The 50,853-nt window shown below is 40.2% G+C and overlaps 2 protein-coding genes across 3 annotated transcripts; both read right to left on the bottom strand.

Moving 5' to 3' along the window:
• Window positions 1–3,374: 3,374 nt before the first annotated feature.
• Window positions 3,375–10,267, bottom strand: pfdn5.L (prefoldin subunit 5 L homeolog). The gene is made up of 6 exons (XM_018247571.2): window positions 10,107–10,267; window positions 9,776–9,878; window positions 9,668–9,699; window positions 7,880–7,954; window positions 4,758–4,863; window positions 3,375–3,646 (listed from the first exon to the last, which is right to left on the bottom strand). The coding sequence occupies exons 1-6, from the start codon at window positions 10,176–10,178 to the stop codon at window positions 3,576–3,578; spliced, it is 459 nt and encodes a 152-aa protein (XP_018103060.1). The 5' UTR covers window positions 10,179–10,267; the 3' UTR covers window positions 3,375–3,575.
• A 4,046-nt stretch (window positions 10,268–14,313) lies between these two features.
• espl1.L (extra spindle pole bodies like 1, separase L homeolog) lies at window positions 14,314–49,884 on the bottom strand. 2 transcript variants are annotated; one of them, XM_041582590.1, is made up of 31 exons: window positions 49,744–49,884; window positions 47,052–47,155; window positions 45,408–46,478; window positions 42,833–42,937; window positions 42,399–42,519; window positions 40,509–40,645; window positions 39,548–39,741; window positions 38,558–38,800; window positions 38,220–38,364; window positions 36,337–36,490; window positions 35,653–35,792; window positions 35,403–35,537; window positions 34,802–34,921; window positions 34,469–34,640; window positions 34,247–34,375; window positions 33,990–34,146; window positions 32,789–32,898; window positions 31,716–32,704; window positions 29,571–29,952; window positions 28,828–29,004; window positions 28,135–28,348; window positions 27,088–27,257; window positions 26,887–27,014; window positions 26,319–26,441; window positions 25,353–25,508; window positions 23,963–24,133; window positions 23,539–23,643; window positions 22,445–22,560; window positions 21,557–21,640; window positions 21,299–21,463; window positions 14,314–14,977 (listed from the first exon to the last, which is right to left on the bottom strand). In XM_041582590.1, exons 2-31 carry the CDS (start codon window positions 47,142–47,144, stop codon window positions 14,776–14,778), a joined length of 6,408 nt encoding a protein of 2,135 aa, XP_041438524.1. In that variant the 5' UTR covers window positions 47,145–47,155; window positions 49,744–49,884; the 3' UTR covers window positions 14,314–14,775. The 2 variants fall into 2 exon arrangements, with proteins under 2 accessions (XP_041438524.1, XP_041438526.1); XM_041582592.1 differs by having other exon boundaries at window positions 47,052–47,222; window positions 49,744–49,862.
• Window positions 49,885–50,853: the final 969 nt, after the last annotated feature.

The following is a 50,853-nucleotide window of genomic DNA, read 5'->3' on the forward strand; positions in this document are numbered from 1 at the left end:
TTCTGTTGTCTGGTGAAGGCTTGGGGGCTTCCCCAAATAGACTTGATGGCCACTTTCAAGAACAGAAATTTGAAGAAGCTCTGTTTGTGGTTCCCAGAGGAACAAGCTCTCTTCATGGAGCATTCAGTCAGAAGTGGACGTTCAGGCTGTCCTATGTGTTCTCACAGATCCCTTTCTTTCCCAGGGTACTGGACAAAATTCAGGAAGATCATGCGACAGTGATAATTGTGCTGCCTTGGTGGCCACGGAGGCCTTGATTCATTTAACTATTATCCATGGCTCTGAACAAGCCAATCAGGCTACTGTTTCCAAAGTTGCTGGTTCAGAAGTGTGGTCCATCCCTGTCCCCACAAATGGGCTTTGATGGCTGGCTTTTAAGTTGGAAAACCTGACAAGTTTAAGCCTGGATGAAACTACTGTTAATACACTTTTGGCATCCAGGAAAATATATACGCAGCAAACTTATCATCATTTATGGGAAAGGTTTAAAGAGTGGTGTTTAATGTCAGGTGGGTCTTTTGCATCCTCCCTCAGAGCCTACAATTGTGAATTTTCAGTCTGGTAACTTTAAAGATATCAGCCCTATCAGCACGTACCAATGTAAAGTGGGTCACTCGTCCTTTAGTAATCAGATTTCTGCAAGGAGTGAGACACTTGAAGGCCCAAGTTCAGCCTATTGTACCTTCTTGGGATCTGGATTTGGTTATGAGTGTTTACTAATCATCCTTTTGAACCAATTGAGTCAATCTGTCTGGAACTCCTTTCATGAAAACAGTCTTCTTGATTGCAATAACTTTGGCATGCAGAGTAGGTGAAAAACAAGCACTTTTGAGAAAAGAACCCTACTTGAAACTTCCTCAAGATAAGGTAATCATGAGGCTTACAGAGAACTTTCTTCCAAACTCTGGATTTGTTAAGTTGTAGATCAACTTACATCAAAAGAACAAAGTGTGATAGTCTGTTGGTTCTTCTTACCAGGTCTAAGATAGGACTACAGGCATCAAAATGCGCTATTGCTAAGTAGATCAAGGGGTGTATCTCGTAGGCTTATACATCAACTCTCTTCAAGCTCCTCCTATTAAGGCTCATTCCAGCAGGGCTGTAGCAGCTTTCTGGGCCTTCCAAGCTCAGTCGGGAGAAATTTGTGATACAGCTACATGGTCCTCCATTATTTTGTCCCACACCTCTACATATTTCTATAGATTGACCTAATTGGGATATCACAAACAGGATACCTCGTGGGAAAATCCGACTAAGAGATTTGGTGAGCTTCACTCGTACTCTTAATTGCATGGTCCTCCATTTTGTCGTTTCCAGAAGCTTAATGTGGAAGCTGCCAAAAGAGCCTCCCTTGGTCATCGGGCGCTGTCGTATGCCTTTTCTGTGTAATTAAATATTCATAAGCAATCCCTCCCTTGTGTCTTACTTTCTTTTCCTGAATCAAAGCGTGGCAGTGGGCACAACTTCCCACCCGAACATATACCTCTGAGTTTGGATGGAAAAGAGAGGAAGTAAGGGGTGTTGGGAGGTCATTTTAAACATTCTTCCTGTCCTTTCTCATGCAAGGGAATTAACCCACTGTGGCCACTGCCATGCTTCAGTCCAGGAAAAGAAATTTTTCGGTAAGTATGACAGGATGTTAGCCTATTTCATGCCTACCAACCATCCCATATAAATGATACTTTTAAAGAAAATTCTGCACATGAATTGCTGAGGTGCAGGTATGTGACTCAGGTAAAGCTCAGGTACACATCAGAAACTAGTCCATTATCATGGACATCTTGAACATCAATGGTGATATTCTGAGCAGACACATTGAGTGGAAGCCCTTTCTTTTTCACCCCTTAACAGTTTTGTTGACACCCTTATATTTGGATTAGAGTAGATGAGTTTGTGGCACTTTCCTTTGAGCAGGGAACGTGCCAACATTCCTGACAAAGTTAATCTCTAGTTTTCACCTAAAGTGAACCTACTATTCTTTATTCTAAGGATGATTTATACCACTAATGGAAATACGATAGGTGTATCTATAATTTAGAAGGACCCGGAGGTACTTGTGTATAATAAACGTAGCAACATAAACATACTCTTGTGTATTTAATATATATTCTGGAAAGGAAGGTAATTCTTCTAATCAGCATTTGCGGTTTGACTTCCACCATCCACTAGAACATAAACTAGGGATTATCAGAAATCTACTGGGCTGAAACTATCATAATAATGAATATGGATGCCACATACATAAAATAGTGTCATGAGGTCCAGCATAAATCTTTGTAAATCAAGTTGACCTCTTCTTTCCTTTAAAATTGTATGTGCCATTTTAATGGGAATGGAAGGTGGCAAGAATACCCTTGCACCTCACTGCTTTCAGTGGGACATGTGGCAGGCCATAGCACTTTGATCCAAATGATTATTATACAATAATACTTACAGTTCATTTAAATGCATACAGAACTTTTGCAAAAGCACATTTATACAGAGTCAGCAGACATAGTATGTGTAGCTTACTATCAACATTCCAAGCAGTAAGATTAAAGGCATCTGGGCACAAAAAAAAGTTTAAAAGTTACTTTTTTCTTTTTAAATGGCCCTACACCATTGTTATATTTGCTCAGAATAGAGAAAAACTTGGTTACGTTATAATTTGTGTTTTCATAATATTTCCCCTTTAAACTATGACATGGATACATACCACAGCCACATTATAGGAATACAGCCATACAAATGTTGACTCTAAGGAGTAGATTTATCAAAATGTGAGATCAGAAGTTTGCCAAAGAAAAAACGAACCCACTTTCTACTCATTCCTATGGGATTCTTAGAAGTGTATTAATCAAATGGTGAATTCTAATTTTTACTCATTGATAAACACATTTTTAAAACTCCCATAGGAATGAATAGAAAGTGGGTGAATTTTAATGTGGCAAACTCTGCTCTCACATTTTGATAATCTGCCCCCTAAATGTTGTCTATTATATTATGAAGTAATTTTGGAAATATTTTATATAGCCGGTGTTCATGTTCCTTTCTCTTATTATTTCTGCCAATAGACAGCAGTTTTGCTTTATTTTATAGCAGAGATTTAAAACAAAACATTGGATCTGTACAAATGTGTCCAAGCAAGATAAATTACTGGAAGGCTCATTTACATTTAGTGCACCAGAGCTCTGTAATGGAATTCTCTTACTTAAAGGAAAATATTGGCAATTTTTTCTAATAACTATGCCAGTTTGCCATAATTAATATTCTCCATTGACATGAGAAAGTCTGCAAAAGTCCAAACATTCTGGTTGCTAAGGTTTCTGCAAACGTTTTGCATAAATCAAAGCAGCCACAGAAAGGAGTAAGAATATTAAAAAAAACTTGACAAATTTCATGAGAATGTTTATGTTTGAAATACAAAATAAAATTGAGAAAACAAGTAATAAGTTAACCCCTTTGTTGTGGAAGCTGCAGAGAACTGCAGCACAGTCTGTTAAGTAGTCCGGGGCCTTACTGCATTAACAAACTGAGCCACTGATACAAATATATCAGCTACTTCTTGCTGGAAAGGGAGTCCTCCTGGCCTTGCGTTAAGCCTTGGATGTTCCAGCTTTAGCCGATGTTAGCTGTTGAATTTTGATACTCATCATTTCGATGACAGCTGCAAAGATAAAATGAAAACAACATTTTAGTATTAACGATTGAGGTTTTAATGCTCTCGTCCAAACACAATTCGCGAAAACAATATGGCAATGTGTTTTAATTTAAGTGAATCTAAGTAGAAAAAGATAGATTACAAAAATATCAAGCTGTATAAAATCTCAAATATATATAAAAAAAAAACACGTTGTTGTATAGGAAGCTTTTTGATTGGCTGGTCCTACCAACAGCTGTCCTTTCCTTTCACTTCTGATAGGGGGCTCAGCAGGGTCTACCATAGAGTAATAGATAATTAGCGAATCCTTCCACAAAAGACACTGGCAGGAAAACACCACAGGGAGAAAGGGCATTTTTTAATTACCTTACCCCCAAGAACGGGTCACATTTGCTACTAAAATGTACATTCAGCCTTTGGAAGGGAACCTGACTCGAAGACTTTATATTTAATAATAGGCTAGAGAAAAGTTAATATACTGGCTCTATGAATCCATGAGATTTCTATAAGGCTTCTTGTATCTCTTAACTAAAATAAAAATTAGTTTTAAAAATTCATAAATGCAATTGGTAGAAATGTGTCTAATCAGGACTATTTAAACTGTAAGTAACTGGCAGCTATAGAGCAACAACAACTGGAGTACTAAATGTTGGACAGCCAAGATTTAGGCCTTTCCCATGAAACACTGCTTCATTGGTTATTTGACATTTTATAAAAATTAAAAATCTTGTTTATATTATGCAATCTGGTTTGCACAATTGAACAAATTGCAAGATCTACTGCCAAAATGTATCAAAACACTGTTTTCAATCAAGTAAAAGGGTACTATAAATTGAGAATAAATCACATGGACGCATATCAAAGTTAATCCTTACAGAAAGCAGCAGCCAAATATTAAGGGGTTTCAGAGTCAGCAACTGCAGGGAGTAAATAGGTCAAGTAAATACCTGCTCCCCCAGGCTGTGACGATATTTAAAGGTGGCATGTGTATTAGAGGTGGTCCATAAATGTATATTATGGACAGGCCCAGGATAGGCCAATTACACTTCTTAATTTTATTTAAATATTTGTATCTTTGAATTTAGGTGCCATGAACACAGGAATAGAGTTTTCTTACCTTGCTTCATGGCATGCTTTTCCTGCAAGGCCGGCTGAATCTTCTCAATCTGCTTAGTTAAAAATTCAACCTTCCTCTTAAAGAAGGCCTTGGCATCCTCTACAGTCTAACAGAGAAAGCATATAAAGATGGATGGGAAGAATCCATGTGATTAAAGAAAATAGCACAGCAATTTGTCAGCTTTTCTATCCTCACATTCTCTCTCAGTGTTAATCCTGCCTATGTACCAGAATGAAAAGAAATTATCATTTATTATAGAGGAAGTGACTTCTTGCTTAGAAAATATAATATGTTCTCTTGGTCTAGCTCTTAAAATAATGTACCGACTTGTTATTCAGAATGCGCAGGACCTTGGGGTTTCCAGATAAGGAATCTTTCCATAATTTGTTAAAATGATTTTCTAATAGACTTCAGGTATGGGGATCCAGACATAATACGCTGGTTTTGATTCCAAATAGTTGGAATCAAGTACAATAGAGGTATGGGATTCATTATCCAGAAACCAGTTATCCAGAAAGCCCTGAACTGTCTCCCATAGACTCCATTTAATCCAAATAAGCCAAATTTTTTAAAAAATATTTCCTTTTTCTCTGTTATAATAAAACAGTACTTTGTATTTGATCCAAACTGATATATAATTAATCCTTATTGGAAGCAAAAACAACCTATTGGGTTTATTTAATAATTAAACAGTACTTTGTATTTGATCCAAAACTGATATATAATTAATCCTTACAGGAAGCAAAAACAACCTATTGGGTTTATTTAATGTTTAGATGATTTTCTAGTAGACTTAAGGCAGGGGTCCCCAACCTTTTTTACCTGTGAGACACATTCAAATGTAAAAAGAGTTGGGGAGCAACACAAGCATAAAAAAGTCCCTTGGGGTGCAAAATAAGGGCTGTGATTGGCTATTTGGTAGCCCCTATGTGGACTGGTAGCCTACAGGAGTCTCTACTTGGCACTATACTCAGTTTTTATGCAACCAAAACTTGCTTTCAAGCTCGGAATTCAAAAATAAGCACCTGCTTTAAGGACCCTGAGAGCAACATCCAAGGGGTTGGAGAGCAACATGTTGCTCGCGAGCTACTGGTTGGGGACCACTGACTTAAGGTATGAAGATCCAAATTATGGAAAGATCCGTTATCCAGAAAACCTCAGGTCCCGAGCATTCTAGATAATTGTCCGGTACCTGTACTATTTTATTATTACAGAGAAAAAGGAAACATTTGACTTAATTCTTTAAAAAGGAGTCTATGGGAGAAGGCCTTTATTTAATTCAGAGCTTTCTGGAAAAAAGGTCCCGGATTCCACAAATCCAATACCTCTACTATGAGTTATCTTTTCCAGGTTTTTTAATCAGCTAGCTTGCAACACTGTGTCAGGAGTCAGAACCAGGAGTGCAGAGAATGTAAACAACTAGGCAGATGCTGCAATTACAACTACAAACACCTGAACATTCTTAATGAATGTAAATTAGAAAGTTGCTTAGAATTTTCTTACTGTGCAAAAAAAGTAGTTTTTGGGAAAAGGACTCCTTTACACAATAGCTGTAGATAAATGTGTCCATTAAAGGCAGAGAAGCACAATATGAATTCTCCTTACTGAGCTTTAATCATTGATTACACGAATATCCTTAAAATTAAAACTTAACATTACAAGCCCTCAATGATACATTCATCAAAAACAGATAGCAATTGAAATCTTCATCTTAAAGGAGACAGAAATGTTATTAGAAAGATCCACCTAAATATACCAGTAAACTATCAAAGTAGAGCTGCTCTGAGTCCTCTGCCAAAAGAAACACTGCATTTCTTTCCTTCTATTGTGTACACATGGGCTTCTGTATCAGACTTCCTGTTTTCACCTCCTTGCCCGGGCGTGAGCATGCTCAGTTTGCTCCTCTTCCTCCCCTCCCTTCTCTGCTGTAATCTGAGCCCAGAGCTGAGCAGGAAGAGACTCAGGCAGAAAGTGATGTCACACCAAGCTAATACTGTAGCTGCTATCCTAAACAAACAGAGAGCTTCTAGAGCTGTTTACTCAGGTATGGTAAAACATTCTACAGAATAAATATAGTATTCTAGCTAGCACTACTGCAGCTAATCGTTTCGCAATAAAATGCCTCCATAGCTTTCCTTCTCCTTAACTGTGCACTGCATTCATGATATTTTTACCTACCTATAAATAACATCTTGGGTGTCTGATGCCAAAATATGAGCATGTTCATATATAGATATGGTTGTTACATAGCACACTCCTGTCATTAAATTACTTTGCTTAACATCCTTTCCTGTAGGCCTTACACATTCCTAGCAATGGAGTTCGCTGCAAAGCATTGCAACTGCCTATGCTTCCACTTTTCTACTAGTAAATCATGTAAACATTAAAAAAAAACAATAGGCTGGTTTTGCTTCCAATAAGGTTTAAATTATAGTTTGGATCAAATACAAGGTACTGTTTTATTAATAAAGAGAAAAAGTGAATCCTTTTTAAAAATTTGGATTATTTGATTATAATAGAGTCTATGAGAGATGTTCATTCCGTATTTCGGAACTTTCTGGATAATGAGTTTCTGGATAACAGGTCCTATACCTGTAATGTAATATAAAGTGATATGGTACATTTTTATTTGGATGCGATTTACCTGTATAGGGCATATGCACATGTACAGCAGCTTTACACGAATACTACGATTTCCATATCACTGTCCTATTTGCTTACCTACTGCTCTAGCCAGTGCTCTCTTTGGCAATATACAAATATACTGGTGCATATTAAGGGGAATTGTACAGGACATATGGAGCCCTTTTAACTTTAACTACCCAGAGTTGATTGAAGTTGATGTTTTTATAACAGCCCTATGCCAACCAACAGCTCTATGCCAACAAACAAAAGTTCAGGAAGACATTTGGTTTGAGCCTGACGTTTTTAAAATAATCAGCTGCTTTGTACTACAGCAATAAAAATCAAACCAGTAGCAATAATGTGTGATGCAACATAAGAAATGCAATGAAAAACTCTTGTATAAGAAACAGGAAACTAAAGGACAAGAGTGCATGGTTTCTCATCACAGTCAAAAATGCTTTCACATCTCTTTAGAAAAAGTAAGAGATGTAGCTCACCTTTTCCACATAATATCCAGTACCCACATCGATCATTATAGTCGACACATCATTAAGAGTCCCAGGCACATACATCTATATGGAAGGTTAAGGGGGAAAAATCCACACCTGCTGTACTTCTTTAAACATAGCTATGCGAATACTGGTTTTCTATTTATTTATTTAAATGTCTACTCCTTAAATTAGCAATAATGGCAGATTTCATGCAGCTGACTTCATAAATACAGAACATGCTCATCTGACTTAATACTTAGGTTAAACGTTGGATCCACATCAGAGTGGGCCTCAAACACAGCACAAGTTCTGCAGTAGACAGGAATATTAATTAAAATCTGCTATTTGCAAATGCAGATAGCCTAAAATGAATAGCAAATAGCTTTACAATGAGCGTACATAAAATGCAAAACCACTAATCTTGTCTAAAGGTTTAGGTGTAAACTGATTTGAATTAGAGGCTGGAATATGAAATGGAGAGGCCTAAATAGAAAGATGAGTAATAAAAAGTAGCAATAACAATACATTTGTAGCCTTACAGAGCATTTGTTTTTTAGATGGGGTCAGTGATCCCCATTTGAAAGCTGGAAAGAGTCAGAAAAAAAAGGCAAGAAAATCAAAAAACTATAAAAAAAAATGAAGAACAATCGAAAAGTTACTTACAATTAGCCATTCTATAACATGATAAAAGTTAACCGAAAGGCAAACCACCCCTTTAAATCAGCTGATATTAAGATAATAAGGTGCACAAATTAATTTGAAGGAGAAGTAAGGCTTAACTAAAGAAGTAGCTAGAAATGTTATATTTTATGTTTTGGGCTTCTGTACCAGCCCAAGGCAACCACAGCCTTTAGCAGTAAAGATCTGTGTCTCCAAAGATGCCCCAGTAGCTCCCCATCTTCTTTTCTACTGATTCACTGCACATGCTCTGTGCTGCTGTCACTTACTGAGTTTAGCGACCCACTCACAATATACAGCACACATAGATTCTAAATGTAAAAATATAAGGCTGATTAGTAATTAGTATAGATAATTACTACATGGCAGCACAGAAACCAGTGCAATTAGCATCATAATTTAATAATCAGCCCTGTAGTGTCAGCTTTTACCATAGGCCAACCACATTTTCTGCTTGATAATTAGTGACGAGCCCTAAGCTTAGCTTCTCAACAGCTGCTCAGAGCCCACTGAGCATGTGAGTGTCACAGACACTTTCCAATATGGTGACCCCCTGTGACAAGTTTAAAGTCCTGGATCATTGCTGCTATTGAGATGCTGAAACTTTAGGCTGGTGCATTAAGGGGATTATATAAAATATGGCATTTTAGCCGTATTAATTTTTAGGCATTCGTTCTCCTTTAAGGGCATTTAACATTTTTCTTACCAGTCGCAGATGGTTGGTAGTAAATAGGTTAAACACCTTTATATGCCTTTTGTATGTGTGGCTCCTGATTTTACTATATTTGCCCATCATTCTTTGTCCCATACAATTGCATGCTGTTATTCTTCACATGTTTATTCCTGCATTGTGTGCCGAGCATCATCACACTCTTTTAAGCAGTTTAGCCTTTGCACATTTAAAGTTTGGATTAAAAATACATTTCAGTTTAGTAGCCTGTGGACAATTAGACTGCTACACAATTCCTATAAGAAATGAATGTTCGAAAACAGACCAAAAAAAAAAAAAAAAGTATCATGACTAGCAAGTTGTACATGCTCAACCCAGGCAGCAACACATTTGCTCACAAATATCATCGCCATACCAGTATCATAATAAAGCCATAAAAAGGATACAGAGCTGGTCAGAGGAACAAGCAGATGCTTCCCTGTCAGATAAACAGATACAGGTTATTACAGTGGAGGGGTGTGCACACACTTTATGTCACTGTCGCTGTCACTTACCTTCATTGCTTTTGTTCAGCACAGTCAGGCACTCCTTTGCCTCCACATATTTGGTCTGAACCACCTTTAGTTGAGCAATGGAGGAGGACAGGAACTCCACTTCCTATGGAATGGAAAAGGAACATGAGGAAGGCCCTGCAAAGTCTGTAAACATGATTGCTGCTGAGCTACAGCGGCCACGGGTTACAGTCATCTGCAGTAGGAAGCTCAGAGTTGTAGCTCCACGGCCACAATGAAAACAAACCTGTTCCTGGAGGCCGGGTTTTTTGTGGCCCAAACCCGAATTAGAGGCATCCTCAATTTAAATTTAGTGTAACATTAATTAAAATACCTGATCCAGTTGACTTTTCAGTCCCTCCAACTGCGGCAGAGACAAGTCGGTAATATTCACGGTCTGCGCCATCTTGGAAGAGGAAGAACCCCGCCTTCCTGCTACATTACTATAGTGACGATCTAGCTGAGAAACTCTTAACTTGTTTGCCGCGCGGGCTGTATACTCTATGATAGTGCGGAGGTTGTGACGTTTGCGTGCCAAGATATATTTGTTGGACGAAGTTATACGATGCCGGTTGTCAATGTGAAATGTATAAAGAATAGTTAAATCACGAGAGTATACTTTTTACACTCTTATGCTGTAACTTGACCCCTGAAAACAATAAGTTTACATTCTGACAAACAAAAAATGTATTGAAAACTTTTTTGTGGTCGTGTCTTGTGGGCAAAGAAAAATCGCTCAATATAAATCTCAGTTTTGTTTCAAGTTTACACACACACACTGGAATATAAAGTGATGTGGTATGTAAAGACCCAGGAATAACAATACAACCCCATTTTGGAAAAAAAACCACTATAAAATAAACACAAAAAAAAAATGGATTCTATCAATAGGGTTGCCACCTGGTCTCTATTTTTCCAGCCTGGCCAGTAAACATGATACTTGGTGCAAATAGGGTTGCCGCCTTCCTATATATTTACCGGCCTTCCTATATATTTATCTTTTTTCCATATTAATAACATTGGGATGAACCATAATTTTTACCGGCCAGGCCGGTAAAATAACGGCCAGGTGGCAACCCTAGGTACAAATGTTATTAACCAGTAGAAAGATAAAAATATAGTATGGCCATTCATTTCTTCTTTTAGGAAAGGTGTCAATCCTAATTGCAATTAGTACAAAATATGTTGAAACGGAGATATTTTATTGGTTTTACAGGCAAAAACACAAAAAAGAAATGCGGAGCTAATATGCAGCCAGTTAAGTTTGTGGACACTGCAGGATTGGAAAGGCATAAACATATGTAACAAAACACTGAAGCCAGAGGGACGCTTATGTGAACAAAGTATCCACCCTATGCTTCAAAACAAACCAGTTCAGTGTCTAGTGCAAACAATGTATCAAGTGCTTAAAACGTAAAATTTAATCCAATTAATTTAAAAATTGAAAAGCGCTCCAAAACCACACACTCACTGCTGTTGAAATCTCTCAGCAGTGCTGGACAACTGTCCATAAAAAACAAATAAAAACTGCAAATGGTGGGCCAGTGAGCTAAGTGAACGCTTAATTGCAAAACCCTAAGGGGTTAAATATGCATTAAACTAGAAGGTAGCATCGCCCGCTCCCACCCTTCCGTTTTCAACCCCCGTTTGCCAATGCTACCTAACTACGTAGGGACAGGGATTGCTTTGAAGCATAGGGTGGATACTTTGTTCACATAAGCGTCCCTCTGGCTTCAGTGTTTTGTTACATATGTTTTACAGGTAAAAGCAAGTTATCAGGACAATGCAGAATGTAGAAACATCAGGGGAAAAAAAAGTAATAAAATTACTTAAAGATCAGCGAGATGTGTAATGGATTTGACTTTATTTGACTTGTACTTGTAGGATCATCAATCCCAATGCTGAACTTTTTTTTGCATCTCCTTTTCAGGGCCAATCTGTACGGCAGCGCACTCCGGACTCCACAGGAAAAAGCCACCGAAGTAAGTTCCACGTTAAAAAGGTATTATTTTTATTTAAACGTTTAGAAAAGCACACAAGCGTCTGAGGTCTGACGCGTTTTGTGTCTACGCACTTCCTCAGAGACCTCATTCTCATTACTATCCCAAATTTCCTCCCACAAAATTAACATATTAATTAAGACAATAGTTAACACACGATGGTTAAAAGCAATTGATACTTATAGTGCCGAGTTGTAGTTCATGAATAGTGCTCTAAATGTCCTCTTCAGGGCCGACATGCTCCACAACGCTGCCCTCCATCATTGCTAATCAATTACCGGAGATATTCTTTGGTCTTGTCATTTCATTGACCGGACTGGAGCCTTCCCAATCCGAAATAAGACCGTGCTGCTTTAAAGGAACCATTTATTGTAATACCAGTAACTATATAAATTTGATTTACAATGGAAACTGGTGAAACTGGATTTATGGGGCATACATTTTAGGGACAATAATGTGGTTCAATCTGAACTGACTAAACCTCACATAAAGCAGACATTGACAGTTTTGACACCAGAGGTTTGAAGAGAAGAAACAGACTAAAGCTCCTGTGGACCTCTAAATGGTACGGAAGGAATAAGTAATGAATCTAGTAGCCAGTATGGTGATGCAGCTATACTATATACATTTTCTCTCTCCCCCCCCCCCGTATATGCCTCCATCTTATACCCACAACAGATTATTGATATGACTGTAGAAGATGGCAGCACTTTACAGTTACATTTAAGTAATGTAAAACCAGGTGGATAACACCCCCACTAGAACGCAGATAGCTATTTTTCATAATATAGCAAACAAATGTATTACCTTGAAATGGGAGGCCCAGAATCTACTTTCCTTCCCTTTTGACAACAACAAGTTAACCTGACCATTCCATTATAAAAAACTTATATACTGTGCATCAGGAGGGGCTAAGTTTGAGAAAGTGTGGGGTCCCTGGCTTAACACTATGTAAAACACTATGCTACAACTACTTATTAACAGACATCCCACCTGGTGCCCCTGCCAGACCAGATATTCTAATGTTAGCTTAACTTCCTAGTATAATGAAAGCACTACCCCTTTTAATCACTAGGTGTGCATACACTTCCATTTATTTATGTATGTATGTATGTATGTATGTATGTATGTATGTATGTATGTATGTATGTATGTATATTTTTATTTGTAAAGCGCTCCTTGAGGGCAAAGCACTGTAAAACAAAACAATAAATTAGTAGTAACAAACAAGGGGTCAATACAATTCACATAAATATAATTACAATGCAGATTAAGTGCTCATTGTCAAGGAAACAGAAGGCTAGAGGACCCTACCCCTAGGGCTTACAGTCTAAATTATGTATTCTAATGGATGTATTCATACTTTTCCAGCCTGTTCTTTTGGTTTTAATAGTTTTCTCTTTAGTTCTATATATAACTCGAGTTGTATCTAAGGGATAGGAATGTGTCACTTGTAGATTAAAATGCTCTATTTACCACCTATCTTGTTACCAATAACTATGCTTAACTTGTTTGCTACAATATATGACAGGCTATTTCCATTAACTGTGAATGATGCCTTTTGAAACGTTTCAATATCCAGCACTGTAATGTTTTTTGATACTTCTGTTCAATAAAATTGAATTGGTTAAAAAAAAAAAAATGAATATCATGCCTCAATAATTTTTCCTTATCCTGTAAAGGTGAAATGAAATATAAATACCACATTGTATTGCTCCACCTGTCACATCTTTAATCTTTTAAGTGCCAGCAACTGACTCTAAGGAGAACTAAACCCTAAAAATGAATATGGCTAAAAAAGCCAAGTTTTATATACTAAACTTATTGTATCTGCCTTAAAGGGCTCAAATATACTTTAATTAAAAAATGTGTACTGTTTTTATAAGAAACCTGACTGTATGCAGTGAAATTCTCTCTTCATTTACTGCTGTGGATAGGAATTGTCAGACAGTCCCTAATTGCTGAGCAGGGAAACAATCATACTTATGAACAGCAGGGGTGGGCCCACCTTACTTCCCAACAATGCAGAACTCAAGCAGCTTTGTTTATGATGATCCCTAAGCAGCCCAGACCACACTGAGCATATGCACAGTCTTAGTCTTGCAAAGATGTTTAACAAAGTTACAAGATGGTGACCCCCTGTAGCCAACTTTGAAAGCATAAATTATTTGTTTGATTAGGCTTGTGGTGGTATTATACTGTAAAACACTATAAATATGAATGCCTGGGGTATTCTGAAAAGTTTGATGGTCAGGATGCTTAGGATATTCAAATATTTTTTGGATATTTGAGAATTTTGCATATTAATTTGTTTAAGAACTCTGATTAAGTCAATGGACTCTGAGATACCTGGGTTCGGAGTCTTGGTGATGGCTTCATGACTGCGAAGGAAAGGTTTCATATAAAATTAAGCTGTTATAGGGCTAGTGCTACAGAACATAGAACTATTGGTAGCATTTACACGTTCTTGCCTAAACTGTGGCAGAATAAAGGCATGAGAACTCAGACAGAAATAGCCAGATGGAAGAACAAAAACATATAAAAAAAAACCACTAAACTTTATTACACATTTTATATTATACAATTGTTTCCCTTATGCAATAAATATACTTTAAATATTCACTCTTAAAAGAGAGAGACAACTGTAGGAATAAAATCATTTAACCTGAGAACAACTGTATATATACCCTTTACTAGAAAGGACTCTCTGTGTGCCAGAAGAAAAACAATCCTATGTGTAAACACTGACATTTTTATACATATGTATTTGAATGGCAAATTGGCTAAAACCACTGCTGCTAGTCAATCATACAAGCAAGGTTTGGCTTGGGGCAAAAAAAAAGAAAAGAAAAAAAAGTCACTACATTGCCCTCAGATGGCAGAAAAGCCAAACGGTTATATAGGACAATCACTCACCTTATTAAAATATGGCATAGCTTTAGTTTTGTAAAAGGTATAAGTATAATATCATGTAAAAATCAAGTCCCCAGTATGAAAATTCTGCTATCGCAGGGCCACTGGCAAGCCATAAGCTACAGGAGCTGCTCCAATTATATACTTCAGCTTGGGAGCCTGGCGGGATTCCGATAGGTATTTCAAAAGAGGAGCTCCAGATCCTGCCTTGAGCCAACTTTGCAGAAACGCTACGGTATAGCGATCAATCTCACGGTCCGTCACGTCCCATAGGTTGCCGAGAACTAAAGGGCTGAAGAAATAAAGGCTCATAGTTTATATATTTTGACAGTCTGTGATTTAGACTGTAAAATAAAATACACATATGTTAGGATAGAGAGATTTTTGTACTTACCGTTAAATCTTTTTCTCTTGTCCTATATTGGGGGACACAGGCACCATGGGGATGAAGATCCTGCAGCTGGAGATGGACACTAACTTGTTAACCTTTGGCTCCTCCTCCTGCTCTGGGCTTCATCCCCTGCCTCCTCCTACAATATTCAGTTTCAACCAAAGAGGAGTGTAAAAGAAGCAACCCAAAACAGAGAAGGAGTCCTCAACCCCCTCAAAACCCTCGAAACAAGGACTCCAAACACGGAGTAACTAAACACAAACGTAACTAACGTTGCACAGCAGTGTTTAACAGGGCGGGAAGGCCTGTGTCCCCCAATATAGGACAAGAGAAAAAGATTTAACGGTAAGTACAAAAATCTCTCTTTCTCTTGCCTAATTGGGGGACACAGGCACCATGGGGATGTCCCAAAGCAACCCCTGAGGGTGGGACACTGTTACCCCAAGAAAGTGTTCAGGAAATGACGGCCTGTAACACCTTCCTCCCGAAGCTGGCTTCGGCTGAGGCCTGTGTGTGCAGCCTGTAGAAGCGCGTGAAGGTATGTGGAGATGCCCAGGTAGCTGCTCTGCAGACTTGCTCAACTGATGCTTGATGACGAATCGCCCAAGAGGTGCTCAAGGACCGTGTTGAGTGAGCGTTCACCCGTAGCGGAGGCTCCTTACCCTTCACTGAGTATGATCTTATGATCGTGGACCGGATCCACTTCGCAATCGTAGCCTTGGAAGCCTTCGTGCCCCGTTTGGGGCCATGAGGAAGCACGAACAGAGAGTCTGATCTCCTCATCTCTTGAGTTGCCTTCAAGTAAGCTTTGATTGCCCGAACCACATCTAACTTGTGTAATTTGGCTTCCATAGGGTTCCGGGGCTCTGGACAAAGGGAAGGAACTATCAAGTCCTGGTTGAGGTGAAAGTCTGAGACGACCTTGGGAAGGAAGTCGGGCGTGGGCCTAAGAACAACCTTGTCTTTGTGGATGATGGTGAATGGGGCTCTGCAAGAGAGTGCAGCCAGTTCTGAAACTCTTCGTGCGGACGTGATTGCCAGTAGGAAGACCACCTTTTCGTTAAGTGTAGCTAACGGGACTGCTGCAATAGGTTCGTAGGGGTCCCCCTGGAGGACGGAGAGAACCAAGTTGAGATCCCAAGGGGGAACCGGACAGCGGTATGGAGGCACTATTCTGGTCGCTCCTTGTAAAAAAGTCTTGACATGACTCCGTAAGGCATATCTTTTCTGGAAGAGAATGGAAAGGGCTGACACCTGCACCTTCAGAGAGCTGAGCGCCAACCCCTTGTCGAGGCCGGCTTGGAGGAAGGACAGGATGTCACTCTCGGAAGGCCTCTGTGGATCCAAGTCTTGATGTTCACACCAGCCGATGAAGGTTCTCCACACCCTATGATAGACCTTTGCGGAAACTGGTTTTCGTGCCCGAAGCAGGGTTGGGATGGCCGCTGTGGGGACCCCTGACCTCTTAAGAACTAGGGTTTCAAGAGCCACGCCGTTAAAGCCCAGCGATGAGAATTCGGGTGGTTGACGGGCCCTTGTGTTAGCAGATCCTCCCGTTCCGGGAGATGAAATGGGTCGTCGATGGACAGGTCCACCACATCGGCGAACCAAGGCCGTCTTGGCCAGTACGGAGCCACAAGGATGGTCCGAGTGCCTTCTCTCTTGATCTTCTTTATAAGCCGTGGAAGAAGGGCTAGAGGGGGGAATGCATAGGCCAAGGCGAAGTTCCATGGAATCACCAGAGCGTCGATCGCTAGAGCCAACGGGTCTACGCTTCTGGCGACAAAGTTGAGAACCTTCCGGTTGCATCTGGAAGCCATGAGATCCACGTCTGGAAGGCCCCACCTGTCCACTATTAGTTGGAAGACCTCCTGGTTGAGACTCCATTCGCCCCTGATCCAGGGTTTCCCTGCTCAGGTAATCTGCGAGCCAGTTGTCGACCCCTGGGATGTGTACCGCGGAGAGCTCTGGTATGTTGGCCTCTGCCCAAGTCAAGATCTTGGCTGCTTCCAGTAAGGATGCGGGACTGCGTGTGCCCCCCTGGTGGTTCACGTAGGCCACTGCGGTGACGTTGTCGGATTGAATCCGCACAGCCTTGCCCCGAAGGAAGGGCGAGAAATGTTGTAGCGAGTACAGTATGGCTCTCAGTTCCAGGATGTTGATCTGGAGAAGTCTCTCTTCTCCGGTCCCAACTGCCCTGGGCTGTTCTTTGGCCGTGAACTCCGCCCCATCCGGTTAAGCTTGCGTCTGTCGTGACCACCGTCCAAGTGTGGCTGGGGAAGGGTCTTCCCTGTGTGAGGCGGAGAGGGTGGAACCACCAGAGTAGGGAGTTCTGAACCTGCACCGGAATCGCTATCAGGCGGTCCAAGTGCTGTCGATCCCTCCTTTGATGCCTGAGAATCAGGTGTTGGAGAGGTCTGGTGTGGAATTGGGCATATGGAATGGCTGGGACGGAAGCGACCATTGTCCCTAGAGTCCGCATAGCCGTGCGAAGAGGGACAGGGGTGGTCGACCAGAGAGCTTGTATGCGCGTCCGTAAGACGTTGGCTTTCTCCCGTGGAAGGAAAACTGTCGCTCGACGGGAGTCTAGGATCAGCCCCAGGTATTCCATGGTTTGTGACGGGCAGAGATGTGACTTCTTGTAGTTGATGACCCAACCCAGGGTCTCCAAGACCTTGAGTGTCTGCGAGGTGTGTGACTGGGCAAGAGCCGCAGACGGACCCTTGACGAGGAGGTCGTCCAGTAGGGTATAACTGATGCCCCTGATCCGGAGCTGTTCTAGCGCTGCTGCCATCACTTTGGTGAAGGTTCTGGGGGCGGACGAGAGTCCGAATGGTAGCGCCACGAACTGCCAATGATTGCCGTTGACATAAAACCGGAGGAATCTGTGATGATTGGGGTGAATCGGTATATGGAGGTAGGCGTCTTTGACGTCTATGACTGACATGAATTCGTTCTCCTCCATGGATGCTAGGACCGACTGTATGGATTCCATCTTGAAATGTAGTTTTTTTTACGAAAGGATTGAGGTCCTTTAGATCCAAAACCGGTCTCAGGGAACCGTCCTTTTTGGGGACCATGAAGAGGTTGGAATAGTATCCCCATCCTCTTTCCCCTGGAGGCACCGGTTGGATGGTTCCTGCCGAGCAGAGGTCTTGAATTATTGATAGGAACTTTTGCCTTCTGGGAATATTGCTGGGTAGGCGGGAGACGAAAAATCTGCGGGGAGGGCGATGAACAAAGTCTATGAGGAGACCCTGAGACACAACTTGAATGACCCAGTGGTCCCGTATTTGGTCTTTCCACACCTCTCGAAAGGACATTAGACGGCCGCCTAGGGGGATCCCTCCGAGGGTGGGTACGCCCTCATGCTGTGGCGGATTTGTCCTGGGAGGGCTTGGTCTGCCCCTTTGAAGACGACCAGTGGGTGCCTTGCTTGTTTTGGTAGCGTTGGCGAAAATTAGAGGTGGGCTTGTCTGTTTGAGACTTCGTCCGCTGTCCCTGGCGAAAGGGCCGAAAAAACGGTCTTCTCTTAAAAGTTGTCCGCTTCGCTCGGGTCTGAGGGAGCAAGGTACTTTTACCTCCAGTGGCTTGTGAGATGATCTTGTCTAACTCGGCCCCAAAAAGCTGTTTTCCCAAAAAGGGGAGGCTGACGAGAGATCTCTTCGATGTCAGATCAGCTGACCATGACTTTAGCCAAAGGAATCTCCTGGCAGCTATGGATTGAGCTGATGCCTTAGCCACCAGTTTAGCAGCATCTAAGGAGGCGTCACAGATATAAGAGGTGGCGTCAGCTATTTGTGATAAGAGGGCATCAGTGGAGGGGTCCTCCGATCCGATAAGTTGTGCTGTCTGTTCAACCCAAACTTCCATAGCCTTGGCAACCCAGGCTATAGCAAAAATTGGTCTGAAAGCCATACCGGCTGCTGTAAAGGTTGCCTTGCAGAATCCTTCTAGACGCTTGTCAATTGGATCCTTAAATGACGCTGCGTCTGCCACTGGGATAGTGGTGGCCTTGGAAAGTCTGGAAACAGGTGGGTCAACCGCCGGAGGGGATGACCAGAGATCAATGCAATCTTGTGGGAAGGGATAGGTTTGGGAGAAACGCCTGGAGATCTGCACTCTGTGATCAGGGGTTTTCCATTGGGATTTGACAATCTCCTCTAATTGCTCATAAGCCGGAAAGATGTAGGTGGCTTTCTTTTGTCTCTTAAAAATGTTTTTCGCCGGCTCAATAGTCGAATTAGTGTCTTCGAGATTGAGCGTTGTGAGTACTGCCTGTATAAGTCCCTCTACCTCCCTCTGGGTTCTGGGGGTGTCCTGATCTGGGTCAGGTTGATCCTCTGAATCGTCACCCGAAGGAATTTGTCCCTCCTCATCAGAGGGGCTAAACTGTTCCCCTGGGGAATCTGGGGGCGAGGTAATGGGTCTTTTAGAGGCGGTAGGTCTGCTGTCTTGTGACCTGGTAGGATTAGACAGGCGTTCTAGGACCTTGTCTAAAGTCTCAGGAATGCGGGATAAATTCTGTAGTCCAGCAAGTGAGATGGAAAGGGCACGGACCAACTCAGAGTCTGAAGTGCTGGCAGTGTGGGCTGTGTTGGCAGCAGGTGGAGAGGGAGGGTGTCTACACGCTGCGCACACAGATTCAGGGGAAACGCTCTGAAATTTTGGTGTTGCACACTGCACATGCAAGGTAAGAAACTTGTGCTGCCTTGCGAGAAGGTGCTGAGGACTTTGAGGTCCTGGGCTCCTCTGTTTTGTCTGCCATAACTCAGTGGCAATTCTGAACTCCTTGTATGGAAATATATATATATATGTTAACAAGGGAGTGGCAGGGGATGAGCTGTCGCAGGGCCTTAGAATGTGCCTGTAAGAGAGAAGGGAAATGAGATTATTCCCAGCTCACTAAGTATAGGAGCAGCACTTAGCTCTCTAGGCTGTTACTGGCCCCAGCTAAATTACAGCAGCCTAGTGCGCGTAGGCGCAGAGAAAAAAGCATACTCGCCTGAGGAGCGGCTGTATAAAAGAACAGGCCAGCGTTGAGATGCCTCAGTCACGAAGAGCACTGAGACGCGCCAGAGTCTGCCGGCTGCTGTGCGAGGAACCGGAAGTGCGCGTTCCGCTAGATTTGGCGCCAGAGTCAGGCTGCGTGTCACTCGCGCATGGCGCCAGGAAGCAGAGGCAGAGAGACCGGAAGTGCGCGCCAAGGGGAATGCGCTTAGCGCAACAGCGCTGAAAGGATGGAACGCATAGGGGAAGTGTGAGGTTACAGCCCCAGCTATGCCTTGGGAGGGGGAGAGGTGGATAAAGGTGAAATATACTCACCCAAACCATCCAGCCGTAGAGTGCCCTGAATGATGGATTTCCCTGTAAAGATATAAGTATATATCCGTGCTTAAAGAATGTAGGTGAATAGCAAGCTGGTTCAGACCTCCGTGGAGCGGGAACCCAGCCACAGGGAAATAGGGGAGCTAGCCTGCAGACCTCCGTAGAGCGGAAAGGCTGTTGGGCACATAGATGTATAGGTTGTAACCTAAACAGCTGGTGGGACACTTGATTGCGATCAATGGTCCCATCTGTGGCATGATTTTAACCGTGGTCCTTGATCATCTGCTCCAGCCACAAGTTTTTCTGTGTCTTCTCCTCTGAGGACACTAAAAGAAACTGAATATTGTAGGAGGAGGCAGGGGATGAAGCCCAGAGCAGGAGGAGGAGCCAAAGGTTAACAAGTTAGTGTCCATCTCCAGCTGCAGGATCTTCATCCCCATGGTGCCTGTGTCCCCCAATTAGGCAAGAGAAATACACGCACTCCAAGTGGTTGCACGCAAACAATATGCAACTCTTGTGTACCCAACACTTTGGTCTCCCTTGGGATAAAGCGAGTGTTCGATTAGTAAGTTTGCTGTCTATGTATAAGCAAGTTGTTAATTTCAAATGATTGCATTGCTTACACTGATTACTCTTTGAGGCTACTCAAATACAAATAATGACCAACTGAAAAGTTGCCAATAGGCCATTTTATAGCGGTGAACCACCACTTTAATGAACCTAGATCACACAGATTAAAAGGTGAGCAAGCATCCGTTGTTTATTTGGACAGCAAAACCATAGTTGCACATATTGTTTTATTAAGCCAAAAACTATTTTGCACCTTGGATATGGAATAAAATATGATTGATTTTTTCTCTCAAAGACGGTATTCACAAAAGGAGTTAGACTTACCATCCAGCCATAAGGTATTTCAAAACAATTCCCGAACCTTCCAGATCTCCCCGAACTGCAAGGGCAACACTGCTACACCCAAAGAGCAAAACCACAGCATTGCAGTGTAACCTCTGGAGCGTCTGAACATCCAAAAAGTGCGCCCCTGCACCATGCCCAACATAGCTGCAGAGAGAGAGAAAGAGAGAGGGAACAGTGTAAATAATCCATAGCGTCTGTCAGCAGTCCCATGCTTGACTGTATTTGCCGCACACTTACACATAGAGATCTTGCTTTGTCAGTGCAGACTGAATCATTTCAGATTTTGGAGCGGACCTGATTACTCCTTTCCACCCAGTTTCACTGTAACCAAAGCACAAAGCATAGTATCTCAAATCAATATAAATGTTTAGAATAAAAATAAAAATACCATGGCAACATATAATTTATGGATGTGCAATTTTATGATTTGTTGGCACTTTAAGCAAATAATTAGCTGGGATGCCAGGGGCGGCCCAACAGAAAACCTTAGACCACAGACCCACACTACTTATCACTTTCCTTATTCGCTTAATCACTTATTAGTAATATGATCTATCTATCCATCCATCTATTCCTTCCCATTTAGAAATGTGGAAGGCTATAATATAGGTATACAAGCAAATGGTTGGTAGACCAGAAGGGTTCACTGACATCTGGGCCCATTGGGAGTTTTCCTGGTATCCCTGTGGGCTAGTCAGACACTGCACTACACCAAATTAATGTTGTATTAATCATTGCTTATATTTTTCAGGATCTTTCTGTTCAACTTTCATTACTTCCAAACTAAATGCCAGCTTCAAAAGTTTAAAGGGTTTGTTCACCTTTTTGCGTTAACTTTTAGTATGATGTAGAGAGGGATATTCTGAGACAATTTGCAATTGGTTTTCATTTTCTATTTGTGTTTTTGTTTTATTTTGCTTTTTTTCAGCAGCTCTTTAGTTTGCAATTTCAGCAACTATTTGTCGATTTGACTAAGAGAATGGAATTTAAATAGGAGAGGCCTGAATAAAAGAGGAATAATAATAAAGTAGCAGCTGTTTGTTATAAATCTCTACATTTGTTCTTTTGCCTTTTCCCCAAGATCCCCTAATCATGCCAAAGGGAAGAATACATTCACACACTTACTTTTTGAACCAATCCCTGAAACGCTCTTCAGTGCCAGGTAGGTTTGCGTGAGGGTTAAGGACATAAAATGTTTGCTTTGGGTCCACTCCCTTGATAAGAGTAGTCTGAGGTTGGTACTGCAAGGAACAAAGAATATTCAGAACTTATTCACACCAGCATAGAAACAAACTAACAATTCTGTATTATGCAGCATAAATAATAACTTTGTACATTGTATAATGAGTGCACAAGGGGCGAGCACTCAGCACTGCCCAGAAGTTTAAAATCAAGAATTTTATTTCAACAGGTTAAAAAAAACAAAAAAACAGTCCTGACGCGTTTCGTATCCACGATACGTAGTCATAGGCAAAAAGAGTGCACAAGGGGAACTGCAAACTTTTATAGATAGCTGATGTTTTGTTCTTTAACCAGAACCCTCACATCATGTAATAACAGAGCCAAAACACAGAATTTTGAGGATAATTTAAAAAGCCTGCTGTCCGATCAATACATGTTTATTATAAATAGTTTACAATATAACATGACAAGAGCACCTGGGCATTATCGAAGCACTCGTTTCCTGGTGTGCAGCTCTTGGCCCGATATTATTCAAGTAATTTAACTTCAAGTACCCAACTAATAAGAACAAGACTAACTTTTCCCTTTGCAATGGCAGGGTTTTTATGAACACATTAAGAATGGGGTTTAATCAATAAAGCATATGGGACAGCTTTTGCAAGGCCACTCTAATGCCAGAAGCAAAACCTTATACAGCAAGGATCTGTGGATGAGCAAAGAAGGTGCAAACTAACTGGAATTCTCTATATACTAAAGTAGGACATGTAACAATATGAATATGTTTAGTATTTAAACAGTTTAATTTCATTAAAAACATTCACAGAAAGAAATGGCAATTTTCAGGAGAGCCACAACAAAAATGTGGTGTAAAATGCAGGAAAGTGCTGTGTAATGTAATGCATTAGAACTGGTAGGACCATAAAATACCGAAATGCAAAATTGAGGTTTATGTAGCCATTGAGATATAGTTATACACACTGCTATTAAAATGATAGTTGCTGCCGGTGTGATATTTTAAAAACCCCTAGAAATCTCACCTTCCTGAGCAACCCATAGCTGAGAAGGAAGTGTAGAGATGGAAGCCGTGTGACGGACTGCTTCTGAAGGCAGGGAATGCTCTCCCATGGAAGCTTTTGCAGATGCTATAGGTAAAATGCACCAATACACAAAAAAATAAATAAAAAAGGGCACACCATTAGGTAAAAAGACAGGGATGTATAAAAATTTGCGGTTATATAACATTTTAAGTATGCAGGTACAATGTTATGGGTGAGGTTAAATAAAGAGGGGCACTGTAATACTGCACTGGTTCAGGTCAGAACACTATGATGGCACTACCACACAACTAGCTTTACGCCAACTCTTGATACCACAAGAATGCATACAGTGTAAGGCAAAGACTATACATTTCAATGTACTTTTCTCTTGCGTTTATATTCCTGGAATATTTTCACTCCGTACCTTATCTAGCACAAGTACCAGATGTCCTTCTGATTGTTCTGTGCTCACTTTAAGTCTCTCTGTGGCACTTTGTATAAGCTCCCGAGCCAGCTCAGGCTTTGAAAATCCGAACCCGTGGATAAAGGACTGAATAAGAGGAGGGGTTAAGAAATGGCTACCACCCAGCAAAATCTGTAACATAGAGAACAGTATGCTTGTTTCAGACTATTTAACCGAATTATGAAAAGCACTTAAAAGAACAGAATTTCTATTCATTTTTTTGGCCTTTCAAACCAGAGTCAGGCATAAATTTCTTTTTTTTTTTTTAGTAATATCACTTTCAAACTCACTCCTATTTGTCATACTGCAGCAATGCATTCATACAGTAGAAACTGTTTTTCTGAATGAGGCATGAGCATTTCTATTTCTCCCACTTAGCTTAGGTGCGCCTACTGTACAGAGTTGTGGAGTCGTGGATTCAGGAGCAATTTTGGGTATCTGGAGTCAGAGCTGCCAAATATGTACCAACTCAGACTTCTATTTAACTGAAAATAATCAAATTTAAGAGCTTCTATGAAGGAGGATATGACCGAAGTAATTCTGTTTCTAAAAACAATACTTTAGTTATGTTTGGAATGTATTTAACAGCTATATACCAGGTTCCAGTAATATACAAGTTGTTTAAGGGTTTTCAATTGTTTTTGGTTTATGTAGTTTAACTTTGATTTTGGTTTAGAGTTGCCAAAAGATGTGGTTTATATTTTTGAGCTTTGGCAGTAATAAAATGCCTTGTATGTTGTGTACTTAACTTCTTTCTATTAACATGGAAATTACATTAGCATATTAAAGGAACAGTAAAATGAAAGTATTTTAATTAACATAATATAGTGTTAGCATGCGCTAGTAAAAGCTGTGTGTTTTGTTTAGAAAAATGACTATAGTATGTATAAACAAGCTGTTGTGTAGCCATGGGGGCAACCAATCAAGGTTGAAAAAAGGAGAAAATTCACAGGTTACATAGCACATAATAGATAAGCCTTGTCCAATACAATGGTGTTTTATCAGTTATGTAACCTGTGCATTTTTTCCTTTTCCCCCCCCCAGCAGCTTGAATGGCTGCCCCCATGGCTAAACAGCAGATTATTTATATATATAATATAGTAGTCTTTCTGAAGCAATCACACTGCTTTTACCAGTGTAAGGCAACAGTAAACATATTTTAATTACTTTGTTACACTTTTAGTTTTTGATGTTCCTGTTCCTTTAAAAACAGAGGAGTCGGAGGTACCATAAACTGAGAAGTTTGAGTCAAGGGATTTATGTGCCAACTCCATATCCCTGCTACTGCATGAGCTGATTTTTTTCTTTTTAATTCAAGATCATTTTTAAACAATAAGCATTTTAGTGTTACCTTCAAAAGTTCAGGATCTGTTCTTCCCCAGCCAGAATCTGACAGTGCCTGCGACAGCCTCTTGCATTCCTCTGCAACAGCTTCACTGGAGCATGGGCAGTTTAGCAGCACTTTCCAGCTGCCCAAAACCTGCTCCTCTAGTAGACGTATTAAAGCCTGATAAGGCAATGAAGAAAGGTAATTGAAAAGTTTATGTGACAACACAGAGTGAGAACTAAAAAAAAAAAAGTCGGTTGCATACAGGTTTAGTTTGTCTCTTATGTGTTTCCCATATGCCTCTGAATACGATGCAACACAGGGGAAAAGTTCTGCCCTAAAGATGGTACACTTGCAGAATAAATAAGAACATACTTTTTTCAGATTGCACTGTACATGAAGGCTATAAACAGACTGGCTATTTTTGCTAGTGCAGTAGTAGCCTTTACCAGTCTTATGCTTTATAAATAGGACACCGTCACTTTCACAAGAGCCTTTCTTTGGTTATATGGAGTGTTTCTTTCCCCAACATCAATTTGGAATTTGACTCTGCAGTGTTTCCATCTGCTTCTGATTTCTCATCAGGACGTTACCTGAAGTGTCCTTGGATTTTCATATGAATATCAAAATAGAGCCTACTGCATTATGACCTAACCTGGAGAAAGGAAGGAATCTCATCCTGATTCTTTGCTTGAGGTTATGGCTTTGACAACCTTTTTGGAACAGATTTAAATTTCTTAGGCAAGGGCGTAGGGGCATCTAAAACATCATTTACCAGACAGATAAAAGAAAAGGTTATCCTAGCTACCTACTTTCGATAACATAGAGATTCCCTCCCAAGACCATAGATAGAGCCTTCATTAAGTTTTTGTTTTTCCATTCTTGATGGGAAAAATATTTAAGCCCAACAACTGTTTTACTTAAACCCTTTACAAAAACATTGGTGGTCCACTTTCTTACTGGAGTGATCCTTAAAATGCATCTTCTTACCTTCATTCGACAGTCCAACTCCATGCGCCCTTCCCACCACTCCTTTTTGTCTGTCAAGTTGTTGACAACCTTCTGCTGCTTCTGGATTTCATCAAATTCTTGCAATATAGAACTTATGGGCACCTATAAAAGCAAATTTGTCATGGCAATTAAGATTATATACTATTCCCCTGTACATTAGGATCAAGAACATTAACTTGGGGGCTGTACATAAAGACCCATCTGGACTGCAGCCATCACCTGATTGGACCCCCCTATCATATATCAGCAGGGAAAGGCATCATTATGGCCCCATACACAAGTTAACAAGCTACCAACTCAGGTGCCTGGTACATCTCAGTTGGCAGCCAACATTGACCAGTGTTTGGTCAACTTAAACCTTGTCTAAAATGCCATTGCTTAATCCATTGTCTTAGAACATACTGAAAAGATGCCAGTGGACTTAATTACATTTACATGCCAGAGGTGTAACTTCCTTGCCCCCAAGCAAGGCATTTATAAGCTCCCCATGGCTTCTGCAACACTGGATCAATAGTCAGAAACAACAATGACAGATACATTTCTGTACCTTCAGATGAGCAGTAGGAATCTGGACTGTGACAGGGGGGCTTCCCGGAACAAGTCTTGTGAGCAGTATAGTATCACCGGGCATTCTTGTCTGTGAGTCCACCAAGGTCAATATGCACATTGTTGTATCTATGAAGTATGAAGAGTGGTTTAGTGTTCACACAATACAAGCTAATTGATATAGAGTTTGCACTGAACATACTTGCAGGGATCTGCTGAAGTTGCTCCTGGAACCTTTGTATGTCTAGAGCTTGTTTTGGAAACTGGAAGATCTCTTCTAAGTGGGAGAGGTGCTGAACCTGGGCATCTGTATCATCTTCCAGAGTCAGACATTGTAACTTGTCACATACTGAGCCTTCTTTCCGTATTTTCCTGTAATGAGGAAAGTGCAGTCTGATGATTTGCACCAATCCTAACCTTGACCTTAACATGATACTGAAACGAAGAGACTGCTTCTCAAAATACCAATATTAAAAACCCGATTTATTTTGCCAACCTTTCTATTGCTAACAGATTACTGCTCTACAATTATGGCAGCCCCCTCATAGAGGAACATGGGGGGGGGGTCTTAATAGAGGTATTTGTTATCCAGAAAGATCAGAATTACAGGATGGCCATTTCCACATGACTCCATTTAATCAAATAACTAACATTTTAAAAAATGTTTTCCTTTTTCTCTGTAATGACAAAAACAGTACCTTGTACTTGATCCCAACTAAGCAAGTTCAACCCCTCCCAATGAAAACCCAGCATCCATACACACACCCCTCCCTACTTTCATATAAATTCTATATACCCATATCTATACTAACTGTAGAGCTTAGTATCACAATAGCCTTTGATATTATGTCTGTCCAAGAAATCATCCAAGCCATTCTTAAAGGCATTAACTGAATCAGCATCACAACATCACCCGGCAGTGCATCCCACAACCTCACTGTCCTGACTGTGAAGAACCCCCTACGTTGCTTCAAATGAAAGTTCTTTTCTTCTAGTCTAAAGGGGTGGCCTCTGGTACGGTGATTCTTTTTATGGGTAAAAAGGTCCCCTGCTATTTGTCTATAATGTCCTCTAATGTACTTGTAAAGTATGGATGTCAAAGTTACAGAAAGATCCCTTACCTGGAAAACCCCAGGTCCCATACCTGTATTAAATTTTCTACAGCATGTATAATGTCTCAAAATAAATAGAGAATACGATTCTCTTGAGAGCAATGAATGGTTTATGCTACGGAACATACAGCACTAACCGTAATTTCCGGTGAATGTCGCTTAGCAATTGGTGCCTCAATGTAATAGAAACAGACTCGCTAACCAGAAGGGCGGTAACATATGGATCTTGTTTTCCTCTGCACAGTGCAAGAAGGCGGCACAGCCTGGAATAGAGGGTGCTTGGTGGAAAGTGAGTTATGGACTCCAGAGCCTCACGGAGAAGTGAGGAGACCACACTCAGGTCAGAGGCACCTATGAAATAAAACAAACAAACAAAAAAAAAAACAAACACTGGAATCTGGAAATTAGGCCATTTCACATGAATTACTGAGGAAAGAGAGTTATAAATCTGTAGTAGCACTTTCTCTTCACTGCATCAAAGCTGGGGAGAATTTGGGCTAATACAGCAGATCAAAACTTAAGGCACACAGAAATTATTTTTGCTTCCCAGTGTAATGAAAAATAATGAACTCCTACCCCCCCCCCTCTTTACAGCTAGTGCACATTTTACATAAAAATGAGTTAATTATACTTCTTGAACAGGGAAGTAGCAGGAGTCTAACCATTCAGAGTTAATGCTCACTTGCGCAGTTAATGGGGACTTTTGTTGATTGATCTCAGCCAGAAAAAAAATTGCAACGCATTCCCTATTGATTGGGCAGAAATAGGACATACAACATAGATCAAATGACACATCACAAATGTCTGCAGCCCTCAAAAAAGAAACTTACTGAAAGTAGCAGGGAGGGAAGACACATTTCCAGTGATACTAAATGGGTTTGGGTCTGCTTCTCCTCCTATCACATTTGGGGTCCAACACAGGTGTTCCCCTCCAGCATCTCTTCTTAGCACTTCACATTCTGTCATCAACCCATCATTCTTAGCAGACTTCTGACCCTTCCGACCAGCTGGATGCAATCAGAGAGAAAAAAAAATGTCCACACATCCAATTATCCTCTTAAAGGAAAACTATACCCCCCAAACAATGTAGGTCTCTATTAAAAGATACTGAGTAAAACAGCTCATGTGTAAAACCCTGCTTCGTGTAAATGAACCATTATCATAATAATATACTTTTTTAGTAGTATGTGCCATTGGGTAATCATAAATAGAAAATTGCCATTTTAAAAAATAAGGGCCGCCCCCTGAGATCGTACGATTCACTGCACACATACAAACCACATGTAAGGTCACATGAGCCAATTAACAGAGTTACAGTTAGTGTTGTAGTATTTCTGGTCAGGTGATCTGAGGCAGCACAGATAGAGTCACGAAATGGTAGTTCAAGGCAAGAGATGTAAAAGGGCAATATTTATGTAAATATATATTCCAGTTTGGTAAGATTCTTTAATATGTCATTCAATTTGATATAAACTATCTGTTGCTTAAGTATTCATTTTGGGGGTATAGTTTTCCTTTAAAGATAAAGAAAATTAAAACAGGCACATATTATGGATTAAGAGTGCAAACTCACTTCTGAGTGTTTTTTTCTCCTCAGTATCAGAACCCCTCAGCTCTTCAATGCTGACATCCAACACCCACTCAGGCTCTTCCTCAATGGATCTTAAGACATCTACTTCTTTAGGAGCCACATCTATTTTCACTTGCTGGCGCCTCCGCACTGGCCCAGATGGGCTACTTTCTTTCTGGCCCCTCCTTGTGCTTGGTCTTTTATTCCTGGCTTTACTCTTAGTTGGGACATCTTCATCATCAGAGTCGAGTGGGACCTGTGCTACGCTGCTCCTCCCCCGACCTCTACCTACTGATTTTGTCTGTACGGTTTGTTTTCTGCTGTTGGGCACCGGCTCCTTTTCAGAATTATCCGGCACTTCCAAATCGCTGTCACTAAAATCAACCTGTTAAGAGGCAATAAAAATATGCAAGAGAGAATATACTTGTAATCACACAACCATGGGCCATTTACATGGCAGACCATATAAAACCATTCGTATTTATGTCCGTTAATAGTATTTTTTTTTAAATGTTGACTGATTGAACGTTTTTCTGTAATAAAACAGTACCTTAAACTAATATGAGTATATCCATGCTGATGGCAAAACATCATATTGGGGCTTTTATTGTTTAGGCTTTATCTTTTTTCACTTCAGTTGTTTTCAGATTGTTCCCTAGAAATAAAAATTACTTTCCATTTTTTACAGTTTTTCCAAAAGTTTAATGTACCCATCTCTGGGTTTTCAGTCTGGCAGCTCAGTAATTCAGGCGCAGACTCTAAATTGGAATATTAGCAACTATTGTATCAATTCTAACAGCTGCCTTAATGAAACTCAGGGATTCTGCTCAGCAGGGACAAAGATAAGAAATGTATCAACTAAATGTATCAATTTAGAATAGTTTACAGGGTCGACGACCCCCCCCCTTCCAGAGCTGCTTTAGGAGGTAAAAAAAATATGAAACTTTACACTTCAATATTAGAAAAACAGCTACACATAGAAAATAGTAATTGGAAAAAGTCTATTTCTGGTGAACTATCTGAAACCAACTAAACTGGAAAAAGCATACCTCCCAACATTTTGGAAATAAAAAGAGGGACAAAAAAGTTGCTGTGTGTAGTGTGGTAAATTTTCGTGGCCACACCCTGTAATTACCTAGTCCATTTTACAAAATTTCGCAGGTTATAAAAGTTTGAACATATTTCTGTTTTTTTTTTTTCAGTTATTACAGGTTTGCTAATGAAGGTGAATTGCCCTTTAAGCTGTGAGTCTAAATTATCTCAAGGGACCTGTTATCTTATATTGTTACAATTACTTATTTGCTTATCTAGATACATTTGAAAATGTATCTTATCTTCTGTTGTGGCTGTTCTGGGCTCTTTGCCAAAAGCCAATTAAGTTAGAAATATTGTTTTTTTTTCTGGCTGTTCAGTGCAGAGAAACAGGACTTTTCAGTACAAATGAGGGACTGCGGGTTGAGCTGTCAAAAGAGGAACTGTCCCTCGGGACAGTTGGGAGGTATGGAAAATGTGTTAAAAGCTGAACTACCCCTTTAAAGGACCAGTAACATAAAAAAATGAAAGTTTTAAAGTAATGAAAATATAATGCACTGGTGCCCTGCACTAGTAAAACTGCTGTGTTTGCTTCAGTAATATTACTATTGTTAATATAAATAAGCTGCTGTGTAGCAATGGGGGCAGCCATTCAAAGGAGAAAAGACTCAGGTTACACAGCAGATAAGCTCTGTAGAACATAATGGTGTTATCTGTTATCCATTATTTATCCTGTGCCATATAGCTGTTTTTCAATTTCAGCCATTGCTACTCAACAGCTTGTTTATATGAACTATAGTAGTGTTTCTGAAGCAAACACGTCAGTTTTACCAGTGCAGGGCAACACTACATGATATTTTCATTACTTTAAAACACTTTCAGTTTTTGGTGTTACTGTTCCTTTAAGGCATGAAGGGCTAAATGACCTAACTTGAAACACCCCAGGCACCATGCATTCTGGATAATAAATTGCATCCATATACTTTGACACATATAAAAATGTAAAGAAAGCTGTGATATGCCGTATGCAATCAGCTTGGAAGATTTAATTCCACAAACCGGTTGTTCCTTTACTCAATCCTTCCGTCTGAAATTTGCTACTAAATAATGACCAACCTTTAGCACTGTTCTTGTTTTGCGCCTTCTTGGTGCTCTTGGCAGTACTTCAGGCATGGGGGATTCTTCATTGTAAACTGTGACAGTGCTTTTTTTTGGGAGGGTGGATAGAACGGATCTGGCTTGAGTCACTGGAAGGTTCCTCTGAATGGGAGTTGTGTGAGGTTTTGGAGGCACTGTTGGGAGATCCGTGTCAGAGTCCTCAAAAGGGAATGAGCTTGGGACATCTAGTGACATTTTCTTAGTTTTTTTCTTTGTAATGCTAGAAGTGGTCTTGTTCCTCTGATTGAGGTCTGCTATTTTTTTTGTTTTCTGATGTGGCTGCCAGCCCCATAATTGTGCAAAGATATCTGTAACACAACTTCCATGCTTTGCTGCCAGGTTATATATAGAGCACAAGGCTTTGGCCAGGAGAAGGCCTGCTCTCCAGTGCTTAGGAAAAGTTGCTTGCTGGGAGGATACAAAGTGAATTCCTTCCTCCAGTGTCTCTTCAGGAAGCTTAGAGGGGCTCTGTGATACCATGGCCAGGTACACTCTAGCCATGAGTTCAGCCGACACTCCTAGCGATACAGGTTTGGGGATTTCCTTACCAAGTATTTCCTGCATAATAGCAGAAAAGCGCTGGGTCAGTGCCTTGCATCTTTTCAGGGCTGATTTTAACAAACCTCTGTTCTGAGGATCGTTCTCTGCCTTAGCCACCAACCACTGGGTGCAAAGCAAGGACAGTACAAGATCAGAGCATAGAGGGCATGTGCAGTCCTGTGTATGGGACAGAAACTGTGGCAGGTTCTTTTCAAGTGAAGAAGTGCAAGATGGCGATTCAGGGGCTTTTGACAATTCCCTTGTTTCTACATAATGAAGATCTACGGCTTTCAGAAAGTCATCTTTTGGGGGACTCTGAGGCGTTTCTATAATTTCTGTCTTATGAAATGGCTTTCCCTTGCAAAGCTTTATCTTAACCTCTTTCTGCTCACTTTTGGCTGTAAAATCTGAAGGCACAAAAAAAAAACCAAGGTCAATCACACGATCACTGCAATCCACTTAGAAGTAAAAGGGAAAGAAGAAGCAATTACCTGTACAGGACTCCATTAGGAACAGCACATACTGCAAATCTTCCTCGCAGAGCTGAGTTTCTGAGCGTAGAGTCTCTAGTTCTGCTTTTCTCACAAGGAAATCTGCACAGCTACAAAAGGCAAGAGACTGCTTTAAATATCATCGTTTTAGCTGCAAAAACAGTACTTTTTCCTCATCCCCTTGCAGTCTGCTAGAAATTATATAGGAGTACTGCACAATAAATTCTGTCTGGAACCTGGATGATTACATTGCTTCTCAACTGAAGTGTCAAAAGCACAATTACTAAAAGAGTACCAAAAGAATACCAAAGTTAATAGTATTAAGCGCAACTATATTACCACTGACACATCATCTTGTACCATTTCCATATGGCAAACTTTTCCAGTGCAGCCGATATACCTATACCAAATGTTGCTACTGGATTGCTTGAAATTTACTGTAATGTTACAAGTGTAAATTGCTGCTGGTCCACACATGATAAAGCTGGTAAATTCAAGTCTTCCATGTTTCTAAGTCAAGAATACCCGGGGAACTTAACTGGTCAAGGAATTCTTACAATTAGAGATACAGAAAGTCACTCGTATTCATACATGTCACTTCATGCTGCATGAAGCTTGGGCCTCTAAAGCGGATGCACCCTGGATGCATTGTCTAAGAGACCTTTCCATAACTAAATGTTCAGAGACAAAGCACTAAGATGTCTTAAAACAAAAATATAAATAAAACAAACTAAGGATAATTGGAGAATAATGGTGGCTTATCAATCAAGATAGCAAGGCGTATGGAATATGCAAGCTAACTGCTCTATAAATGTGTTGTTCAACGATAATGGGACAACTGCTTCTAAGGTTATTTTTTGTCCTTGTTCCATTAACCGTGGTATGGCCATTAATCAGCTGGCATGTAAAATTAATCAAGGTTAAAAAAAAAAAAAAAAAGCCCACTACAAAAACCACGGAGTAATCTTTGTTTGTTTGCGACTAATATACATACTATTGGTTTTTGGGATAATAAGAGCAGCAACCTGACTGTGACTAACACTCTAAACACACTTTCTTATAGTAAATGACAATATAAAGGGCATTAGCTTGTATGCAAACAAACTAAAAATTGAACCTAGCCTTGATTATTTCAACCATTTCATAGACTCTTTCCTTTAGTGTAACATACTTCTTCCCATAGATTGTTATGTGTACTTACTGCCGCATACTTTGCAGAGTTTTGGCCACTCTGAGTCCCTCAAGGCAAAATGACTTGGCTTCTGAAACACAGCCCATACGGCTTAGAGTCTTCACTAGATCCTGGGTGCAGCTGAGGAGATCGGCAAGCACTTGCCATTTTTGAAGAAGGTTTTCTCCTATGTGAAAAGACAGAAAGCAGACTCAGTCAATTAGTTCAGGTCACTGGCAGCATCACCAAAAACGCTCAGGTGCCATTTGCAACCTTCATCCACATACCATTATCCACAAAACGCACTTCTGAAGAACCTTTAGGGGAAGACAACACGTCATTTCCAAGAAGGAGGAGGACGATGCTCCTTAGCAGCTTATGGGCTTCTGTCAGAGCAGTCTCAGGACTATGACAGCCTGGTTAAAAGGGAAAAAAATCAAAACAAATAAGCATTTAAAATCAAATTTTTTAAGTGACAGTATTAGTTTTATTAAAGCAAGGCAACTCACCATGAGCCCATAACTGCTTGTATAGATCGGAGGTTAAGTTTTCTGAAGGGAGCATGAGAAATAACGAAAGCTCTTGAAGAACTTGTACTTTTAGAAGGTACCAGGCTTTGGATGACTTCTGTAGATAAGGGTGCTGAAGAAGACCCAAAAGCAGTTCTACCCCTTCTTTGACCTGCACCAAATTAAATCTTAGCCTTACCGAACTGATAACAAGCATCTTACATTCACAGCTCCATGAACCCTATCATGTGTAGGATACATGGGAGAATAGTCGCATAGAAGCATAGTACTAGGTGTAATAAACAGAACTAGTACCTTTAGACTACAGCATACCTGACATGTGACTCTGCAGAGATGACTACGCAAAAGCTGACAGGATAGCTCGGCCAGAGTATAATTTTCACTGGTACGATCAGCATGTTTTAATATCTCCTCAGCCTTCTGAAGGGTAACCTGGAAATAAAAGAAAACTCAAACAAAGTGTGCCTCAAAGCAAATACCATTACTATTAGTGGTTTGGAACAGTCAGGAATTAAAAAATTAGCTCCTGCTTTGATGCCACTGGGAGCAACACCCAATGGGCTGGAGATCACCAATTCATAGTATAATAAGCATAGAACTATACCAAATTCTACAAATGCTGGATTTTCAGAATAAACCAGAGGCAATCATATAGTGGACTAGCGATAAAAGAGGAAACCAACACAGACAGTCTTTTAAACAACAGTATCACATTGTAGTTTAGAGTGTTGAAACATTATCGCAACTAAAAAGAAATTACTGAAGATAATGGGCTGTTAGGCAGATCCCACAACAAAATCAGTGAAGAACCACATAAGACTGGTGAAGGCTTGCATGAAATTTTAAAAGCATGAATATTTAGGATATCGTGCACTGTGTGTCTACATGTGTTTACTGTGAAGTTTAAACATACCTGAGCATACTCAGGACTCTCCAGGTAGAACAAGATTTTGGTGAGATGGCAGAGAGTCCCAACCTCCTTAATATGATCTTGTAGAGAGTGGCACAGTTGACCAGCAAGCTGAAAGCTCTGTATGGATTGCAGAGGCTGCAGGAAGAAAGAAAGCCAAATGAATCTAGGATATAATCATGCTTGTTCTTCTGTTGTCATATGCTCAGTCAAAACAGGGTCAAATCATTTTTGGACTGTTGAATCCACTTACTTTTCCCATCAGTCTGTACAATGATCCAAGCAGGTGCAATGAAAAAATGGTTTGTTCAGCACTGTTTAAGGACGGTACTTGTGGGCTAGATAAGAGACTGCTCCACAAATCAAGAGCTTCATCTAGACCCTTCAGCGGCCCTGAAAGAAAGAACAGTCTCTTACCAAAGATAATGTGGTTAACTACTACTACAAAGCTTGTCATCCCTTGGAATCAAAACACGGATACTGTAATTGCTATGGGTTACTAGATCTGGTGAGAAGCATGTGACTTTCACCCCAAAGTAATGCTATAACATACTGATTGTAGACAAAGGGTATTAGATGCTCCGAGTTGCTAATGGCACAATTGCTTGTGTTTGCTTACAGGGCTAACAAGAATAAACAGATGCAATGCTTGCATATCTTACAGTTCAACCTGCATGAATAAAAACCTTCCCAAATGCAGCCTAGGCCTATGTGAATCACTATGGAGTAACAATAGAACCAATTATAAGCAAACATTATTTAAAAGGGCAACACATTTTATTTTATGTATTTTCTTTAACTTGTCATAAATATATTGCTGTTGCAGGACCTGCACCATTCAAAGGCCAATAAAGAAAGGATAAATAATACAATGCAATGGATATTTATTAGCAACCATAAAGCCAATGAGGATTTTAAATTTAAAAGGGTACTTTACCAGTCTCCCCTGCTAATGTAAAGCAGATTCCATCTCTGACAGACTGGTCCTCATGTAGTTTATCTTCATAGTTCAGGTCATTGGGCTCATAATCCACACCTGTCCACTGGTTCTGACTCTGTAACTTTGCCTTACGCTTTTGCTCCTCCAAACCCTGAGGGGGGGGGGGGGAGAAGAAGAGAGAAAAAGAAAAAAAGTTGCTAGTATGCACATACTTTAAAGTCCTTTTAATCATCATCTGACATACAGGCCAATCAATAGTGCAGAGCATTAAATAGTAGAATCAGTATTACATCTGGTAGCACTGATATTGTGAATCATCACATTTCAGCGACTAGTCTGTTCTGATTTCATTGCCTATGAACTACATACAAAGAGGAATGCGGTTGTACTTTCTAAGCAGTCCGATACTTTGTGCAGCTAAAATAAAGTGTTTTTATGGCATTACTATTATGCTGGTTAGGAGAAATACTATGAGCAAATTTTTTTTTTTATAATTGTTATAATTTCTTTTTGAATAAGTATATAACAACCTATATTAGGTAGGGTATGTGGGGAGCAAAGAAAAGCCACTCAATTAAAGGGTAAGTAAAGTCTAAAATAGAATAAAGCTAGAAATGCTGTATTTTGTATACTAAACAAACTTACTGCACCACAAGTCTAATCAAACAAATGATTTAAGTTTTTAAAAATTGGCCACCATCTTGTAACTTTGTTAAAAATCTTTGCAAGACCAAGACTGTGCACATTCTCAGTGTGGTCTGGGCTGCTTAGTGATCATCATAAATGATCAAAACAGCACAAGTCAAATAATATCTGCCAGAAGCCGATACAGCAAGATTGATTAATAATCAGAATAGACAGACTGCACTGGATACTGTGTTGTCATGTAATCTAATGTGGATTTTATAGTTTTTGTATTGTTTAATACAAACTTTCTCCAACTCTGCAGAACCAGTGGCTGCAGCAAAATCATCATCCAAACAGAATCCCAGTTTATCTATTTAAACCTGGCTCCGTGATCTTTGTCCTGCAGTTGGAGTTGGAAACAGTAAAGGGGATATAAAGGCAATCCAATACAAATCTCTACACAGTCACCGACTGCTCTACAGGAAAACAAACAAAGCTGTTTGAGTTCTGCACAGCTGGGAAGGCAGGGGTTTCCCCTGCTGTTCATAAGTATGATTGTTTCCCTACAGAGCAGTTCAGGACCGTCTGACTATTCCTATTCACAGCAGTAAATGAAGGGGGGAATTTCACTGCATACAGCAAGGTTTCTTATAAAAACGGTAGACATTTTTTAAAGTATATTGAAGATAGGTTTCTTTTTCATTAAAGAAAGTAAAAATGGTATTTATTTTTTTGACTTTACATGCCCTTTAAGTACATTAAAAGCTTTGCTTAAGTACAAAAGTACAAAAGTCTTGCTAAAATAGAAAATATTCATGCATTTCTCTTAATGGACATGAGCATGGGTCATGGACATTTTCACACCATTTTGAAAATGTTCCCCACCAGGTACATAAGGTTACTAATTGAATGCTAACATTACATTTTCAAAGATTATGATTGCCCCAGAGAATACTGTAAAGGCTTCCCTTATGAAAGAAGACATTCTCCATCCGTCACACATACAGTTGGCAGGGAACTGGGAAAAGGTTTCTATCAGCACTCCAATCCAGCTCTTTTCCTGGTGAACTAGGAGTCTCTTTCATAGTTTCAGTAGAACCTAGAAGATCATTTTGCCCCACACCAGCTCTTCAGGCAATAATTAAGTAAGCACATATACTCAGTTATTAGCTGGTAATGAGAAACTTGTGTGTAAAATAGATCTTGCATTAAAATGGACCACAAACGTCTTAAGAGAAGCAATAATAATTTACCTCCCTCATGTTTGCTTCAAGGGTACAGATATACTGCCAGAGCAGAGCTTGGGCTTTAATGTCCTGCAAACACTCATCCACTTCTGTAAGTTTTGAAGTAGAATCCAAAAGTCGAAGAGCTTCCTGCACAGCATCCAGGGCAGAACTAGAGATGAACACATTAGCAACATTCATCAGCTTACAATGAGCATCATAGATCAGGGAGATGTCACACCCTGCTTTTCACTATTTCACAGCATTTACACAAAACACTTGTTTTTGCCAGTTATAAAAGTAGACTATATGCAGTGCCAAATTCATCATTTTAATAAACTTTGGCTTGCTCCTCACAAGCTTACCAATCTGTCTGTAAAGTGTAGTCATGGTAACACAAGACTTGGGCCAGTTCTAAAAGAAATGTGGCTCGCTGGCCACTAAGGTCGCTGTCCTCACTGCAGAGCTCAAGGAGATCACATATTGTATTGTATCGTTCCTGCCCTGTATCGCCATGAACTGATTTGTATCCTTGAAGTTCCTCCGCAAGAAGTGACAGCATCAGCTCTGGATCCACAGGTTGATCAACGAGGCCATCTTTTAGAGTACTGTAGAAAATGTACATTTTAAAATAAAGATCAGACTTAAAGGGATACTGTCATGGGAAATTTTATTTTTTCAAAACGCATCAGTTAATAGTGCTGCTCCAGCAGAATTCTGCACTGAAAAAAAAGCTAAGATTTAATTTTGAAATCTGGCATGGGGCTAGACATATTGCCAGTTTCCCAGCAATCATGTGACTTGTGCTCTGATAAACTTCAGTCACTTTTTACTGCAAGTTGGAGTGATATCACCCCCTCCCTCAGCAGCCTAACAACAGAACAATAGGAAGGTAACCAGATAGCAGCTCCATAACACAAGATAACAGCTGCCTGGATATAAGAACTGCACTCAATAGTAAAATCCAGGTCCCACTGTGACACATTCAGTTACATTGAGTAGGATAAATAGCCTACCAGAAAGCAGTCCCACCCTAAAGTGCTGGCTCTTTCTAAAAGCATGTAACCAGGCAAAATGACCTGAGATGGCTGCCTACACACTAATATTACAACTTGAAAAAAAGTAAACTTGCTGGTTCAGGAATGAAATTTTATATTGTAGAGTGAATTATTAAAGAGTGTAATTTAGAAATAAAAACTACATCATAAAAATCATGACAGAATCCCTTTAAAGACATGAAAGCAAGGACAGGCAGCTAGATTTAACTAGCAGATAGAAACAAAATGTAGAATATCCTGTAGGTGATTAGAAGATGAATAGGAGGTAAGACATAACACAAATAAAAGATCACTCACTGCAGCCTCACATCTTCATCTCCATTCTTAGCACCATCTATTTTAAGTCTAACCCATAGGGCCACTGGCTCTGCCATATGCTGAGAGACTTTAGAGCGCAAAGCTCGCAGCCAAAGACCCACAGCTTCAAGGCCCTTCATAATCTGGCCACTCTTCCTGCAGCTCTCCACATGCAGTCTGTAACAGCGGTGCAACTAATGGCAGAAAGGAAAGATCAAAATATGACATTCAGAGATGTGTGAGCCAAATACTAACAAAATATATAATGGCATTAACAAAAAAAAATACTTTCTTGAAATAAACTTTGTCAAACAAAAGAGCAAAGCAGAATCTTGCATTGTTGGCCTGATGTTTCAGTTTGCTTCCCTCTGCAGTGACAACCACAGCCAATATGCTTACCGGTATACAGTAGAATCCCCATTTTACATCCCCTGATTTAAAGTTTTCCGTAATTTTACATTGTTGTTTTGTGGTCCCACCTAGATATTATGCATAATACATTTCCCTGATTTTACATTTTTCTGGATTTTACACCATTTTATTTGGTCCCCTAAAAAACGAAAAATGGGGGTTCTACTGTACTTGCTGCCAGATAGTGGTTTCGACATGAATACTGAAACGAGAGTTTCCTTCACGCTAGGACAGTGATCCCCAACAGCTCTCCAACCCCTTGGATGTTGCTCCCGGTAGCCTCAAACCAGCTGCATATTTTTGAATTCCTGGTTTGGAGGCAAGCTTTAGTTGCATAAAAAACAGATATACTGCCAAACAGAGTCTCCTGTACGCTGCCAGTCCACATAGGGACTACTAAATAGTCAATTACAGCTCTTATTTGGAACTCCCAGGAACTTTTGCATGCTTGTGTTGCTCTCCAGCATTATTTGAATGTGGCCCACGGGTGAAAAAAGGTTGGGGATCTCTGCACTAGGGTGTCATTATCCTTACACATTCAGGAGCTTACCCGCTCTACTTCCAGGTCAGGGTCACTATCAGGAGCACCATCTGCAAGCCATGCACTAAGGGGAGAAACCAGGTCAGAGGCTTCTTGATACTTCTTCTGGCTGTAGAACCAGTAGGCCAAGTTATGAACACAGGATGCTGTTGGTTAAACAGAGTATTGGTTATTTGAAATATATGCAAGTCTGAGTAAGGGAGCACCACCCCTAAATTTTTAGAGAAGCAGATAGATGGTGTGCAGGGTTATGGAGATAAATGGTAATACAAAAGAAAAAAGATTAACCATTAAAGTTGCACCACCCCATCATAGAACCCAATGACTCAAGAAACAAAAAAAAAAAAAAAATTTTTTAAAACTTCACTTTTACTGATAAATTAGATAAAACCATACGTCCAGAAGAGCATTTAAAATAAAGTTAGGAACAGGGAGACAAAGAACCCAAATTAAGCCAGGCAACAGATGCCAAGCATAAGGTGAATATAGGGCTGTCAATGGATAACCAGCCCACCTGCCAGACTTGGCATAAGAGTGCTAGTGAGTCTCAGTTAAACTTGATTATTTAACCATGAATTGAGTTAACATTAAACGGTCGTTACAAGCCTTTTGGGTAACCACCCCACCTGCCAATCTTTGTGTACGAATGCTAATGAGTATCAGTTGGTCTCACTTGGTTGGTTGTAAATTAAGCTAGACTTACAACGATCGCTTTCAGGCATGGATATTACCACCACCCCTTCACCCTCAGACGCACCCTCCCATTGCCATAAAAGGCAACAAAAATAGCGAGTGGTGCCAAAAATTGGCCCACTATGCACTTAAACAAATTGAATTGTTATATTCTAAGTGAGTTTCACATAGGCATTTGAATTCTACCCCAAATGAAGCAGGCTCCGTCGATTAACCAACCCTTCACCCACAACGCTTCCCACCCGTTTCCACTGTGAAGCAAAGGCCTAAAGAGATTTTTTGATTCTGTCCCCCTGCCTAACAAAAACTAAAATGCGCCTTTTTAGTTTTTGTTAGGCATTGCCTGACTTGATTTGGGTTCTTTGTCTCCCTGTTCCTAACTTTATTTTAAATGCTCTTCTGGACGTATGGTTTTATCTAATGTATCAGTAAAAGTTAAGTTTTAAAATATTTTTTTTTTTTGTTCCTTGAGTCATTGGGTTCTATGATGGGGTGGTGCAACTTTAAGGGTTAATCTTTTTTCTTTTGTATTACTATTGGTTATTTGATCTTTGTGAATTTTCCAACATTACTCTGTAATTCACTTTGGATAATCCCCCCCAGTGGCAGTCTGAAAAAAATAACCAAGCAGAATTTAGTAGTGCCCTATAAAAAAAGTGTTACTTTCTTTTCTTTTTTTCTTTTTTTTTTAATACAAATTACATGGTAGACTCAGAAACACCCATTTCCAACCACCAGTTCATACATAAGAACATTTCAGACTGGCACCCCATTCAATTCTATATAGAAAATTTACTCTGTAAAGCGATACTTCAAGATTAAGTTAACTTTCAGTATGTTATAGAACTGCTGATGCTTTGCAACTTTTCAGATGATTTTTATTACTTTGTATTTCTAATCTTTCTATTGAGGGCTTCTCCTATTCATATTCTAACCTGTCATTCAAACCACTGGTTGCTAGGTTAAATTGGACTAGCAATCAGATAGATACAGAAATTTCAAATTTAAGAACTTCTGAACAAAAAGCTAACTAATTCAATAACCGCAAAAATAAAGACCAAAATGCAAAGTGACCCAAAACATAACTGTCTGCATCACATTAAAGTTAATTTAAAGGTGAACTATCCCTTAAAAAAGCATACACCAAACCTCCACTAATTGTTCTGAAGTGATAAATTTTAACCTAAACATGCTTTAAAAGGAGACCTGTTATGTTTAAGAACTCTGCAGTTTCTTGGGCAGGCAGACCCTGAAGAGAACCGTGCATCCGGGAAACAGCATCTCTGCAGGCTCCATGCAGCAATAGCAATCCATCCTTAGGCTTATCCTGTAAGAAAAAAACTTTAATATCAGAGAAGGCTTCTTTTACCACTGTGTTTCAAACACAGTACCTTGTACTTGATCCAAACCAAGATATAATTAATCCTTATTGGAAGCAAATCCAAATTATGGAAAGATCCATTATCTGGATAACTGGTTCCATACCGGTACTCTGAAGTTTCTATATAGAATTTGTATGCACAAAAGATACAAACCTGGCCAGAAATACTGCAGTTTTATAGCAATTCTGACTTGTCCTGTCTAATATTAAATGTAAATATGACCATATTGAAATAACTATAGAAATAAGACATTATTACCTTGCAATTCTGCATAAAGGCACATGCAGCATTTGTGAACTGCTGCAGGCTGTTGAATTGCTGTTGCTTTAAAGATTTCAGTTGACGTGATCCTTCATTAGAAACCTGGTAAAAGTAAGAAAAGAACTATGTACAAAATGTATACTTTTTGTTGTGCATCTTTCAGGAATTTCAAAACAGATAGATTACTCAGACAGCAGATAAGAAGTCAGGACTGATAAGGGGTATGAATAGAAATCTAAGTGATAAAAAAAAACAAGATTGACTTATGTATTGATTAAGCACCAACATATTCTGTACTGCTGTACTATAAATGGGTGTATCCACTGAATATACAAATTCACATACAAAGCAGCACATAATATTTAATATTGAAGAAAAACAGTCAGTGACCCTAAAAAACATAGTATTTTCATCTGCAGGCCAGAAAAAGGAAAGCTAATCATTTAAAACCATTAAAAAAAAAATCTGACCAAATTAAAAGTTACTTAAAATAGGTCCATATAGAACATGCCAAAAAAATTTGAAAGGTGAACTTTCAGGTGGCTCTTTCTACTTAAAAATGTCTCAAGACTTAGTAACTCTTATAATACATGTTTTGAACAGAATGGACAGAACAGAAAAAGATACAACTTTGAGTCAGTGTCTTCTGCAATATGCCTAGCAGGAAAGCATTCTAGATATTTTGCTGGCCACATAGCTGGCAAAGGTAAGGGCAATCACCATATCAGATACTGTGTAAGTAATAGGAGGGAAGATAAAATATTTATACTCCTGAAAATGCTTATTCAGCCTAGATAAGTTACTACTTCATCTGTACAACATATTGGCTGCCTTCTTATGCCCAGTTCACGCACTCAGTGCTAGCATAAACAGTAGTTAAAGGAGAAGGACAGTAACAATCAAACAACAATCAAAAAGTTAGGCACAAAAGTTAGGCACTCCCCAGTGATTGTGTTCACTTACCCGATACCCTGGCCAGTGCTCCTATCAGCAGAAAACTGCTAACTTTTGAAGCCCCCCAAGTGAGTGACTTTCCTTTAAAGGGGTTTACCTTCAAAACACTTTTTTTTCAGTTCAGTTCTTCTCAGATTATTCATGAGAAATAGACTTTTTTCAATTGCTTTTTATTTATTTTTTTACTTTTTTTCAGAATAGAAGTTTAATGTGTAATGCCTCTCTGGTGTTTCAGTCTGGCAGCCCAATGACCCTAGTGCAGATTATGAAAAGTTACAATTTTGCAACATTTAGTGGATACATTTCTCAGCAGCATCTGTGGAATATTAGCAACGATTGTATCAATTCTTAGGGCAGGGGCACATGGGCATATTCGGGGAGATTTAATCGCCTGGCCACTAATCGCCTCTTCTTCGGGGGAACAATCTCCCCGAACCGCCTTCCCTCTGCTATAATGAGAAATGCCAGCACAATCGCAGCAATTTTTCATTTTAGTAGGCGGAAGGCAATTCGGGGAGATTGTGGCCATGCGACTAAATCTCCCCGAATATGCCCATGTGCCCCTGCCTTTAAAGGAGAAGTCAGCCTGTACTGGGAAAAAAACCGTCCCCCTTCCCTGTGTAGGCCCTCCCGGGCAAATGCCCCTAACTTGTTACTCACCCCTCGGCGCAGGTCCTCTGCTGCAGAGTTCACGGGTGTCATCTTCTCCCGAGCGCTCTTCTTCCTGCTTTGACCAGCGTTTTTTGGCACATGTACAGTACGAGGCATTTACCAGTAAGTATCTAATGCACATGTGCCGAAAGTCACGAAGTTTCCGAAAAAAAGATCGGAAACTTTGTGACTTTTGGGCGCATGCGCAATTGGAGGCATTTACCGGTTAGGAGCTACTGCGCATGCGCCCGAAAGTCCTTACCGGTAAATGCCTCCTACTGCACAAGCACCAAAAAAACACTGGTCAAAGCAGGAAGAAGAGCGCTTGGGAGAAGATGACGCCCGTGAACTCGGCAGCAGAGGACCTGCGCTGAGGGTTGAATAACAAGTTAGGGGCATTTGCCCGGGGGGGCAGGTAGGTCGGGGTTTTGTCCCCGTACAGGTTGACTTCTCCTTTGATGAAACTCAGTGTTTCTACTCAGCAGGGACAAAGATAAGAAATATATCAACTAAATGTATCAATCTAGAAGTTACAGAGTCTGCATCCGACATATGGTGAAAAATGAAACTTTAAACTTCAGTTCAGAAACTAATTGGAAAAAGTCTTTATTTCTGGTGAACTGTAAGAAAACAACTGAACTGCAATAAGTGTTGGAAGGTGAATAACCCCTTTACCGCCCACGATTACTGGTCATATGTAAAGAAGTTTATTATACAATAGTTAAAATGTTATGGTGTAAATGAGTCAAAATAAATAAGGGGTTGTCAGAAGTATGAAAACTTTAGAAAGGAGCAATCATTCTTTTAAGAGAAGAAAATTATTCTTTAGTACATGCGCCTAAATATCTAATGGTGTTTGTAAAGGATTGGCCTATTGTGAATATAGTGTGAAGTGTGTGAATACCTACTGAATAGATAAGCTTAACGTTTCCTTTAGATTTTCGCATACAGATAGAGAAGTACATACCTTGGTCACTTGCTTATCTAGAAGCTGATGATGCTTTTCAAGGAACTTTGCAAGGCTCAAAATGTCATCAACCTTTAGCATCCCAGAATGCTTGAAACGTCCATCCAAAGAAGAAACAGCAAACTGGAAACATTCACCGAGTGCCTGGCACGACCAGCCATCACCAGAGCAACGGGCACCATCAAGAATTTCTATCACTTCAGAAAGTACTTTGCCAATACTAGGTGGTATCCCTAATTCATGAATGTCCACAGCAAAGCTTAAAAGTGCCAACCCAGCATGGCAGCACCTTTCGGTCTTTTCTAAACATCCACGGACTTGTTCAACAACATATCGTCCTTGCCGGAAGCAGGAAGTTTTGCAGAGTCTGCGGCATCTTTCCAGTGACAGTTCAACCAAGCAGCGGGACCATGAAGCAGACAAAGTACCACGTCCTAACAGGGGTTTCACAAGGAGATCTTCAAAACTCTGATTTAAAAAATATGTCTCTTCTTTGCTACATGGTTTGCCTTTGGGCTCAAATGCCAAAGTAGCACATCGGGCATGGCGTGATATAGTTAGTGGAGCATCCCCATATGAAACGGATCCCTCTGTCAACATTAAAAAGCGCAGGGCATGCAGTCTAAGGCTCAGGACTTCTCTATTACAGGGGCTAGGACTTTGCTTTTGTTCTTGGTCCCCTGCTGCTTTCCACAAGATCTGAAAACTGCTCTTTGTTACAGCTGTGAAATCTCCTGCATTCTGCTGCTCTGAGGGGCAGCTGGTAAGAAGACCATACAGGAGATCTGAAATATTGCTACAAGCCTGAAATGAGGATTCCCGTGCAGAGATGTTCTTCAGCAGGTGAAACAGAATTTTCTCCAGGTAGAATGGTGTGCGCTGAGGGCTTGATGCACAAAAACCTTGGCACACCAAGGCTGCCAGGGGCACTAAACTCTGCCAGTGACTCACATGACAACTTGGATCCCCTGCCCAGTGGTTGCAGGCACGAAGCACACGATCACAAACAACCCGCTGATCTGGCAACTGCTCAGAAGATGAAGAACCAGTGGGGCCTTTTGCGAAACACAACTGAAATGCAGGAAGAGAGGTGACATTTTAGCAGACAGAACCTGGGGTTAGTGCAGAGAACAGAATGAGAGAAACAACAACACTTTAACCACGGAAAAGTTTTAAGGTAAAATCAAAATCATTATTTCTATTATCACCTTATAAGAGGGGTTCTACCAGTAGACCTACAGCTGGTGATCAGTAGATCTCAAGACACTGTCAACAAACAGCTCGTCTAAATCACCCTCCTGTTTCATGCTTTTCATTCAGATATTTATTATGAGAAGATTACACAAGAAATAAGTTGTTGAAATATAGCAATATAAATTCTCTCATAAATGAATATAATATTAAAAGTAATATTTTCCATGGAACAGAATGCTAACCATGCTTTTATGGATGTAGATAATAATGGAACTACATTACTAAAAGAAGACCTTGCATTAGTAAAGAATGGGCTCTCCTGCCTTATAAAACATATTATGGGACAATTTACAGGGGAAGTAAACACTACACACTGCGTTATTCCATAGCGTACACACAAGGGACATGAATGGTAAATAAAAAGATACCACTTCTGTGGGAAGATCTCACCTTGAGCTTTGAGTGCAAGAGAGTCACCTCCTCTAGCGAAGATGTAAGTTTTATAAAGTCAGCTCCCTTCAAGGACTTTATATTTGCTTCCATTCTTTACCCACCTGCATAAAGACAAGCAGGGTGATAAATTGCAGATAACTGGAAATGATATGCAGAGTGAGTAAACCCCTATAACAGAATGAATGGCACACAAACAGAAATGTAGAGGTTAGAAAGGAACAGTTGTAATCATGGGACTTGCATGCTATGGTGACAATTTAAAGGCAGAAGTATTGCTTGTCTGAAAATAGCATCACAGCTCCATGTTCACTTATTCTGCATAGTTCTATTTTCAGGGTAAGTATAGTTGTCTTTGTTCTATCTCACAGTTTGCGTAGTGCTACTATACAAAGTCAGACAGGTCCAGATTAGGTGAAACGGTTTGGCCAGTTTCAACCTTAACACTTGGCTATCCGGCGTTAGTCCATTTAGACAGATAATCCTGCAAGATTGAGTTTGACATGTAAAACATTTCCCTTGGTAGGACGATATAAAAAGGGAAAAGGAACCACAGCTCCTCTGCACATTCTGTTGTTCTGATCATTCAGAAAAACAGAACAACTGAAGGGAGGCCATGGACATATATGTACATTAATCATAGAAGTATGATCAAGGGCCGATTAACCAGAGTACCATATAGATCAGCCAGTGTATGGCCACTTATAGTGCACTACACTTCCAAAAGCGGAAGGAAAGGTTAAAACTAAGTAAGCCTTATCAGAAAGGTCCACCTAAATATACCAGTAAACTATCAAAGCAGTGCTGCTCTGAGTCCTCTGTCAATAGAAACACTGCATTTCTTTCCTTCTATTGTGTACACATCGACTTCTATATCAGACTTCCTGTTTTCAGCTTAAACCTCATTACCTCCAGCTGTGAGCATGCTCAGTTTGCTCCTCCTGCTCTGCTGTAATCTGAGTGAGCAGGGAGAGACTTAGGCAGGAAGTGATGTCACACCAAGCTAATACTTCAGCTGCTATCCTAAACAAGCAGAGCGCTTCTAGAGCTGTTTACTCAGGTATGGTAAAACATTCTACAGAATATATATAGCATTCTAGCTTGCACTAATGCAGCTAATCTATTGGCAATAAAATGCCTTCGTAGCTTTCCTTCTCCTTTAAAGGGGTTGTTCACCTTTGAGTTAACTTTTAGAGGCAGATTTATCAAGGGTCGAATTTCAAAGTGGAAAAAAACTTCGAAATTTGACATCGAATTGGATTACTTTGAATGTCAAAGTTTTTTTTATCGAATTTGACCGTTTTCGGTCGAAAGAAAATCATTCCATCGTAAAATGAAATCCTTCAAATCGAACGATTCCATCAATCGAACAAACTATTTTCCTTCGACTTCTAAAGACTTAGCAAAAATTTTGGCTATGGGTTCTAGGAGGTCCCCATAGGCCAACATAGCAATTCGGCAGGTTTAAAATGGTGGTGTCGAAGTCGAACTTTTTTTTTTTTTTTTTTTAAAGAGAAAGTACTTCGATTTTCGAAGTTGAACTTTTTTACTTTGAATCAAAGTCAAATTTAGGCCTATTCGATGGTCGAAGTACCCAAAAATGAGTTTGAAATTCGAATTTTTTAAACTCGAAAATTAACTTAGCGCGATATTCTGAGACAATTTGCAATTGGTTTTCATTTATTATTTTTGAGATATTTAGATGTTTATTCAGCAGCTCTCCGGTTCGCAATATCAGCAATAACTTGGACCCAAATTACCCTGGCAACCATACATTGATATGAATAAGAGACTGGAATATGAATAGTAGAGTCTGAATAGAAAGAGGATTAATAAAAAGCAGAAATAACTAGAAATGTGTAGCCTTACAGAGCATTTGTTTTTAGATGGAGTCAGTGACCCCCCCCCTTTGAAAGATGGAAAGAGTCAGAAGAAGGCAAATAATTCAAAAACTAGAAATAATAAAAACTAAAGGCCAATTGAAACGTTGCTTATAATTAGCCATTCTATAACATAGTAAAAGTTAACTTAAAGGTGAAGCGTCCCTTTAAACTTGTAGGCCTCCCAAGTAGCAACAGGGCAGAATGTGTCAACAATAACAAAAAAGGGTTGTCATGCATTTAAATACAAGTATATCAGGTTTGTTTTATAAATGTTACTACAGTTGATATATAAAAGCTACAGTTTAATCATAGGGGCAGCCATTTCAAATGAAACAGGGGACAGGTAACCGATAGCCTGAGTAGAATACAATGGTTCTCTTTCTTACACAGGAAACGCATGCTGAAATTCTATTCATAGCTCAGAACTACAGAACTACAGCTTGAAACCCTTTAAGCAAACAAGAAGAGATGTGTGGCTAAAAACTAGATCATATACCAAAACATTTGCTCATGGCATGCCTATCCCTTTAAGTTGCATAACATGTTAGAAGTGCAGTTCAGCAACAGCTAGAGAGGGAAGTAAAACTAGTTTTGTCAGCAGCTCGCCCCAGAATCAGAAATAAGTGCATCAAGTGGTGTTATTATTTATGCACCAAGCATTCGTACAGTGCAGAGGCGCGCATGTCAGGCAGCAAGAGACGAGCAGAACTACGCGCTGTAACACAACCCGAGCAGTGACAGGGAGCCTACGACTAATACCGTGCGTGCCCATAAACCTGAAGTGTGGGGAGTCAATGAGATGCGGATACCTATGGCTCTCTCCGACCGATCCGCTCTTTTTCTCTGTACTGTATTTCCGACCTCCAGCCCGCGCCTGTCTTGCGTTCAAATCTGCCGCCACAACCAACCACGGAGGCTGCCCTGAGTGAGCTCATTGATTTGCGTCGCCCCAGTGCATGCTGGGTATTGTAGTTTCCGTCAACCGGGGTCATGTTGTTCCTTAGACTGCAGGCAGTGTGAATGACTGGATTACTGAACAAAAGTCACTTTTTAAAATGAAGTTGTAATAGTTATAGGGGCAAAAGCAGGCAAAATGTTGTTTGTAGGGTTTTGGCAATGATACACACTGCCAGCCCGCTGCCCACCACCTGGGGTTGCCACCTTAATTTTCTGGAAACAATACCGGCCTTCCTATATATTTATCTTATTTCCCTATTAACCAACATTTTTACCAGTCAGGCATGTAAAATACTGGCCTGGTGGCAACCCTAGATCCCGTAAATCTCTCTTCTCATATTACTCACAGCTAGGGTTGCCACCTTTTGTGGATAAAAATACGGGCTTTCCTAAATATTTATCTTTTTTTCCTATTAATAACATTGGGATCAACCATCATTTTTACCGGCCAGGCCGGCAAAAATACCGGCCAGATGGCAACCCTACACTCGGCCGGTATTTTACCTGCCAAGCTTGTAAAATACCTGCCAAGGCCGGGCCAGTATTACAAATTTACCGGCAATGTAGCTGCCGGTAAATTTGTAATATGCTTAAAAAGATCCCTCGGCCTGCCCCCAATCCCCTGGAATTTAACTTTTCTTGTAGTGTCCGTGGCGCGGCCCCACACCTTTTTACGTCACGGCCCGCCCATTTTGACATCACGGCCCATCCCTTTGTGTGTCCCCCCCCACCAGCCGGTAAAGAATTTTAGAAAAGGTGGCAACCCTACTCACAGCTAGGGTTGCCACCTTTTCTGGAAAACAATACCGGCCTTTCTATATATTAAACTTATTTCCCTATTAATGACATTGGGATCAACTGTCATTTTTACCGGCCAGGCCAGTAAAATACCGGCCAGGTTGCAACCCTAGCACCACCTCAATAAAAATACGGCAGTACTCTCAGAGCTTTGGTAAAGCCAC

Source organism: Xenopus laevis, chromosome 2L, assembly GCF_017654675.1.
Source record: "Xenopus laevis strain J_2021 chromosome 2L, Xenopus_laevis_v10.1, whole genome shotgun sequence".
Lineage (NCBI taxonomy): Eukaryota > Metazoa > Chordata > Amphibia > Anura > Pipidae > Xenopus > Xenopus laevis.

Excerpts from the sequence above, each read along its gene's own strand:
- pfdn5.L (XM_018247571.2), bottom strand. The coding sequence starts at position 10,178 with ATGGCGCAGACCGTGAATATTACCGACTTGTCTCTGCCGCAGTTGGAG. Across the intron at positions 7,955-9,667 it reads TTGTTCCTCTGACCAGCTCT|ATGTATGTGCCTGGGACTCT; the intron begins GTATCCTTTTTA and ends CCTTCCATATAG. Across the intron at positions 4,864-7,879 it reads CTGGATATTATGTGGAAAAG|ACTGTAGAGGATGCCAAGGC; the intron begins GTGAGCTACATC and ends TTTCTCTGTTAG.
- espl1.L (XM_041582590.1), bottom strand. The coding sequence starts at position 47,144 with ATGGAAGCAAATATAAAGTCCTTGAAGGGAGCTGACTTTATAAAACTT. Across the intron at positions 38,365-38,557 it reads TACACTTTACAGACAGATTG|TTCTGCCCTGGATGCTGTGC; the intron begins GTAAGCTTGTGA and ends GTTCATCTCTAG. Across the intron at positions 32,899-33,989 it reads ACTCTGCAAAGTATGCGGCA|CTGTGCAGATTTCCTTGTGA; the intron begins GTAAGTACACAT and ends TGCCTTTTGTAG.